General features: G+C 46.6%; 3 protein-coding genes and 1 long non-coding RNA gene across 10 annotated transcripts in view; 3 read left to right on the plus strand and 1 right to left on the minus strand.

The window, feature by feature from the left end:
- The first annotated feature begins 15,641 nt into the window (after window positions 1-15,641).
- On the plus strand, window positions 15,642-37,487 carry sema6d (semaphorin 6D). 6 transcript variants are annotated; one of them, XM_030376998.1, is made up of 20 exons: window positions 15,642-15,889; window positions 22,473-22,648; window positions 23,083-23,194; window positions 24,199-24,259; window positions 24,498-24,560; window positions 24,718-24,819; window positions 24,927-25,017; window positions 25,234-25,353; window positions 25,717-25,805; window positions 26,829-27,046; window positions 27,167-27,298; window positions 28,017-28,172; window positions 28,619-28,792; window positions 29,906-30,046; window positions 30,307-30,384; window positions 30,568-30,626; window positions 31,263-31,319; window positions 31,965-32,150; window positions 33,257-33,498; window positions 33,594-34,721. In XM_030376998.1, the coding sequence occupies exons 2-20, from the start codon at window positions 22,522-22,524 to the stop codon at window positions 34,719-34,721; spliced, it is 3,336 nt and encodes a 1,111-aa protein (XP_030232858.1). In that variant the 5' UTR covers window positions 15,642-15,889; window positions 22,473-22,521. The 6 variants fall into 6 exon arrangements, with proteins under 6 accessions (XP_030232858.1, XP_030232862.1, XP_030232861.1 ...); XM_030376999.1 differs by lacking the exon at window positions 15,642-15,889 and adding an exon at window positions 16,257-16,514; XM_030377002.1 differs by lacking the exon at window positions 31,965-32,150.
- A 10,801-nt stretch (window positions 37,488-48,288) lies between these two features.
- Window positions 48,289-52,550, plus strand: LOC115558185 (uncharacterized). 2 transcript variants are annotated; one of them, XR_003979302.1, is made up of 3 exons: window positions 48,289-48,861; window positions 50,145-50,306; window positions 52,397-52,550. It is a non-coding gene; the product is annotated as an uncharacterized LOC115558185 (long non-coding RNA). The 2 variants fall into 2 exon arrangements; XR_003979301.1 differs by having other exon boundaries at window positions 48,289-48,544; window positions 48,708-50,306.
- A 4,377-nt stretch (window positions 52,551-56,927) lies between these two features.
- Window positions 56,928-59,763, minus strand: LOC115558794 (E3 ubiquitin-protein ligase RNF128). Its single transcript, XM_030377255.1, has one exon. It carries the CDS (start codon window positions 59,278-59,280, stop codon window positions 58,177-58,179), a length of 1,104 nt encoding a protein of 367 aa, XP_030233115.1. The 5' UTR covers window positions 59,281-59,763; the 3' UTR covers window positions 56,928-58,176.
- A 6,326-nt stretch (window positions 59,764-66,089) lies between these two features.
- Window positions 66,090-72,089, plus strand: part of slc24a5 (solute carrier family 24 member 5) — a 6,403-nt gene continuing 403 nt past the window's right edge. The window contains exons 1-9 of the mRNA XM_030377201.1: window positions 66,090-66,703; window positions 66,920-67,099; window positions 67,380-67,463; window positions 67,808-67,911; window positions 68,095-68,195; window positions 68,356-68,633; window positions 69,103-69,312; window positions 71,012-71,113; window positions 71,731-72,089. The exon at window positions 71,731-72,089 is cut by the window's right edge and continues 403 nt beyond it. Of these exons, the coding sequence (XP_030233061.1) occupies window positions 66,544-66,703; window positions 66,920-67,099; window positions 67,380-67,463; window positions 67,808-67,911; window positions 68,095-68,195; window positions 68,356-68,633; window positions 69,103-69,312; window positions 71,012-71,113; window positions 71,731-72,053 (1,542 nt within the window). The 5' untranslated portion in view covers window positions 66,090-66,543 and the 3' untranslated portion in view covers window positions 72,054-72,089. The remainder of the gene's footprint in view (window positions 66,704-66,919; window positions 67,100-67,379; window positions 67,464-67,807; window positions 67,912-68,094; window positions 68,196-68,355; window positions 68,634-69,102; window positions 69,313-71,011; window positions 71,114-71,730) is intronic.

Raw genomic sequence — 72,089 nt, forward strand, 5'->3', positions numbered from 1 at the left:
TTTTGACGCTTTCTTATGTGGTAGAATGAAGGGCAGTGGGTAAGAAAGGGAAAGGGTAACAAATAAAAATGAAAAATAAACATTCACCTCCCAATTTTTACTTCAGGATTCCCCTGTCGGTCTGGGCACAGACAAACCTTCACAGCAACACATACTCTTATAAAACCGAAGATTAAGCACTGTCGTGTTCAAGATGTGGCATCCATTCTGGTAATTAGTGTGAGACAGCGGCAGTAAAACAGACACGAATATGGATGAAGAACCTATCTATAAATATATTGAGACAGACAGACAGGAGAGGCATTAAAGCCCCTCAGCAACGGCACTTCCCTGGCCCTGGCGTAATTCAATGGACCATCAAAGGCTTTATGAGCCCTCTGACTTCCTTCTCACTATAAATAGAGTTGTGGTCTCCCAGCCACCACACAGCAAGAACCCCTGTCTGACTGATGTGGGGCCTGGCCACCGGCCCCCCATCCTCCCCAAGACTCAGGATATCCTTTAGAAAGGATGTGACTTAGTATCCCATGTGTTCCCACACACACACAAACACACACACACACACACACACACACACACACACACACACACACACACACACACACACACACACACACACACACACACATACACAGGGAGCGAACTCCACCTTTCACTAAATGAAAGGTGAATGGGAGGAAGGGAAGCAAGAGATACAAAACAGGCAAATGAACAAAAATAGGTGTATGAAGTGATCTAGTGAGGCGGCACTACTGTTGACTTGACTAGAACCAATCGTTCATGCCTGTCTCTGCCTGCTTTCAACCATTTTAAAAACTTGTTTGGTGGGTATGAGACTCTGTGAGAAGTCGGTACATGCAACGATGATTATATCATTATATCATTATGCGTAATTATAAACAGAAATTAAACTGCTGGTTGGCAAACAGGAAAAGTAATTTGTTTTTTCCATACCAAGAATCGATATCGTGTCACTAAAGATTATCATCACATCTCATTGACAGCTGATCTCTATTATAATTTTTAATTTAAATCTAGGGTAGGCAATTTAATTTAGAAGCATTTTTTGTCCAATTTGTTAAAATTCTCTCTATGTCCCGACAGCAATCAATAATATGCTCAGAAAAAAACCTGAAATCCGTTATCTGTAGCTGTCGCAGGCCTGTAAGAAGACAATCCACTCATTTAATTTGGCCCGAATCAAATGATTTATATACACAAATAAATGTGGTTTGAATTACAATCCTTAATTTTTCCCTTTGCTCTTCAGGAATTAGCATAGAACACACAAACTGGTAATGGCTTATAATATGTGTACACACATACTCATGCACACACACACACACACACACACGCACACACACACACACACACACACACACACACACACACACACACACACACACACACACACACACACACAGACACACACACAAACACACACACACATACACACAGTACACACACAAACACACACACACACACACACACACACACACGGACACACAGTGTAAGCAAACAATGTTAAAGTCATGTCAGCAAATGTCATCATAGGTGCGTAATGGAGGTGTGTTTAACTGGTTTGTGGGGACCAGTGCCGTCCTACTGGTGGGAACTCTGGGGCTTGTGATTAGCTCTGGTCAGCACTCATTAATTAAGCAGCAGATCTGTGATGGCATGAGGTGGAAAACACTTAGCTAACAACCAGATGGCCTCAGATAAACAACCCTGATCCAGCCTGCTTTTCACTTTAACCTCTTATTAATCACATACACACACCTACACCCCACACTGGCACAAACAGCTACATCACACCGCATACATACACACGCTTTCGTTCTCTCACATATACACAGATGTTAGCAACTAATCAGACACACTAATACACAAATACACACTCCCTTTCTCTCTCACACACACAAACACACACACACACACACACACACACACACACAGACAGACAGACAGACAGACAGACAGACAGACAGACAGACAGACAGACAGACAGACAGACAGACAGACAGACAGACACACACACACACACACACACACACACACACACACACACACACACACACACACACACACACAAACACACACACAGACACACACACACTTAAACACGTACATACACAAACACACAAGCTCACACTGAGCTTGTGGGCCCAAACTCGTCAACGACGCTCAGAAGTAACTGTGTGACTAGCAGCAGAGCAGATTCCCATACATTCAGTGGGCTTCTGCATCTATGCGTGTGTGCCTGTGTGTCCGGTGTGTGTGTGTGTGTGTGTGTGTGTGTGTGTGTGTGTGTGTGTGTGTGTGTGTGTGTGTGTGTGTGTGTGTGTGTGTGTGTGTGTGTGTGTGTGTGTGTGTGTGTGCGTGTGTTTGCATGTGCGTGTGTGCAAGAGGTGGAGTTGAGGCCTTTCTATTGAGCAAAAGCAAACAGTCCATAAAGGGGCCCTGCCACTCTTCCATTTGAATGTAAATGAGTGTGACTCTGTCAGGGGGTTAAAGAACTCTCTAGGGGCCTGGCGACTGGCACTGCTGTGGTCACACATGCAGATGGATGCACACACACACACACACACACACACACACACACACACACACACACACACACACACACACACACACACACACACACACAAACGCGCACACACACACACACACACACACACACACACACACACACACACACACACACAAACACACAAGAACACACAAGCACAAAAAAAAAACACACACACACACACACAGACTCATACACACATTGTGAGGCGAGAGGCCCGAATAGAGAGCTCAGAGAGGCTGTCAGAGTGTCAGCTCCCATTAGGCCAGGGGCTGCTGTGTGTGTGTGCAGAGAGGCGTACTGCTTAATTCATTTCATTCAGCAAACACACACACATGCAAACACACACACACACACACACGCATGCACAAATGCACAAACACATTCGCTCTGCCACACCCACATGAGAAACACCCCCCTCACACACACACACACACACACACACACACACACACACACACACACACACACACACACACACACACACACACACACACACACACACACACAAATCCATACATCCTCTCTGAGCCGCCCCGCCTGGCTAACATGCTGTTTCGGACAAGACGCACAAAAGACAACGGAACCCGGCTGAAAAGACACAACATCTCCTACATTTCCTACAACACACACGTTTCGGAAGAGAGGCGACACCAAACAGGGCTCTAAATGATTCTAGATGAGGTTGTGCTCCCAGTCGCTGCTCCACAAGCTTCTGGATGTCCCGAGGTTGGTAGCGACTCGATAGCCCTTCACACCAGGCTGGCAGTACGATCACCGCAGCAGCGCTCGGTTATTCAACGGACCGGTGAAGCAAAAGGTAGAAAATGTAAAACAACTAAAACCACAACAAACCACTTGAATGCTTCCGTTGCATCAGAGTCCTCTGCTTTTTCTGGCTGATCACTGTTTTGTTGTTTTGCTGTCAACAGCAGCGTGATATAACACAATGGCTAGAATGAGACAGCAGAGTCTAGACTAGACAGTGTAATGGAGGAGGAGGAAGAGGAGGAGGAGGAAGAGGAGGAGGAGGACAAGGAGGATGAGGACGAGGAGGAGGATTAGAAGAGAAAGGATCAAGGGAAAGATGTGGAAGATGGATAGAAAATAAGAGAGAGCCTGAGAGAGGCAACATAACCCCGTTGACCAACACAATTATTTCCCCTACTCCCACGGCTGCTTCGACCAGCCGGCTGTTTAAAATTGGCAGGAACTTGTGTGTGTGTGTGTGCGTGTGTGCGTGTGTGTGTGTGTGTGTGTGTGTGTGTGTGTGTGTGTGTGTGTGTGTGTGTATGTGTGTGTGTGTCACACAAAGAGGGAGTGGAGGGAAATAAAAAAAACAGGGACACACACAGAGGGCACACCCAATTGTGTTTTCTCAAACTTCTCAGAAGTTCTGTTTAGAAATCTCTACACACCCATACACGTACACACACACACACACACACACACACACACACACACACACACACACACACACACACACACACACACACACACACACACACACACACACACACACTCACACACACACAGCTGACTCAGGCAGGTGTGTTGGCGCGTATTACTGCCTAATACCCTGGCAGGCTCGGGCAACGGGTTCAGCTGTACCTCAGCTAAACAGAAGTGCGTTGCTCTCAGGGTACGCCGGGGTGGACTGGGAGGCGGGGTCCCAGCGCCCTCATCGCGCCGTGTTTCCATCCTGGAGGTCTTGTGATCCGGATTCCTTCCCGTTCTCCTGTGCGCCGACGGTTGTAGCGAGAGAACAACTATAACAGAGAATGCTCCTCATCTACGGGGGGAAACTCTTGCCACCACGGAGCATTCATTCTCAATGTGCACACACACACACACACACACACACACACACACACACACACACACATTCATGCTCACACACACACACACACATACATACACACACAATCACACACACATGCATGCTCACACACACACACGTGCATGCCCACACACACACACACACACACACACACACAATCACACACACACAAACACACATGCTCACACACACTCACACAAACATTCTGAAACACACACGCACACATGCTCACACACATACACACCTCCAAACACACTACTTGCCACGGTAAACTCCCATAGAGTTCAGTCTGGCGACGCAGTCTAATCAGCCCTTCTGAAACCACAGACCAGACCCCCGCGGAACGGACGCTCTGACTCACAAACACACACCGTCAGGCGCTTTTTCCCCGAAAACCGCAGAGCCGCCGCGGTGATAAACACGGTGCTTTCCCCTCGACCCAGATGCCCGGCTCCTCAGAGGGGACGGCTGGACAGTGCGTTCAACATGGGCACTGCGCGTGAGCACATGCCGACGTCTGGCTGAATGTTGGCCAACAGAGGCGCTCAGATGCGCGCATGTGCACACGCCCACTAGGACAGAGCCCAGCACGCACCGCTTATTATAGAACATGCAGCTGCCTCCACATGAGCCAAATGATTTTGGAGCCCCACGTGACAACAACACGCTGATCCAGATCCCTATGGTCTGAGTGGGCCGTGGCAGGTCTTCCGTGTGTGTGTGTATGGGTATGTGTGTGTGTGTGTGTGTGTGTGTGTGTGTGTGTGCGTGTGTGTGTGTGCGTGTGTGTGTGTGTGTGTGTGTGTGTGTGTGTGTGTGTGTGTGTGTGTGTGTGTGTGTGTGTGTGTGTGTGTGTGTGTGTGTGTGTGTGTGTGTGTGTGTGTGTGTTTTTGTGTTTGTGTGTGTGTGTGAGATTGTGAGTGTGTGTGCGTGAATTCGTGCATGCATGTGTGTTTGTTATCAAGATTTTACATTGAAAACAGCTGGAACGAAAGCTGAGAAGCTGTCTCAACATAGAGTTTACTTCTATTACTTGTTCGTACGTGTTCATATGAACTGATTTGTGATTATTTATACTCTCTTTAAACTCCTTTTACTTTTGCTCACGGAATGTGCATGCATTCAATCAGAGTACGATCTCCTCACACACTCTCTGCAGTTTGAACCAAATATAACAATTATCCTGAACATCATTTCATTTGACTTTCTGAATTGTGTTTTTTTTATTCAGCCAAATCCCTCGCCTCGCCCATGTCTTTGTCTCACTCAACCCTCCCCTTTTATGTCCTGTTTGTGAGAGCTCTCCCACACTCTGCCAGCCCACTCCACGTCCCAGCATAATGGCTGCTTGCTGAGGCCTTTCAGCTGTGACAACAAGCCAAAGGTTTCCATTCAGCACTATTTGTAACAAGGGCAAAGCTGGAGCCGATCGAAAAGTGACCAGTCAGCAGGATTTACCTCTTGGAGAGATGAGATGAGAGTAAAATTAATTAGTTTAGAAAAAGAGAAATAGGGAGAGGCAGAAAGAGAGATGGAGAGAGAGCAAAGGACAAGTGGAAGTTGTCGCTGTTTGCAACAGGCTGTCCATAATTAATAGAGGTTCATGGAGAGAGGTGTGCACACTTTTTAATCTGCATAGCAGCAATGCCCCTATAACAGCTTTATATCATACAGCATAACACATGCAAAATTCATTAGATAAATAAAGAATTAAATATATTAATATAATATAATAAGCTAATAAATAAAGACAAAAAATAGACTGTTACACCCACAGGATTTCCTGATTCCTGCGAATGGGTGGAAACATGACATGAAAGGAAAGAAAAGGAGACCAGGAAACTAAAATGATTATTTTTAACAGTGGAAACACATCCAGAAAGGAGAGTAGAGGGGAGGCAGGGGGGGCAGGGGGAGATTTACTGAACGTAAAGCACCATTACTGTGGTTCAGGCTCATTGGTATGACTTATGATCCGCTGGTATCCATGACTGCAGCTGTAACCTTTGGTAAATGATTCTACTTAGTCCGCGACATGGCCACCAGCGCAAAAAGAGATAAAATTAAAATCCCAGGGCAGCTCAGACACAGACACACACACACACACAAAAACACACACACACACACACACACACACACACACACACACACACGTTCATATAATTACATATTCATATTTCCACACACACACAAGCAGAAAAAAAGCATTCACACACACATCAGACCGAAACATGCCTGTACACGACGGAAAGCGAACCCACATCCATAATCACACACTAAGGCTCCGATAATCTCTCAGCTGCGAGGTGGCTGAGACCGACACTATAGGCCCTGCCCAGCGCTCGATCTCCCACCAGCTTAATATGCATCGCTTCCTCTCTCCTCTCCCTGCACTACTCACTCCACGGGCCGGCAGGACAGAGGGGGTGCGATGCAGATTACTGCTGTATTCTAATTTAGGAAGTGTTCTCATTATGGATGCCTGGATGGAGAGAAGGAGGAGGAGGAGGAGGTGGACACAGAAAACCTAACAGAGAGAGACACACACACACACACACACACACCGACACACACACAGACACACACACAAACACATACACACAGACAGAGGGTGAGTGTAAGTATTAGGTTGAGAGGAGTGAGGAGAACACTTCAGTTAGCATGCAGGATGCCACTTGTCCATAGCCCAAGGTAAGAGAGAAACACAGAGCTAAGCTACTTCATGGCTTCATCCAGCAGGAAAAATGCAGAGGAAGGGCTTTTTCCTCTAATGGAAGCCATTCATTATCGAATGCCCCTTACACTTTCACAGTCATCACTAACTTAAGTTAAATCCAATGAACGGGATAGGGTTGTATATAGCAAGCCCCCCTCTTCAATCTTTCCCTATGCCCCCTATGCCTCTCTCTCTCTCTCTCTCTCTCTCTCTTGCTCTCTCTCTTTCTCGTTCTGTGTCACACAGAGCCTATCTCGACTTCCCGTAATGGATTGTATGCTTTCAGGAGCTGCATCATGGAAAAGTCTGATTTTATCAACAGATGAACGACCGCAGGTCAAAGGTCAAGTCCAGCTCTGTTGTTTTGACTCTCAAACTTTGTGGGCCTGCACTGCTTCCTCCCATCTAATCCCCGCTGGTGATATGGTTAAGTGTGTATGGGTGCGTGTGCGTGTGTGTGTGTGTGTGAGTTTCTGTGTGTGGTGTGTGTATGTGTATGTGAATCCTGATGATGCCCAAGGTAAAGAGAGACATTACCTTGCAAGACAGGGATGTTGTGCTCCTCAAGTGCAGATGGCATTGGAACTAAAAGAATTCAATCATTTCATTGGCAGAACTACCATGATGTAGAGAAATTAAAATAAAAAATAAAACATAAAATCGGAGAATTGAATGGCGCTGTAACAACTGTTTGAGGTAGCCCCAGAATAGAGATTTGGGGAGAGGCCGTGCCGTTTTTCAGCATGCTTTAATTTGGTTCCAACCAAGTCACACTCCTTTTTCAGTCTGCCCTGACAACTGCTTTTTTTAAACAGACACCCGATACAACTGGACCCTCCTGGAACCCCCACCCTGCCAGTCTAACCCCCCCCACCCTCCCAAACCCCCCCCGTCCTCCTCGTCAAGATAAAGATACACTCAGGGAGACGGGTGGGGGAGGGGTACAGAGCTGGCTGGGATCTGCGTGTGTGCGTGCGTCCGTGATGTACGCGAGTATGAGTGTGCGTGCGAGTGTGTTTTGTCTGGGGTCCTGACGCCAGGGTTGCACGTCTCAATTGCGTCCAGTGCTGTGTCTTCGGCATTCCACTGGGCCGCTGACAGTTCGGAGTCTCACACATACATCCCACTTACTAGCCCCCCGCCGGCGCCTCTGCTCCTGATCCAATACTTTGAGACTACACACAAGAGGGAAGGTCAATCCTGAACTGTGTCGAACCTAAAATAGCCTGTCTTCTGTCCGGAGCACAGGTACAGATGAGTGATGGGGGCAGACTTTGAGCAGTAAATGGAAATAAACAACACAGTTCCGCTCACATATTGAGACAAAAAGGGGGAGACTTAAGCTGCCACCCAAACTGAATACCGGAGAAAATTTGAATTGGTTTACTTTGTCCACTCATCCATGCACTCAATCATCTGAACAGTCTCAGTGCAAGTGTGTATGTTTGTACGTGTGTGTGCGTGTCTGTGTGTTTGTGGGTGTGTGTAGGTGCATAGGTGCGGCTATATGTATTGTGTTTCTGAGTACATGCATGTGTGTGTTGTGTGTGTTGTGTTTTCTTGGTTGTGTGAGTGTGTATCTGTGTGTGTATGTGTGTGAGTGCTTGCGCGCGTGCGTGCGTGCGTGTGTGTGTGGGTGTGCATTTGTGCATATGTGCATCTAAGTGTAAGGGCAAAAGGGGACAAGCTGCAATGGAAGACGGTGCATGTTGCAGCCAGCCAAAGCTTCAAATGGATTGGGAGGTGGAAGGTGAAAGGTACTAACCCTGAAATAGCTATCTGTCTAAAGAGGCGTGTGTCTACGAGAGGTGGGTGGGTGGGGTGGGGATGGGTCGAAGCAGATCACGGCCCTCCGGTGAGGAGGGACGAAAGGGAGGGGAGAGATTTCCCTGCTGACGAGTGTTAATTAGGCCAGAGGTAGGCCGACCTGCTGCGGCTTGTTCCATGCGACACAGACCTGCGGAGACGGGATTTACCTTCTCCAGCTGCTCCCGAACCCCCCCCCCGGTGCCTGGCCTAATGCCAGCCTTATTAAAGGGACATGTGACATTCAATAGGGAGGGGCGGCTGGTGATAGCACTTGGTACCGGTCAGGGGAAGCCGGCGGTTTAAAACTGCCCGCTCTATTTATCTCTGACTCGATCTCGGTCTAATTCCAACTCCCCCACCACTCTCTCTCTCTCTCTCTCTCTCTCTCTCTCTCTCTCTCTCTCTCTCTCTCTCTCTCTCTCTCTCTCATTTGCCCTTGTTCACCCTGCCGAATCATCTTTATTAGCCTATTGAAAATAGAGCAGGTAGGGCATGTTAAACCATGTGTTCCACATGCCGCCGATGACAAACGATATTACCGTTAATGGAGAGTCATTAATACTTATGCTAGGAAAGTCTGTTTCTTGTGTGGTCAGGTATGATATGGCCTGAGGTAGCCAATCACAGAAAATTGGAAGCGAGAAATCTGTGCTGAAAGCAACAGATTCCATGGTGGGAGGGTATGTAGAACATGGGTAAGCACATGCTCCTGTTCCATATTGTTGTAGTGTCTTCTTACATGGGGACAGTTAAAGTAATTGTGTGAAGGGATACCAATGCTACAAATGGATTCCAGGCAGGCCGGTATTCCTTGTTAAAAGCTAGCACATGCTATTGTCATGCAGGGAATAACACACGCACGTGCACGCACAAACATACACACAGATAGCCTTGCGTCCAGTTGACAGTGTGTGAACACCTGGTGGGGATCTAGGAGCAATTGACATTCCTTGGGCCATAGGGTTTAATCCCTCCAGATTAGCATAGATAGTTTACCTCGGGGGTCATCAGCATGCAGCACCACAGACCTGCAGCCAGTCTTAAGGCTCCGGCAGTCAAATCGTCTCACAGAGCTCAGTGGATGTGGAACAGCGAAGCCCACAGTCCATTGCCAAATTCTGTTTTGTGCATGGAGAACGTAAACTAGTAACATATGCTTTTCCACAGTGTATCAGTTCTGTCTGGGAGTCTCACACGAACACAGGCAAATAAATACCACAAACACACACACACACACACAAACACACACATCAGCACTCACACTCACACACAGACACAATCACAAACAGTGCTCCCAAAAAGGGAGAGAATAGCCACCTTTTGTAGCGTTTTCGATGTTTTGCTGACATTCAACATTTGCCATCTCCTGCCTTAGGAGAAAGTCCCTGGATGAAGGGGCTTTGGCTTAAAGCCTTGATTGCCTTAAAGCTTGCCTGCCTGGCGGGGCTTGTGATAGGGGGGGGGGGGGGGGGGCTGGCCGACGGCATGCAAGGTGAGGCTGGGTCTCTTTGAGAGGTGGGCTTATGGCTGGCGCTATGGAGGAGGTCAGTAAAGAACATAGGTAAACATTTGCGGCGGAGATTGCGGTGGGAGGGGGGGGACGGTGACTCTGCCTGTGCCTCGACCGTGACGGGGTCGGAACCCCAGTGCCATGTTCTTGTGAGCAGTAACACACGGCTACACAGTGACTATGATATGACTGTGATATGACACAAGAGCTGTTGCGGAGGCCGTGGCCACATGATCAACGACAGCGGAGACACAAACACCAGTGGGATTTGTGTGAGTCATTGCAGTTGGCTCTTCAGGGCCTGGGAATGACCCTTTACAGCTGCCCTAGTCCTCTAAGTGTAGCAATGTACAGTACGAGTGTGTGAGTGTGTGTCTTCTGCTGCATCCGGTGGGGTGGTCTGAGAATGCAACAGCTATACCTCCCGGCGCTCCTCGTTCATGCTCCCACACACAGCTGCTCATCATCCAGCCAGTGTGTCGCAACATAACACCTGTCTGCGTGTGTCTGCCTGTGTGTGTGTGTGTGTGTGTGTGTGTGTGTGTGTGTGTGTGTGTGTGTGTGTGTGTGTGTGTGTGTGTGTGTGTGTGTGTGTGTGTGTGTGTGTGTGGTGGTGTGTCTCTGGGCCTGCCAGTGAACCAGAATGCAGTGACACACTAGAAGGTACATTCAATTGCATTAGCAATCCCTGATGCACCTTAGATGGAACAGTCATATCCTTCCTCTGAGCCTGTCTGTGTCTTCATTACCGCCCCCCGCCCCGCTCCACTGCTGCGTCGGGCAAAAACCCATTCATTAAGCACGGCTACAGTGATGGATCTGACCAGAGAAGTCCTGGGATCAATGCTGTAATGAAGGGCACAGCCGCGGTGTGTGGGTTTGTGTTTGTGTGTGTGTGTGTGTGTGTGTGTGTGTGCGGATGGGAGGGTGAATGCATTTATTATCATTAGCAGAGATAATGAAATCTGCATCCTCCCCCCCCCTCCACTTCTTGCTAACAATGGGCTACTTCCAACGCCGGAGTGAATGTCAAAATGAAACGCGGGCACGGCCCTAAGGGTGGGCCAAAGGAGCTTTGTGTGTAACAACGACAACCAGGTCTCTCATGGTTTGAGGCCCGGTGGGTGGAGGGGCCTGGTGTCATGGGAGGACTCTGTGGAGGGGATGGGGGGGGGGGTGGGAGGGTAGGCAGATTAAAACATTTAGATAGGAATGGAAATGGGATCAATAAAAAATGAGTGAGAAATGTCACGCACGCCTCTCAATCATGAGCGATCGCAGCCTCTGCCGCCTGCAAATTATCCACAGCATTGGCTATGAATAAGATTAGCATTTCCATTCTTACTGGGGAAACCCTCATAAACTAAATTACAGGGTATCCAGGTTTATTTCATACTTTTCCGTGCGTCTTAAATGCGTCAGTCTGACAGTCATCGCGATTGCATCGGGGCAGACTGAATCACTTCCTGGAATTATGAAGGGCAAAACAAGTTAGGACAAAATATGTTTGCTTTGCCCCTGCCTCTTTCATCGCAGCGGAAAAATAATGAAAAAAAGAATGAAATATATAATGAAATAGAACTGATGGCGTTATATTGCCGAGCAGAGTCAGGTCATTTTACCAGAAAATTAGTGGAAACTTTCCAATACTGTCTCCTGTCTTTAAGTAAAGACCCACCATTTGTCACTTTTCTCTGACCTTTGGATGAGATTAATGTCATACGGAAGCAATTTGCGGCTTCAATTGGATGGAGAAAATGTTCATATATACAATTCAGGATCAATTACTCATACCATTGGCATTTTCAGACCTCACCTGCAAGCGTAGATTAGTACTGAAATTATGTGTCTAACACATTTCAGCAGCCACAACAACGACAAGGGCTGTTAGACATCCAACCCCAGAGTTGAACTAGTTATCTTAGTGTCTTCTAGGTTGACAGTATGATCCTACAGGGGGGGGGAACCGATTCAAGCAGGACATTGCTCATCCCTTCTAATAGGTTTAGACTGGTCAACAGTAGTTGATCGCTAACCACTTAGCGGGGCTAAGGCGAGATAAGTCACCTGCTTAGAACACATGGTGTTTTGGTAAAGTTCTAGATATTAGGCGGGTTTTGTCATCTTAAAGATTGCCTCAGAACTCATCGGAGAGACCTCAAGGATTCGTAGCACCCACAACCAGCGCCTCTTGAGAGAATTTTTCTATAAATATATAATTATTAGTATGGGCTATATACTTAAACATGAATAGGCTTGACATAAGTTGTTTCTATAATCTCGGCTGAATATATTCATATCACTTTGCATTTGTTTGAACCCAAAAAATCCACTACATGCGATTTGCTATAATTGGCGAAATAATTGGAGAAATAATGAAATGGAGTGTTGAGTTCCACATGAATAAATACATGTCGTCGTCTCCCCGACATGGTGGGCCCTTGGCTGCAGGGCTAGCTCAGAGCAAGGGCTTCAGGGTGCAGACTGGGGGCCAGGCGGCACCACAGCAGGACTGCACAGCCAGGGGACAAGTGGTGGCCGGGGCCATGGTGGAGTGCCAGGAATGGCCTCTTAATCAATCAGAGGTCACCGGAGAGGACCATCCCCCCCCTCTCCCAGAGAGAAGACCATCTGATAGAAGACTCACGGCCAAGCCACTCCGAACATCGACATCTCTCCCTAGCTGCACCACCTTCGCCCCACCATCGCACCCGTCGCCTTCGCTAAGCTCTGCACACCCACAAGCCTGTTGTTGTGATTTGTCTTTATCATGGCATTATTGACGTAAAACCATAAAGACACGCTGCCCCCGTCGGACACCCTTCCACCCTGTCCACCGCTGTCATTGGATGGAGGTTGGAATGGATATAAATGTGTTTTTTTTCCAGCAAGTAATTGCATACTCTTTTTTTTGCCATTGCATATTTCTAGACCAATAGGTCCAAGGGGAGAAGTGTAACACCTGGTGCCTTGGTATTTATCTCAGGTGGGGCTCTTTTGCGACGTCCTCTCCTCGTATCATGCAAATGGTGACACAGCAGGACAATAGCAAAGCCTCTCGCTTGTTCTGTCCCGCTGACGGAAGCTCCAGGCTCCATCCCCTCCTCCTCCCTCTATTGTAGGACCCACAGCCATCTGTGGTGGCGATTCAGGCAGTAAATTAGGGAGCGGACACGGACGTCCCAGCGGTCAGGCTGTGACTAAAGGCCGAGCCCCCCCTGTATCATCCCCCTCACATCCACATGACCACGCACCTCCCTCAGGGTCAGCCGGCACTATGCGTGGCTCCCCAGGAAGGAGACAGCTCCGCTCTGCCACGGGCCCTCGGCCCTCATCAGGATCCAATGCATATGGCTCTACGCCCGCAGCAGAACCCCCCACCCGTCCCCTCCCCCTGTCCATCGCCCCGCCCTTCACCTGCATATCGCCTCCCCAGCTCTGATCGTGTTTGTGTTTGTTTTTGCCATCATTTTATACACTCGACCGGTGTCAGAAAGACTCCTAAAAACAAAATCATCAGCTTCCCTGCTGATGATATGCAGTATGTGTCTATGTGTGTATTTGCACAGCTGGATATACAAGTATAAGGCTCTATAGTTTGGAAAATTTGCTCAAAAGTTTCTCAAAATGATGGGAAATACGGACCTTTGGGAAATATGTGCAAATGATTATGGGAACTATGAAAAAGACACAGAATTGTGATAATTGACCGTTAGATAAGGAAAGCCACAATTCCCTGTCAACAGAGAGTCTCATTAAAAACTGGGGATTTAGAGACCGACTAATCAACGTGTTGCCTCTTCTTCATTTCCTAAATCCAGACTATTAAAATTCCCTTAGGGTTAATTCCAGTTCACATTACCGCTCATACGGCTTTAATATAAAACAATACCAACATGCCGAAGACAAAGGCAGCAGCGGCGGTGCAATAAAAATACATTTAGCCCTGTTGGGATGGCCTCACGTACCGTGCTGAAATAAAGCTGTCAATGCACAGAAGGGTGAGGCAAGTCAATACACTAGCGCCCCCCCACCATGCAACACCTAGCCTCTCCACAGATCCACCCACCCCATACCCATACAGCAGGCACTTAAACCCTGTTCGCCTGGACGCATCCACCTATCCGTCTACGTCACCTCCCGCCGTGACGGACGCTCATGCTGATTCAGTACTCCCTGGACCCGGTGTCCAATAGGAGAGGCCGACAGACTGTCAGTCAGTTAGACGGACAGAAAGACAGACTTTGATGAACGGGAAAAGTTGAGTAGAGTGCCAACAATCACAGATGATGAATTAAGGTTCAGAGCTAAATGAAACAGTGCCACACACATGCAACCAATGAACTGAGGCGATTTTATCCGTCGAATTACCATGTCTATGTGTTAGGGAAATGTAGGTCTCCTATGCCATGATGAGCTCAAAGATATGGAGGGATGAAAACAGGGGGCTTGTTGAATGCCAACGCAGGATTAAGTAGATCAGCAGAGCAAACTAGTATTTCCTGTGGACATATTGACATGCAGATCGCACTTCCACAGCTCATAATGGGGGGGGTGGGGGGGGGGGGGAGGATGTAAGGAGGGTGTGCTTGCTACGATGTTTAACAGATTCACACACATCTGTTAACTCGCTACTCTAATAGGTTGCAAATGGACCACTATTGTCCCGGCAAATCTCCCTTGCATGACCTGGCTGATAGAGATGACAGCTTTCATTCGAAGCCCATAAAGTTGCTAATTCTAGTTAGGGATCAATACATAAATAACCGTGTAGTCACCTTACTGCATCCTACTTGTAAATAACCCAGGGCATTTTATTCTAAAGTAAAACAAAGGGGGAAAAAATATTTTCCACTAAAAATAATTCAAAAAAGTAACTTTGAATCCCTTTTGGTAGGGCAATAGGTCTGCAACACTGATTTTTGAAAAAAAGTGAAAGCGATAGGATACAATGCAATCCAGTAAATAAGTATTTTGCTGAACAGGCTTTCAACAGCAACTCTTCTGGTGGAATGGTTTTAACTCGGCGCTCTGCTGACTTAGGAGAGGGGGATGGGTTTTTGTGAGTAACTGGGGTGGGGAGGGCTGGGGGGGTGCAAAAAAGGGTCACCGAGGAGTGGTGGGGGCTGTTTTGATTTTCTCCACAGGATCTCTGAAAGAAAGCGCACGAGAGAGGGGAGGCAGTCACAGTTTGGAAGAGCGAGACAGGGATAGAGGGAGAGAGAGGGGTGAACTGGTTGGGGGAGGGACTGGGAGAAGACCGCGGCTTATTGGTAGGCTGTAGAGCTCCCTCCTGATGGATTGACTCAGCCTGGATCGAATTACACCGTTTGCCAAGCATTTGTTTTTTCTCTCATAGAAGGAGAGCGCTTTCCGAAGGAACTTGCTTCTTTGCGTGCAGTATTTTGGAATACAGAAACACAACAACATACGAGTACAAATGAGGTGAGTTTTGCATCAGCCGTTCGCGCTGCAAAAGTAATACAGTTACCGCGCAGTTAAGAATAGTAAATGGTACAGTGCTTGATTTCTCGGTTCCACGCTTCCCTGCAAAAGTGATGGCTGCAGTTCCTAAACAATACCGTCTCTACATGTTCTCTTGCATACACAGTGGAAGAGTGTATGTGAATGCGTTCAGTGTTAAATAATTGAAAATATATGCCGGGGTTAAATGGGTGAAATTGTGCCGCTTTGTTCTCAAGCACACGGTTAATGTTTACGTTTCCCTCTGGTTTCCAAAGTTAATAGTAAAGTACTAGTAGGGGGATGGTGTTCGGGGGAGGGGGCTGTACGCACCGCTATTTGATCGTCGTAGAGCTTTGAAGATCAGTCAGCAGTGAGCAGGGCCCGCGGACGGACAGAGCCACATAGAGTGAGAATGTATCTATCTCTCTGGCGATCGGAATTAAATTGTTTGCGCTACTGAGGAAAAAAAGGCAAGTGGGTCCCAAATGGAGCGCCAACCTGAAGGGATTTTACACACTCACTGTTTTTGTTCTTAAATGGATTACAAAAGGAATACAACATTCGATTGGATTTTCCCATACATGAGTAATTTTGGATACTCAAGGTAGGTCTTCTCCATGTAGGCTAATTGTAACTACATTATATGGTTGTTTTGTTCATCAATCAAGTTTAAAGCCTTGCGTAAATCGGTAGGCTGTTAAAGATTACAAGCGTACGGGGTTTTGTTATTTCTTCTACGAGGCAATTAAGGCACTTTTGAATCGACCCCCTTTGGGGGACGGGCGAATATATTAGGCTAGAATAAGATTGCGAGTTTTCGAGTACAGTTTGGCACATACGCCTTACTGTAATCATATGGCAAGCACCGATTCGGAATGTCTGCCGGGGACTGTCTACCAGATCTTCCACTAAAATCTCCCTTTAACCATGTTATTCACTTTGTACGGTCGTGAACTGCACCGCTGTGTATAACCAACCCAAACGCTACCCAAAAGTTTTCTCAAATAGGCTATTTTATGCTATAATAGCCTGGAAAATAAACGATATAAAAAACATTACACTTTCTTTCATACTTCATTTCACAAATCCCCCATGCTGCATGTATTCCACTCCAATATGAAGGTCGACTAGGACAGACGGGCTAATTGTATTGTTTGAACCAGGTTAGGTTGTACATACAAACTTGCCCATCGGATATAGTGTATAGATAGTACTGTACGAGTTTCAATTTGAAGGGTACCCTTTTAGAGATTCAACAGCACGGGTTCGTTTTTTTCCCGTGTAGCCCAGCCTTGTGCATTTATTACCAGTGAAAGCAATTCAACGCATCCCTCCCCATCACTGTTGTCCCTGCACCACTGTCCCTCTCCTCTTTGTTGTCCTTTGTATTGGACCAACATGTGGACTAAAAGGTTTGAAAAGATTTACCACGGGTCGATCTTGAATGGCTGTCCACCCAGTCCGGACAATGCGAACATTAGCATCCGAGTAGCCTACTGCGTGAATTCAGTTTGCAAAGGGGACCCGATATAACCCACGCACTCTCAGTCAGTGAAATCGTGTCACAAAACTTGAAAAATATTCCAGCAAAGAAAATACCATCCTTTTTATTTTTGTTGACAAGTCAAGACTGGAAAGGAGAGGCGTAGCTGAAATGGGAGTTTATTTGTTTGGTATTGGTACAGAGGAGTGTCAGCGCTTAAAGCTGATGTTCCACGTTGCTGTCACAGTGCCAATAATAATAAAAAAAGACCAATACAATGGTTTTGGCTTTCAATAAAATGGACAGTGATTCTGTCCTTTTTTCATTTCAGTTTTAAATATTCATGAGGATTTTAATGCTACAAAAAACACCAACAACCCCATAGCCTACAAATAGTAATTGGATCTATAATTGATAATTATACAGAGGTTAATGTGGTTTATGAAAATAAAAAAACATTATAATGACTGCAAATCTATAGAGCTTGATGCTTGACGCGCAGACCAGGTATGGAATCAGATCCAGCTGTGTGTTGGCGGACGGTCCAGGTGGGCTATGGAGCTCACTCTGCCTGGTCATGCGGTCAAATCCACTGACCAGAACGATCACCGTTAACCCCCCACAATAGCCAGCTGTAACCCCGGAACCAGTGGTGCAAAAAGCCCCCCAAATGATCAGCGTTAACCCATGGGTGCCTTTAGGGGGGGTGAGGGGAACCCCTCCATCCCTGTGTATAATTTGCCTTTTCTAGTCTTATTCATCTCTTCCAATCCACGAGTGTTTTTGGTAGCCTTTCAAACAAACCCCCCCCTTTTATTTAACCTTCTGGGAGCCGTAACGCTAAACTCTGGATTCTCCCGAGACCGGGCTCACTGATGGCTGCTGTTTGGGGTGGGGAGCTATTGTGTTGCGCTTATCCAAAGCCCCTTTGTTTATCAGTCACACCTGCAGCTCAGCCTCCATTGTGTTTTCACTACAGCCCAACTACTGCTGAGCACACCCTTTCCTCCTCTCGCCAAGGCAGGGAAGAAAGCAGCAAAAAGGGGAGTTTATTAGTATTTTCTTTAAAGGTGGCATATCCTGCTCCCTGTGTCAAATCTCCGAAGCAACAAGTCCAGCCTGGCCCTTGCTCAGTAGTACGCCGTGGGTAAACAGTGAGTCGTTTTTCGGAGTCATTATTGTAGTGGGAGAAAAAGCGGTTGTAATCGTGTGTGTGTGTGTGTGTGTGTGTGTGTGTGTGTGTGTGTGTGTGTGTGTGTGTGTGTGTGTGTGTGTGTGTGTGTGTGTGTGTGTGTGTGTGTGTGTGTGTGTGTGTGTGTGTGTGTGTGTGTGTGTGTGTGTGTGTGTGTGTGTGTGAGAAAATATATTTGCTACTACCACCACGATCTGCACGCCACCGCCCGGCTGCCTCTTGGTGGCATCTCGATTTGCTTGAAATTTCTCAAGGTGGCAAAAAACCCAAAAGATTCTTGAGTAGAACTCCATGGTCGGAAGCCCTTTTGATAAATAATATAAAAGCACTCATGCGCAAAATAAAACGTGTTTGGCGCCACTGCCGTGAGCTTCTGGGACGAATGACGGCCCTGAAACCGAACTCGACTCTGATCTGATTTCCTGTGCTGTAAGTTTGCTGCTCTGTGCGGTGCCAGGTGACTGAGGACTTGGCCTGAGGTGATGTGGGGTTGGAGGGTGTCGTTGTTCCACCGGGATTACACTCACCAATCACATCCCCCACGCGTGTTAGGACATCCCACAGTTTTACCACCATCCCCCCCCTTTCCCTGTGCCTCCCTCCTTTTTATTGGCCTCAATCCTCGTTGGTTTACTTCCTGGTCCAGGAACCAAGGAAAGGGCCACAGGACAGGGGGCCATCGGCTACACAGGAAAACAAAAGAGTTATATGCTGAGTCTTGCCTTGCCTGTCGACTCCCATAATCCTCCTCCTTCGCTGATCCGAAGGGTATCTGTTAAGAACACAACCCCCTTCTCCCCTACGAACAGCAATGGATATTCCCTGGAGTTACCGGACTCCTCCTCCTCTATTGGTTTGAGTCCCTGGATGGGTGCCAACAACATCAGCGGAGAGAGTGCGTGATTGCAGGACACTGAAAAGCCTGTAATAACAGAGGCCGGGAGGAGCGTGGACCAGGCAATGCCGTTGTTGCGTGACAAGCCCAGCGTCTCCAGGCTTGTTTAGGCCTATACACTCTCACACGCATGCACAATACGCACGCGCAGACACAAACCCACACGCACACACTGGAGGGCAGGAACCACGGAACTCTATAGGAATAGTCAATAGAAAAAAATACGGCTCACTGGAGATTGGGTAGTAATTTTAGCTCGCTGACCTGTGAATGTCTCCCGTTTCTGTTTTGCATTAGAGTTTCTGAGGGACGGCCCCACCGTATTACGATAGCCAAGCAAGGATCATGGGATATCGCAGCTCCAGCTCTGCCCCTGAAAGGAGTGTTTTTCTTCAATTGTGCAGCTAGAGACACGTCAAGAAAAAAGTTTTTGGTGTGTGCGTGCGCATGTGGACTTATCTTTCTAAGAGGGAATGATGTGAAGCAGGTTGCTAAATCCTACCAGCCTGGGAGATGAATTAGCCATGAATAGAGCCAAGGTGTGTCTGTAAGCACAGCCCGGAGGCTGTATGATAACCGTGCAGAATTAAAATGGGGGGCCCGTTTTATTTTCCTCCTTGTGGTTTATTATGCTTTCACTTTTCTTTTATCTTTTTCCTTTGTGTATGTGGTTTGGGTTTGTGTCCCGGGGATCAATCGGAGATGCAGGAATTCATAGTCGTAGTTTTAACCCTGCAGGCGGATTGTTAGGTGCCTCTTGACTCAGTGGGAGGTCAAGTTTGTTTTCCTGCTTTTGTCGAACTTTCCTCTGTATTATTTTCCGTCTCCCGCTCTCTCTGTCCCCGGCTCTCTCTCTTTCCCCGGCTCTCTCTCTGTCCCCGGCTCTCTCTCTGTCCCCGGCTCTCTCACTGTTCCTGGTGCAGAGCAGGCTCATCACTTATGGTTTAGATTGGGTTGCTAACGGTTGCCCTTCTGAATCGATCTGGGAGTCCATGTGGAAAGCGTGTGGGTCGTCGTCGACCATACGATCATTTATATCTAAATGAGGGCGCCGCGTCTCCTGCTTCCTCCTCCAAGGTAGAAATTATAGTCAGGGGGGTAGGTGACCTTTTTACGCAGCGCTAAGCATCTTTGTGCTTGTCGAAACGTCAAAACCCTTAATTTCTCGAATAAGTGGACTAATTGGAGTGAAGTGCAGTCTTGCCCGGGCCTTGCATCACCCAGGCCCATAATGAGATTGCTCTTTCATCGCACTCGCCGTGTACCAGGCAGGGCTGAATAGCCGTAATGAGACGCCGCAGACGAGTCCCCGTCGTTTTATCAAGGCGGTGACACATCGTGGCTGCAGAGTCCCGCCAGTGTCCGTCGGCGGTGCCGCGGTTAGCAAGGCACATCTCCATACATTAGCAGCAAGCGCGATGCTGTCATTAGCCTTTTTGTTGCGTAAACAAGCCCTCGAATGAATAACACTGGACACTGTTGGAAAATGAGGGGGGGGGGGGGGGGGGGGATACAGCCCCCGGGGTAATCCATAGATGTCCTTTTGTGCCGGCTGCTCAGCTGCCCGATGTGGCGTGCTTCCTGTGCAGATCAATCAGGGCTCTAATGGAGTGGCAGGCGGGGCTCGCGGACCGCGCGGTAGCAGGTGTGCCCCGGGTCTAATTGAAAAGCGCGTCGATATTGCTGTGCGCTTTTGCGTTTGTGAGAGCAATTCTTTCATTAGTACATAGGAAAAGGTGATTAGGCCACCTCTCCGCCCCGGGTTGTGTGTTAGTATGTGTGAATAATGCGTGTGTGTTTCTGTCCATCCCACTGTTCTTTGGGGCTAATTTGTCCCGACGGCTGTTTGTGGCTTCTTCGGTTAATTGTTTATATCCGTTCAGGCTTTGTTGGCATCAATAATTTGTTTGCTGTATAAATATTTGACTGTACATCATTCATTAATGTGCACAGACTTTGCTGTATCGTCAAAATACACAAGAAATTAAGTACTTGCAGAATAGTCGTTGGGAGGGGTAATGATTCATGCTGGTGACTGGTTTTCAGTACAGTCACTGGTTCAGGGCCCTTCCAGTATTTCTACACATGAAGTAATTAGTTATATTACTACTGGGAGATCACATTATATGCAAATCAATGACATTAGGCCCGCGGTACTTTTAAGTTGGAAATACACATGCAACAAAATCCGGATAGCAATCTTAAAGTATGTACCCCAAATTCACTGAATATATTTGATGTGAATGAAACCACAAAATATGGCCCAAAAAGATAAAGGAATAGGACGGTTTCACTCATGGAACCTATTGAACCCATTGATTTAAACACACCCTTAAAAAAGGTCACACAGCAGATCCACACAGCACCTGGATCCATCGAGCGCTGCACCGCCGCTAACCTGGGCGGCGCCACGCGTAACATGTAGCCGTAACACCGACGCAATAAGCTGCTAATAGAAGTCAGCCCAGGTCACCACAATAACAGGCACTCTGATAGTGACACTGATGAAGTCGCACAAGCTGCTGATTGTTATTGAACGCGGCCCGCTGCTAGCGATCGTTGAGCAGATGTGTGGTGGCGGCGGGGCTGCCCTGGACCTGACAGGGCTCACTTCCTCCCCGTGCAACGCCACACCGAGCCCCCCACCTCCACACCCGATTGGACCGTTGGCCGACCTTGCCTCAGACAGCAGATGCTGTTGAGGGTTGGAGGGGAGATGCCAAGCCCAGTCAGCATAACACACACGGTGTGAGTGTGTGTGTGTGTGTGTGTGTGTGTGTGTGTGTGTGTGTGTGTGGGGGGGGGGGGATCTGCTCTGCAGACCTCTCTGTAGGGAGGTGGGCTGTATCTGCTGTTGGAGCCAATGTTTTGAGTCGGGGTCGGATATGCACATGCTTGTCGTAAGGTTAGAGTTGCAAGCATCGACCGGGTACGTAAACACACGGTTGAGAGTCAGGTCATCAGTGTGTGTGTGTTTGTGTGTGCTCTCCAGGTAACATCTCCAGCAGTGTAAACCAGGAAGTGCGGCTGTACCAGGAGCCATGGGCCGGAGAGCACTGCTTGCGCTCTGTGAGCTGCTGCTACTTCTGCTCCTGACCGCCTCGCTCACCGTCCTCGCTGTCAGCTTCCCGGAGGACAACACACCCCTCGATGTGGTCGACGCCCACTGTGAGTGCACACACGCACACGCACACACGCCAAACACACACACACACACTCTAACGTATCAATAAACCTAGGTTCACAACAAAGTGTGGGCTGTTAGGGGAACAGCTGTTTGTCCTGTTGACAAAAAAAACTTTTAGTTTCAGGGTTACAGACATTTGCAGATTACTGTGTCGAAATGAATCAAGAATATTTCAAGTGCAAGTAAGGAATAACACAAAATTGTTGTGGGAGAAGAAGCACTGATTTGGCTTTTGGTTCTCGCTAGACTGCATTGTACCACGGCTATTTACAGAAGCGTTAAAAATGACACCTGGGTGTTGGTTGAGGATTGGTATTACTACTGTTGACTCTGCCTCCGCTATAACACTTGTAGAGTTTTAATCAGTAATACATCGTATTCACTGTGTGTGTGTGTGTGTGTGTGTTTTTTCCAGTTTCGAGGCAGTACCCTGTTTTCAGAGGCAGGCCCTCTGGAAACGAGTCGCAGCATCGCCTCGACTTTCAACTGATGACCAAGATACAGGATACCTTGTTCATCGCTGGCAGGTAAAAAAAAACCTCCTCTTACTCTCAAACTGATAAACAAATACACTTAACACGCACGCATAACATCACACACACACACATACCAATCGCCACCCACCCACACGTGGAAATGCATACACTCACAACTCGGTGTGAACAAACACGCATAGAAACACAACGTTACACACACTCAAAGTCCACCATTCACTTCCTCTCTCACACACCCCTGCCAACCCCCCCCCCCGTCCCCCCCGTCCCCGTCCCCCTCCCTCTTTCTCTCACATCTCTGCTCATTTCTTGATGTCTGCCTACTCACTCCTTGGCAGGTATCGCAACAGGAGTGGGGGCGCTCTTTAGTGATATTAGATCTGTGGCGTCCACAACCCCCCCCCCCCCCCCCCCCCCCCCCTCCTCCTCCAAGTCTGATGTATTTTGGTGGTATCGATCAGGACGACACCCGATGCAAAGTCAGGGCTTTCCTGGTGTCCTGTCTCAGCGTGGTGTTCTGGTGTGTCTTTACGAGGATTTGGATTAAAAGTGAGGCGGCTAGCAAAGAGACCCTGGTGGGAAATCACTCCTGAAAGGCCAGGTTATAAAATCCAACACCGTGACTCGGCCTCGGTAATCAACAGTAAACGGATGCCCCGTGCTGCAAACGCAGCCTTCTGTGATTTGTATTTTCCTGCTGAAATTGTCAGGAATTTACTGTCCTCCACCGGTGCAGACAACATTACGACCGTCAGGCTTTCACAGTGTGGTGTAATGAAGGTAGCAAAAAAAGGAGACTATTTCCCTTTTTTTCCCTCTCGTTTAGGTTCTCAATTAAAAGCAGCAGGTGTAAAATATTTGTTTAACAGCGTAATTGCTTTCACATAGTTATTCTTGAACAGTGTCACATAAAAGGTGGGCCGAGGCGGCTATTGGATTTGTATATATCTCGCATGAGGTCATCGTATTAATTGTGCCACGCGAGGGATGTTGATATGGGCGGGTCATTCAACTGTATTTGTTTTGTCTGCCCACAGAGACCAGGTGTACCTTGTGAGCCTCAGAGAGTCCTATAGGAATGAGATCATTCCGTACAGGGTGAGACACACGCACACCAGAGAAATTGTTTTGTGCGTGGGACATGAGGTCATTATGTGTGGGTTACAGCAAGAGGGATTTATATTTGTGGAAGTGCATGTGTGAATGTGGTATGTGTCTGTGAATGTGTTCCTGTGCGAGCATGTCCCTCGTCCAGTTTGTGTATGTGATGTTTTATGTGTCTCGCCAGAACCTACTTTGGGTGTCTAACACGCGCTGCTTTTGTGGATCTTTCCAGAAGCTAACATGGCGATCGGGCCCAGCAGACCGAGAGATGTGCGCTGTCAAAGGGAAACACAGAGTGAGCAGCAGGCTATTCACTCACTTCTCAAACTCAACATTTACCCAGCTGATACTGGGCTGGAAGACAACGTTCAAATCAAATAAGATATGTGAGATAGACTCTACCTGGTCTTTTGTGTGGGTGTCCTAATGTCTTTTTTTTTTTTCTTTTTAAGGACGAGTGCCATAACTTTATTAAAGTTCTGGTTCCCCGGAACGATGACCTTGTCTTCATCTGCGGGACCAACGGCTTTAACCCCATGTGCCGGTACTACAGGGTGAGTCATCCATACAACTGTACGTGTGTTTGCGTGTGCGTGCGTGCGCTTAAGCGGTTCTCACCCGTACCGGTTATCTGAGTCTTTTGTTTCTCTGGCCCAACCAGCTGGACAACCTGGAGTTTGACGGAGAAGAGATAAGCGGACTGGCACGTTGTCCCTTTGACTCCAAACAGACCAATGTTGCACTTTTCGCAGGTAAGAAAAACACATCGGCAGACGCTTGACGCAGAGAGTCTCATAATGTCGATATCTGCGGCCTCATTATCGCCTCTATCCTCATTGAATGCGACTCCGCCTCACCAGCCCTAATAGATTAGGGCCTTTTATCATATAATGTGGAGCGTGGGGGCGCGACAGCAGAGAGTAGTGTAATGCGCTATCTGATCCCGGTGTCACGCGGTGTTCTCTCAGATGGGAAGCTGTACTCTGCCACCGTGGCCGACTTCCAGGCCAGCGACGCTGTGATCTACCGCAGCATGGGGGACGGCTCGGCCCTGCGCACCATCAAATACGATTCCAAGTGGCTTAAAGGTAAGAGGAGAGAAGGGGATCGGATCTCGTTTATAAGTAGATGTTTTTGTTTTTTCTGCATGCCATGCATCCACGGAAGCGTGTGGCTGGCGGTGGGGCTGGATGTGGATTTGGGAGAGGAATGGATAGCTGGGAGCGTTGGCCCTTGGGGAACGGTCTGCTTCTCCCCACCAGGCGATCTAGGTCACACTCTGAGTCATTCACCTCCCGCCTCCGGGGGGAGGACTAAATAAATATATAAGTGACAAAAAATAAACCCCCTGAAATATTCAAGCGTGTGCCGCGACGGTGACGCTGCAAAATGAATAAGTAAGTAAATAAATAAACCCCACTTCCGACTGCGTTCCTCTCCCCTTCTCCCAGAACCCCATTTCCTCCATGCAGTGGAGTACGGCAACTACGTCTACTTCTTCTACCGGGAGATCGCGGTGGAGCACAACAGCCTGGGCAAGGTAAGGGCCGTCCGCCTGGAGTTATCCTCACCGACCCCCCCCTCCCCCACTCCACACACAAATGTACATCTTGAAAACAGACTAGTTTTTCCATTCCGCCAGCGTGAGCATTTTGTAGCGTTGCAGGGGTCCCGGTGGAGATCCCCAGCGGCAGCGGTCCACTAGTGCGTGCTTATTTCGTGTTAGGCTACATGAGTCAACTCCAAGGGCGATATTCTCCGGTTGATGTTCTGCCCCTGTGTAACTATTATGCTGGGAGCGGCTTTATTTCTCGGGGGTGTGCTCTCGCTTTCTGTCGGTCTCGGTCTCGGTCTCTCTCTCTCCCTGTCTCAAACATGCGTTCACCAGGTCAAACACAGACATGCACGCACGTCCATGCCCACAGAGGGAATTAGGGTGTTCTGTGTTTGGCAGAGGGAATTAGGGAGTGCTGTGTTTGGCGGCAACTTCCGTTTGGACCAGATTGGGGGGGGGGGTTGTGTGCGGTCTGCAGCGGCTGCCGGAAGCACGCTCTCCACGCCAGCCGCTGGCTTGATAAATAATGTAGTGATGCTAATGCTGCGGGTTAACACCTGGCGTCTGATGGAAGTTTGAACTGCTGAATTATTGAAGCTGTCGTAGCAGGCCGCTTCACTGGCGGCCTCGTCTGCACTCGAGCCTCCGAAAACTCTGTGCGATTGTTTGCCCAGAGAGACAATGCGCACACACACACTGCCGATCTCTGCTGCACAGTCACTGCACTGCCGGACAGACTGGCGAATTAAATACATCTGCTCCAATCAAAGCATGTGAACTTAAAAGTGGAAAGTTTAGTGTGTGTGTGTGTGTGTGTGTGTGTGTGTGTGTGTGTGTGTGTGTGTGTGTGTGTGTGTGTGTGTGTGTGTGTGTGTGTGTGTGTGTGTGTGTTGCATGGTGAAGACATGCATTATTTACAGCGTCAAAGTGTTTTTAGTGACGCTCCTCTGCCTCTTGTTTTCCCCCTCTCCGTCCCCACTCTTCCTGGCTCCCCATCCGACCCGCCAGGCCGTGTACTCCCGGGTGGCGCGGATCTGCAAGAACGACGTGGGGGGCTCCCAGCGGGTGCTGGAGAAGCACTGGACGTCGTTCGCCAAGGCGCGCCTCAACTGCTCCGTCCCGGGCGAGTCCTTCTTCTACTTCGACGTGCTCCAGTCGGTCACCGACATCATCCACATCGACGGTGTGCCGTCCGTGGTGGGCGTGTTCACCACGCAGATGAACAGGTGAGCCGGCCTATACAGCGTGGGGTTGGACTCTGGTTCTAGGCCCAGGGTGAAATACAACGCAAGGAGATGAAAGGGCGGGTTGTAACCGGGCCGGTTGTGGTGGCACTCCCTGTGCAGCATCCCGGGTTCGGCGGTGTGTGCCTTCTCCATGGGCGACATCGAGAAGGTGTTCCAGGGGCGCTTCAAGGAGCAGAAGACCCCCGACTCCGTGTGGACCCCCTTCCCCGAGGAGAAGCTACCCAAGCCCAGGTAATGCTCCCCTGTTTGTTGGTGTAGGCTTTCGACACTAGTCGACGCGGCAACATTTTTGTAAATATAGCCGAGAAAAAGGTAAAAAGTCCCACTTGAAGATGAAGGCCTCGGTGAATGGGTTCTTCGGTCTGATTTGGATGGCCGCTCGACCGTACCGTCTCTCTGTTCAGTTTAACCCCGGTGAAATCAGACCTATTTTGTTATTGGGCAGACCCCTGATCTGCTTATTAGCTCACGTAAATGCCAGCTGCTTATCGTTAAATAATTGACCGGCCATAATTAGAAGGCTTGCGTTTTGAACCTGTTCATACTGGAGCCCATACGGTTACATGGGTAGTCCTGAATGACGTCCTCGCCACGAAGTCTATGATGCTGCTCATTGCTCTTGTAAATCATTCATGGCTCGGATAACGTGCATATGTATATTTTATGATTCCATTTGGGGCCTTTTTGTGATCTTTAAAAGCACCTGCTCCCCAAACAATACGCGCACATACACACTCACCATCCCTTCGCCCAAGCATCTCTCTCTAGGCCTTTCAGGAGGCTTCATCCTTCCCTGAGTGCTAGTATTATATACTTTCTGTTTGACCCTTTGCCGTGTGTGTGTGTGTGTGTGTGTGTGTGTGTGTGTGTGTGTGTGTGTGTGTGTGTGTGTGTGTGTGTGTGTGTGTGTGTGTGTGTGTGTGTGTGTGTGGCAACCTTTAAATCTTAGGCCCGGGTGCTGTGCGGGCCAGGGTCCGGCAGAGTCCTTCAAGAGCTCCATCGAGTTCCCAGACGAAACGCTGCAGTTCATCAAGTCCCACCCTCTGATGGACACGCCGGTGCCCTCCATACGAGACGAGCCCTGGTTCACCAAGACGCGCGTCAGGTAACATCAGAGAGAGAGGACATCGTCACGTGGCTCCCCTTCGTACACCTCACTCTGATCATCTTCACATTAAGGCCCAATCCCATTTCTACCCCTTACCCCTTCCCCTTACCCCTCCCCCTTGTTTTAAAGGGGTAAGGGGTAGAAATGGGATTGGGCCTAAGTATGATCCAATAAGTCCTAATGAGTACACCTGGGGCAGTGAGGTGAAGCAAAGTTTCCCTCAAATCATCATCGTCAGCCTACGCACAAAAATGTAATTGGAGCGATCAGGGTAGTCGTGGCGCTGAAACCCCAGAAAACATCCCCGCAGTAGGTTAATGAAGTCCGACCCCGGGCCGCCTGAGGGCTGACGGAACTGACGTATTCAAATTGACTGGCCTATTTTGCATGCACCGCCATCTGCCGTGACTGACTCGTACGTGTGTGTGTGTGTGTGTGTGAAGGTACCGGCTGACGGCGCTGGCGGTGGACACAGCGGCGGGACCCCACCAGAACTACACCGTGGTGTTCATCGGCTCGGAGGCTGGGGTGGTCCTCAAGGTGCTGGCCAAGACAACCTCAGCCTCCCTCAACGACAGCCTGCTCCTGGAGGAGATAGATGTGTTCAACAAGGCCAAGTAGGGACATGACCTCACCCTCGTCCTCGCTCTGTCTTGCTCTCCTTTATTTCCTCATTATATATCCTCCGTTTGCTTTCCTTTCGTTCGGGTTCCCCGATGACCTCTTTCTCTGTCCCTCCCGCTCCCGCTCTCTCTGTCACATTTTGTTCTATCTCTGTTCATCCTTTTCTTTCTTTGTCTGTCCCTTTTCTCTCACTCTCTTTCCCTCTTTCTCCAGCGGCCCGTTATTTCTATTAGAGCTGATCATATGTTAATGTAATTCTGAGATTGTCGCATGAGACAATCATCTGGGATTTTGGGAATAATCCTGTAATATTAGTGATGCGGCTTACAAGCTTTCGTTTCTTCCTGTGCTTACTTGCTGCATTACCGAACCACATTTTCATCATCTTAATACAGTTCCAGCTGAGGTGAATGCATAATGAATGCCTCTACAGTATATCATCAGATCCAGGCCACATTTTGCCAATATTTTTTGTTTTGAGGCAGGGAAATGGTCATCCTAAAATATTGTAAATATTGGAGGAGAACAGATGTGTCTACAAATATGGAAAACATTGGCCAATGGCTTAATATCAAGTTAGCCGGTTAAACATGGTCATGGCTCTGCAGCAATCTCTCTTGGTCGTGTTCACAGTGATCTCCTTTTACTGTCCACTTCCCTTTACTTGTACTGGATCAGCAACTGCTAACTATGAACTAAAGTGGTACTTCCTGGCGTTGCATCAAGTGTCTGGTTTCATTGTGTGTGTGTGTGTGTGTGTGTGTGTCTGTGTGTGTGTGTGTTTTTTTGTTGTGTTGGCTGGATTTGTGTGTGTGTGGTGCATGTCGAGAGCGTGTCAAGACGTTTCAGGCCTGTTAAAGGGGCGAAGAAGCGCGGCATGGATATTCTCTGCACTCAATGTCCGATTGGATCCGCCAATTATGGCGGTCATACTTATCGAAAGCGACCGCTGATCAAGTTCCTTTCACTGTTTCTCTCTCTCTCTCTCTCATAAACCTCCTTCTCCCTTTGTCAATATCTTTATCTCTCTTATCTCCCTCCCATCTCTCTCTTATCTCTTTCGGACTCTTGACTCTAACCGATATCCCTCCCTCCCTGGTTCCTAGATGCCTGTCCAGTCACGAGGACGACAAGCGGGTGCTCTCGCTGCACGTAGACGCCGACACCCACAGCCTGTATGTGGCGTTCTCCAGCTGCGTCATCCGCATCCCGCTGAGCCGCTGCGAGCGGCACACCTCCTGCCACAAGTGAGTGAGAGGCACACCTGAACCTCAGACAGCAGCCTCGGGGCCAGAGGGGCTGCGGGGGGCACGGAGGGCCTGGTGGGACCAGCATCCGTCGGTTCCACTTTGGTTCAATTTTTCCTCCCACAGAGCTCATAAAACCAAAGGCAATAATACAAATTAATCTTTAGCCCTCTTAAACCTGGTTAATGTTTAGTTGAGCAAACTGAGTTCAATAGTGTGTCCCACCAGCTCATCGTGTGTGTGTGTGTGTGTGACCACAGGTCTTGCATAGCGTTGCGGGACCCCTACTGTGGCTGGAAGAGCCATGGCGCCTGTGAGAAGATCCAGCCAGGCGTTCTGTAAGTGTCTCGGGGCCGATCGTGGAGTTCGTATTACACTACACTGGCTCCAAGAGGTCCAACCTATCAATAACATACCAGCCAGCGGTTTGGCCGTTTTTTTAATGCTCGATTCTTCTCCTCTTCCCCCCCCCCCCCCCCCCCCCCCCCCCCCCCCAATCTCTTTCTCTGGGCCTCTCTTAGGACTGGATATGAGCAAGATGTGGAGTTCGGAGACACCGCTCAGCTAGGAGACTGTCATGGTGAGGCTTTCATCACCATGTCTTTCCATCTGCTACCACACACACTCTTATACAGGCACACATACACACACACACACACACACACACACACCCACACACACTCACTTGGACACACATCCACATCCACACGCAGACAGAAACCATCCTCACACACCATGAACCCACGCACTCCACACCAGTAACCCGTCCAGTAACGTCCCCCCCCCCTCCCTCTTGCGTCACTCTCTCTGTATTAACAAACACATTCAGCATATGCTCGGTTCCATGGCCACCTGTGACTAATGTGGCCCAAGAGGACCTCAGAGGGCCCAGGCTCAGCTGGTACAAACGCTAGAGGCCCCCCACAAGCAAAAAAACAAACCAACATGCAGGGTGTACTTTTGGTTCCCCCTGGGTCCCTTCCTCTGTACCAGCTGAAGCTGACCCCCCCCCACCCCGCCCCCTACCCCCCCTACCAGGCTGAACCCTCAGTGCCGGACAGAACCAGAGGCACCGCCAGCGAGTGCTTTGCTGCCTTACTGCTCCGCCCTATGAAATGCACTCTTTACTTTCTTTTACTTTTTCTCCCCCACCTATTTTACTTTTGAACCCCTGAATTCATGACTGATTTCTTGTCCTTTTTTGAATTCTTTGTAGCATTTTTGCCTTCTACGTCAGCGCCAGGTTACAAATCATTTGGCGACCCGACCTCTGGTTAGTTTGATCTTTTACTCAAATGGTTTCCCTCTCTGAGTTCAGCATCTCCGACCCCGCGTCGCTCCTCTCCTCCCGACTCATCCTCCTCAAACAAATCCCTTTCTGAGAAACTTTGTCATCTTCCTCCTGTGATCATCATTCTCATCATCTTCAACAGCCCCTCTCTCCCCCCCCCCCGGGGCCACACTACTACCACAGCATAGAATCAGTGCTCTGTTCTCCGCACCGATCTCGCGCACTACGCCTCACTCACCACTTCCTGCTCCTCTACTTTCTTCTTCCTGCATGAACCTCACCAGTGCCCTCCACAACAAACTCATCAGCATCGCTGTGGTGTACCGACTCCTTCCTTTACCTCCAAGATGTGCTCCTCTTGATCCTTCCCATCTGAGCAACCCCCCCCCCCTTCCCCCTCCTCTCCCTCTTCCCCTCCCCCTGATTTGTCAATGTCAAAAGTTCAAATCCTTGTTTAATGTTAAATGTGACCCGTTGGCGTCTGAAAAGTAACATCGGTTCATGGAAAGCCATCGTATAGGCCACTAACCCCTCAAAGAGTGATGACCATGCTTACTAACGGGGAATGATAACCGTGTTGTCCCGACATGTGTGCACCGTTTGTTAACAATTTGTTTGTCACCACAGACATGGACTTTTCATCCGCACCAGTCACTGCTGGCCTGCCCAGTGGGCCCATACTCCCCCCAGTACTCATTCCCACTCAGAGTCCCGGTTCTGGGCCTGATCCAGACGCGTTTGGCTCAGGCCATGTGCTGCAGGATGACCCGGCCACCTCCCATTCTTTAGACTCTGTCCCAGGGGGGCATGAGGGTAAGGCCATGCAGAGTGGAAGCTGCCACATGGAACCCAGTAGGATAGCTGCCAAAGTACTGCTTTTATGAAGACACGTATCCACATCAGTTACACATTACTCCCATATAAACGCCTATCTGTTCAGTTATATAAACCTTCTGGATCTGTTCCAGCCTATGTTTCACCACATACAGTTGCAGGCACATTGGCAGCTATAAGGGTTTTCCATCTAGTTACGGCCAATTTCATTTTGACCTGTTTTTGTTAATAGAATAAATTATAAAAAAATTCTGTTATGTTACTCTTTCACCTGTATGTTCATCTTTGTTCTTTATTCTTTGAATCAATATTATCCAAACAATAGCCTTCCTCTTTTTCTTTCTTTGTTTCCTTCTATTGACTCTGCCAGTCATTCTTATCAGTAGATTTAAAATAAATAAAACTAAAAGAGTTCCTTCTTCCTTCTGCTTTGATTTGGCATCAGCTTCTGCCCAAATAGACTCTCAAGCCTTGGCCGCAGTTGCGCTTTAGCCCAGGGTGGTAGATCATTCACCATCTCCGCTGAACCGCATCGCTCTACTGACTGCACGGATGACTAACACTTAGATAACTAACTGTTCCATGTCTGTGGTTACTCACAAAACCTCCACTAATAACCACAAATGTCTTCACACCTCGGGAAATCTTTGGTTTTCATTCCCTGATGGAAATGCATCACTAACCTCTCTTTGTTTTTGTATACCGATTTAAACAAATCCAAAAAAAAATCTTCTAATGGAAACTGGATCAAGACACCATTTTGATTCCATCCCTCCTAAACTAACAGATCAACTTCTCCTGTAGAGCTGGTGATCTGGATGTCGGCACCTAACACTTTTTGGCCCCAATGTTGCCAACTTTCTTCCTTGACTCGTCTTAAGAGGAATAGGAATCGGTACATGGATCTTGCTTAATCACTTTCTTGGCGTGTTGGGAATGGGCGTTGTAGTAACAGCCACTCATGCATGATTGACTTCCTCATGCACAAACATGCACCCTTCTACGGTTGAACAAAGGCTGGGCTATAGAGCCGCTTTCATCGGCCCCACTGTGCGTTTTTAACCCATTCTCTGTCGGGTTTCCAGGCATTTGGGACATCCAGGCGAGTGAGGCCAACCAGATGGTCCATATGAACATCCTTATCACCTGCGTGTTCGCCGCCTTCCTACTCGGAGCTCTGCTGGCAGGCCTGGTGGTGTTCTGCTACCGGGACTCGGTGCTCCACAAGCCCAGACGTGTCCGCAAAGACGCAGAGGCCGTGCCGCCCTGCTCCGACTCCACCGGGAGCTTTGCCAAACTCAACGGCCTCTTTGACAGCCCTGTGAAGGTACAGCCACTGTCGGAGACAGAGACACGACGCTGACACTGTTGTTGACCCAAAAATTGCTTTGGGTACGATTTGCTCATTGAATTATGTTTCAGGAATACCACCCCAACATGGACTCTCCCAAGATGTACACCAACCTGCTGAGCAACGGCAAGGACCTCGCCTCGCCCAGCGGCGACGTCAAGACCATGATCCTGTGCGACGGCTGCCAGCCCCCCGAGCTGGCCGCCCTCCCCACGCCCGAGTCCACGCCGGTGCTCCAGCAGAAAGGCCTGCAGCCCATCAAGAACCAGTGGGAGCGGGCCAGCGCCAAGGTCAGCAGCTCCCGGAAGGAGTCCAACCCGGCCGCCAAGAGCTCGCAGTTCCTCCCCTCGTCTCCCCCGCCTCCCCCCACCGCCAACCCCCACCACCCCCACCCGCCCCTGGGCCACTCCCACATCCCCAGCGCCGTGGTGCTGCCCAACGCCACGCACGAGCACCCCGACGACGAGCGCGCCGACGGGGCGCCCCCCTGCCTCTCTGACAAGAAGGCGAAGAACCCGGAGGCCAAGGGGAGCCGGAAGGAGCAGAAGCGGTCGGTGGACGCCCGCAACACGCTCAACGACCTCCTGAAGCACCTCAACGAGGCCGGGGCCAACCCCAAGGGCCTCCTCCAGGAGGGCTCGGGCCCGCGGCCCCGGCCGCACCTCATGCTGGAGCCCATGGAGGCGCTGACGGAGGTGCCGCCCAAGGTGCCCAGCAGGGAGGCCTCCCTCTACTCCCCCTCCTCCTCCCTGCCCCGACACAGCCCCACCAAGCGGGTGGACGTGCCCATGCCCTCCAGCCCCACGGGGAGCCTGAGCATGGGCGGCACGCTGGAGAGGCAGGCGCGGGGGTACCACCTCCACCGGAGCGCCTCCCACCGGCAATCGCTGTCCACCTCGCCCAACGGGGTAACTATGGGCGTGTCTATGAGCCGCCAGCACAGCATGAACCGAGGCGGGGGCTACATGCCCCCGACGCCCCCCTCCAGGATGGACTCCCACGGCGGAGCCATGGCGGCGGGCATGCACTCGCCGCACCCCCCCTCCCTCTCGCGGCAGAGCAGCTACAGCGGCTACGGCTCGCTCCCGCGCACCGGCGTCAAACGGACTCCGTCGCTCAAGCCCGACGTGCCCCCCAAGCCCAACGGGTTCCCCCCCCAAACTCCTCAGATGCGGGTGGTCAACAAGTTCAGCTATTGAAGACGGGGACGCCTTGCGGTGAGTGAGCTCCAGGACGCTCTGAGCTAGGGGGGGGGGTCCCGACGGCCATGGCGCCATAGGACGGGATAAGGTGGGTCCCAGCGTGGGATTGTGCGCCACTGCGTGTTCCCCAACACGGAACACTGCACAATCACCAAACGACACCGGGGGGGGGGGGAAAGACATTGCACGGGTGGCCAAAGATTCTCGTTGGGTCTCGTTCGTTCCCCTCGTCCGCCTCCCTCGCCAGCAGTAGCCCCGGCCCACGACAAGCAGAGGGAAAGGGAATCTGTGGCCTCCCCCCCGGCTTCAAGCGCCCTGTTCCCCTCTGAGATGACAAAGGGTTAACGGCACCGGCTTTGGGTTCGCTGCGCGACCCATGTATTTTCGGTACGTCGTTTCAAAACACAGAGCTGTACTTGAAGAATGGGTCCAATTTGTCATAATCTCTGAGCACTGTCTTCCCACTAATGTGAAGTGAATAAGGGAGCGTGTTAATTCGGCCGTGCGTGGTTCAAATGACTGATTAATAGCGTGGCCGAACGAAGAAGTATTCTGGCTCGGTGGCCGCACGTGGGAGACGCGGGTCCACTTTAATCGTGAATTCTGGCGGGATACAACAATCGACGGTGAATGCCCATGATTGGGCTTGTGTGTGTGTGTGTGTGTGTGTGTATCTGTTCAATAGTGGCTCAGTGTCTCGACAGCACAGACACGCAGCAACCCCCCACCTGCTGGCTAGAGTGGTACTTCACACAGAAGCTGTGTTGTGTCTTCATCCAATCACATCATCAACATGAGCAATTGTCATTTAGTTTCCATTGTTAAAGAAACTACTATCTGAGCCCATTTCCAACTTCAGAGTGTGGGGCGGGCGGGGGGGGGGGGGGTTCGTCTCGATGACCCAAAACTTCAATCTCACTGTTAATGGTTAATAGGGTTAATGGTTAATACGAAGCTGTATTTTTCATCTCCCATCCATTTCCAATGGTTCATTTATCCCTGACTAGTTCTGTGTGGATCAGAATGCTTTCGGAAGAGTAGTGTACATTTTGGGCTACATTTAGACAGACGTCGGTCTGGATCTACCTGTTTGGCTGTGTAAGCGCAGCACTAATGCACTGTTAGACGTGAATAGTTCCCCCCCCGATAGGAGACGCCTCGCCCCCATGTAGGAGACTTGAGCTGTCACCATAACGTCTACTGCCCTCTGATATGGATGTCTTTCTTTATGTAGCAAACTGTATTATTGGGGGGGGGGGGGGGCAGGGTGGGAAACGCTGCTCACGGAGACATCATGTCCCTTCACAGAAGGGCGGGCCTGCTTTAATATTGTTTTCTGTTTCGGAAAATCTGAGATGAACCCGTGTGTGCAATTTAAAAAGACGTAGGAACAGTGTGATGCATTAATCCTATACGAAACATGGGGCTCGTCTGAAATGACCTTGGTTCTGTAAGCCTTTGCCCAGGTGAAGGGACCCAACCGCAAACCCCACCCAACAACAGACCCATTGAGTGGCCAATGTACAATCAACACCATTATTACCAATGTGTCCTAAAGTCATGCTGGTAATGACGATACCCTGTACATACTACTTATAAATAGGAGCATAAATATTTTTAGGTGAGGCCCTGAATCTGTGCATTGTGTGCCTTATTCAACGAATGATCAATCTCCACTATGTAATATTGGCAATGTCAATTGGTCTGCAGTATATTATTGTTATGTAGTGGGGGGGGGGGGGGGGGGGTGCAAATTCTTATCAAATTGGAACAAAATGTGTTTTTGAAGAACCCACGCCTTGTTTGGGGGCAAATGTGGAAAGCAAAATATAATTTGGAGTCAATCGCATTTCAAAGATAGGTAGAAAGGAGGTGAAAGCTGCTAAATCATGAAAGGCAAGGTGTTAATTCGTGTCGATGTGCCATGCAGCGAATGTATTCCCCTGGAAACGGGGACGTGGTGGGGGTTAGGCGTCGCCCACCCCCCTCACAGTATATCTCGAGCGGTCCGCTCAACACAGTACGACACACACAGGAGGGGTTGCGTTCGATTAGTAATGACTACATCTTATGGGTGGTAACTTTACAGTTTAGAGTGATTTACATGCCTGTTTGAGCCCAAAGCCACGTTTTGTTTACAAGTGATGATTGTATTTATGATTATTTTTTTGTTTTGTTTCATCATAACAGTGTTTGGGCTCCCTCTCTCTTTCTCACTCACTCACACACACACACACACACACACACACACACACACACACACACACACACACACACACACACACACACACACACACACACACACACACACACACACACACACACACACACACACACTCATATAGTTCTAAGGACATGCACTAACACACACATACTCTGACATAAACACGCAAAACAACTATGTACCAAGAAATACACCCAAACATACCGGCTGTGCTCCACTGCCTACTACATCGCTATATGAACTCCAACTTTCAGTCGCGACCGAAGCCTTCGTGTGTCCGTGTGAGCTCTCTGTATGTGGAGACGTACCGGATTTGGTCCACGTGTACTCTCTTTCAAATACTTTGCAACACACTCGCTGCAAGGCCAGGTGTACATATGTTCTCCAGAGTATTTCAGCGTGTAGATATATTGTAAAGTTGTACTGTGAATGTGTAAATAATATTGGTCTTTGTTTCATGATACATTTTTTTTGGGTTGATTTATTATTATTTTTTTAACACGGCATGTAGAGTTGAAATAAAATATTACTGCACAGTATATCCCGTGGTGGAATGACCTTTTTGATATTTACGCAGGTGTTGAAATCTGCTTGTGTGTGGCATCTCATGCCACCAAATGTGAGACAATCAGAGAAAGGGGTTGCCTTAACAGATACTTTGCTGCTGTGATGACCTGGTCTCAAAAATCATTGAGATATCTCGGGGTGCTTGAAAAAGAATATATTTGAACGTTCCGTGTGACCCTGATAGCTAATGACCAGGAAGGTTGAGAGTCCACAGAATCATTAAGAGCTTTAGATCTATTTTTGGACCGCTGGTGGTTTTGAAGTTGGAGGCCACTCCAGATAGCATATGGGAAAGCTTCCAGAGTCATTTGTTGCCGTAGAAACCAAACATCTGGATGACTGCTGCTCTGGGATTACGATGTGAGACAGCGATTAACGGAGTGCATACAGACACACACAGGCAAACTATTAATATGTGGGGCATGTTGGGAGTACACAAAAATAGACCACAACAAAGATCAGAAAAGCTCAAGGACGACGAATCCAGAATGGATGGGTGAGGGGCTGTTTAATAAAAATAGGAAAGTATTTCATGTTTATTGTTAACAATGTGACACTGAACTAACCTGCCGTTAATCAATTTGCACTCAAACAATATTCATCAAATTTGATTACTTTTCAGCAGTTAATACAGCTTCTGTGTACCCTTTTCAACATAACTTTATCCTTACAATTACATTTTCTGTTTTGAGATTCATGTTACTTTTATCCAACGTTACTAGTGTCTGTATAACGACGTATTATCCAAAAACACTTGAGTTGGTAGAAGAGGTGTATAAAGGGGACATGAACACTTTCGATCGAGTATTTCGATCGAAATCGAGAAATACTGAAGCGTGCTTCCAAATTGCACAAAGCCAAGATTATCCATGAACACAGCTACTTTTCCTCGACTTCTTCGCACAAAGCAAGTCATCTTCTCAAGTGAACAACAAGATAATAATCTCAATTTCCCCAGCAAGCCAATGTGACGCATCAAAGGCGATTTGTTGGCTCTATTATTATACTTCCACCCTACTACATGCATAATTATAGAACATATAACTACTTTCTCCATTCACACACATATAGCCAATTGGTCCGTGGACACTTATAAGTTAAATACCTACCCAGTCCATGCACACCAAAAGTGACACATTCCTACTCAATCACATATTTACAGGACAGATTCATACTAAATCCATGCAGATTTACAGGAGAGTCTTATTTGGTCTATTCAGACTTATAGGACAGATTCCTATTTCATTCATGCACACTTATAGGACAGTTTCCTGCTTGATCCATGCACACTTTTAGGACAGATGCCTACTTGATCCCTGCCTAATTGATCCAATCACACTTATTGGATAGATGCCTACCTGGTCCACGCAGACTTATAGGACAGATGCTTACTTGATCCGTGTATTCTTCTGATCTGTTCGCCTATCCTTACCTTAAACCATGTCCTCTGTATCTGCTCTCCTCTCCTTCTATTGGTCTCCTGGTCTCAGCCCACTGTCTGACTTGCTGTCCTTTTCTTAGTAGGATTTATTTTTGCAATAAAAAAGACACACTTATTAGTATACAAAATATAAAAAACACACGCATGAATGCGTGTGCACACACATTCACACTCAAACAGACAATACACAGACACTCACAAACACACAATACACACCAAAAATACACACACACACACACTCATAAACACATTACACACAGACACACACACACACACACACTCACAAACACACATTATACACACAGATAATACACACACACACACTCACAAACACACATTATACACACACAGAGACACACACACACACACCCAGAGGCAATCAACTGCATTCTCTCTTGGTTTGTGCTCCATGGGGAGATTGAGTGTGTAATTGAGTTCGGGAATGAGGCACAACAAAGAAGCACCTCTTGCTATTTTAATGTATAACACATCCTCTCAGCCTATCAGGCATTCCTTCCGCATTTACGGAGGCAAGGCAAACACAGCCAGAGATTCTATAACCTCTCTCTCGTACTTGCCAACTTGCCAGGCCGGACTCCAGTCTCGTTAGTGGTTTATTTCCAGATACTTAGTTTATATGCACATGGTTTTATATTTGGATACTACTCATGTGTGTGTCTGTGTATGGGTGCTTGTGTATACGTACGTGTACCCGTATATTGTGTGTGTGTGTGTGTGTTATGTGTCTGATTGCATGCTTTTGGATGTGAGCTCACTGCTGTCACAGACCCATATCACAAGAACATACGATAAGATCACCATGAAGAACATGAAGAACCTAGTGCATGTTAGACTTTAAACTTGGAGACACAAATAGATAAAAGGTACAGAGGAAGTTTTGTCCACCAACTATGTGACTGAAGAAGAAGAATATAAATTAAATGTTCAGGAAAAAACACACAATCCTCACAGTCCAAACCTTCCTTTTGTGCTTCATTGAGTTCATAACCCTTCCATCTCTCAATCTCTCTCTCTCTCTGTACAACTGTCTTTTTCCGCCCTCTAAGTTATTTTCTTCTTTCTCGATATCTTTCTTTAAGGGTCTGTCTGAGGTTTCTCTCTACCATTATGGCTCTATTCTCATCATTAAAGCGAGTCTGAGAAATACTTTAAAATGAAAGAGCCATAAAAACAACAGAGTGAAAGTTGAAATCTCTTGTAAAGTACAAACAAGAAAAACTCTTTCACACCTTCAAGGCAGTGCTCCAAACTCGCACAGAGAGCAAACGCAATCTACATCTTATCCACGCGTCAAAGCTGACACTTGGTTAATGGCATACATTTAAGGGACTAGTGGAAACAGTCGACAAGGCAAAAGGGAAGTATAGAGAGGGGAGGGGGGGGAAGAGACACTTCCCGTCCCTGCACGAGGAAATACAGATATCGCTGATCAGGGATGAGTTGCAGACAAACAGACATAATGAGATGAGTGTAATGAGTATTCGTTTGCATGCAAGCATGTAGGGAGGGGGGGTGTGGGGGGTCCTTTCATATTAGCATATTAGGTTGCCACTAACTGCACTCCTTGACTGAGGCCTCGCTTGCCTCATCTATTACTGCTTTGGGAACAAAGAAAGAGAGAAAGAGGAGGGCGGCCGGCGTTCGAGGATCTCCCGCATGGTTACATAATGAGTCCTAAGTGGTTTCTACGCCGCATGGCCACCGGATGCCCAGATATATCCCCAGTCATTATCGCTGACGTCTTCTCTTCCATCCCTCTATGTGGATTCCTCTGTACGCCTTTGGGTTTGGTTTCGGGTGTGTGTGTGTGTGTGTGTGTCTTTGTGTGCATGTACACAATGTGTGTTTATGTTTGTGTGTGTATGTGTGTGTATTTCAGATTATCCTTGTGAAGTATAGCTTATAGGGAGAGAAAGTACTCCCCCCCGCCCCCCTCCTCCCACCAACCTGAAGAACACTCAGATGAATGGTTTAGATAATTGAATGTCTTGGTACAACATGATAAGCAGGGATGAACAAGTCCGCTCATGATGCCGGGTGATAAAAGGGATATGGGCGACTGCAGCCTCCATTTATAGCTGCGTAGTCTTCTACACATGGGCCTTTCAGCTCTGATTGGCCTGTTCTGACAACACACAAGGTTGGACTGGACTCATGTACAGGTAATGCGATACATGGGTTGGGTCTGTTTCATGGTCCCATACGTTCACCTTGGGCGACGGGAACATGTCATTGGGTTTGGGCCAATCTTCCGCCTGGCTACAGTCATGCCAGCTGTTGCTGGGAGATCACACGCCATCGAACCGTACACCTGGGGAACGAGTATAAAGGCGTAGAAAAGCTGTGTGTGTGTGTGTGTGTGTCTGTACTTGATATCCTGGGGGCGAGGCGCAGCTAGGCATAGCAGTTCTCTCATGCAGAGATTCACTTTGGAACCCCTCCTAGATCAACCCACCAGGACCAGCATAGTGTCATTAATTGAATGCACGAAGCACACGGTTCCTCCAATATTACAGAAATGCTTTGTCTGAAAGCACACTCGCACGCGCGCGCACACACACACACACACACACACACACACACACACACACACACACACACACACACACACACACACACACAGACGCAAAAACACACACACACACACACACACACACACACACGCACACACACTACACACACACACACACAACTTTACTGTATGTCTTTGTTTCCCATCCCTCGCCCTCACCCCACAGAGCCTCCACAGTGTGGGTGTTCCAACAGCTTTGTTGGTAAACCAGCAGATGATCCCAACTGCTTTATGACCAGAGCCAACCCTGCTATTACTGAGCTTTGTCATTGGGAACCCGCTTCTTCTCAAGACACGCACCCTGGGCCACTCCCTTGCACACCCTCCTTCCCGCCTCTCCTTTCCTCTACACTTCCCTCCCCCGGCCACCCCCCCCCCCCCCCCCCCCCCACACTCACACACACGATAGATCCCAGAACAGACCTATCTCTTCCTGCTGGGGCACTCATCCCCTTGCAAAGCCCAGGGCCTGGGAAAACCCCCGCTGAAGAGAACACACACACACGGGCGCGCACACACACACAGATACACACAGATACACAAACACAGACACATTGACAAACACAAACAGGCAGTGATGCATGCAGAGACCCACGCACGTACTACGTCGAAAATATCAATAACTTAAACACACACAAATGTGCCCATTCGCCCATGCAGATATAGCTACTTGTGTAGGCCTATGCCTGAGGCTGCACCATGTAGTTCTACCTGAGTGGAATGCTGTGAAAACAATGATAAAAGCAATACATGATGAAAAGGAACAGGCTATATCAATTTATGCTTGTATGATTCAGAGCAGGACCATTGTAGCATTAAAGATCATTCAAATGTTATTGAATCTAACATGCTGACACATCCCCCCTTCAGTATTTAAAAAGAACAACAAAACATACGACATTTGTCCAATGGAATAAAATTGAACGGCAACAAGAAAAAAGGTCAGTAAGTTAGCTGGATCCTTTAAGAGAAGACAAAAGTTAGTATCCCTCCCCTTTCATTAGTGTGCCAGAGAAAATGAGTTCTCCAGAAAGATCGATGGGCTTAACGGTTTACACACACAGGAGCACTGAGAGACTCGACCCACCGACCCCTGTATTCACTGCCTTGCTCTTGCTCTTTCACCGCCGTCCCCACAAACCAGATCAGACAGACACCTCCTTTTAAACATTATCACGCAAACAACAGTATCAGCTTTGCTTTCACAAAGGATGATCCAGTGTTTTGAATGCTAAGGATGTAGGAAAGGAAGCAGTGAAGAAAGGCTAGAGACGTTGAACACCTGTCCTGACGGCCACTTAGAGACTTCTGGGTCATTTAACTCAGTTAGGAGCCTTCCTGAGCAAAATACCTCAACCAGAGACTCCGTCTCCCACTCTACTTTTATTATTTCCTTCTTTACTAGCCCATGTTTGATTCCCGTCTCACATCATCTTGTTTTTTTGGCCATTTGTTTATCTTCTTAAGCGGATTGGCTCTCTCCCTCTCCCTCTCTCTCTCTCTCTCTCTCTCTCTCTCTCTCTCTCTCTCTCTCTCTCTCTCTCTCTCTCTCTCTCTCTCTCTCTCTCTCTCTCTCTCTCTCTCTCTCTCTCTCTATTTCTCTCGCTCTCTTCTGTGACTCAGGACTATGTTTTTGGTTTGAGAGATTACATCGCAAAGCAAAAAAATAAAGAGAAGGAAGTGAGGTTGAGTACCGGTATGAGGAGGAGGAAGAGGAGGACGAGGAGGAGGAGGAGTAAAAGAGGAGTGAGTGACATAGAAAAGAAGATGGCACGAAAGGAGTGGGATGGACCAATTGCCAAAATGTTGCACAACGACCCACCCCCTTAGTCTCTCCAACAGGCAGGATTATCATTCAGAGCATTAACACATCCAAATAAGATCCAATGACTTGGGTGGGCAGGATTCATCTCCAGCCCTTCCTGATAACCCAAACTGAGGCAACCCAAACTGAGGCAGCCAGTCATTCACAGCTATTGTGAACCATCGTGTTTTGCATCACATAAGTATGAACATGGTAAAGAATCTCTGAAACAACAGACACCAGACATTACATTTGCAAGCGCACAATCCTCAGTCAGTGAATGTATATGGTGTTTGGTCTGTTGGTTAATGCAACTTGTTCTAGCGTTGCCGTGGTGCTTCATATGGAGGCTTCTATCCGTGAAAGCACTCAGCTTGCATGTAATTTGAATCGGCGTCTTTGCGTTGTGTAGTCATCTGAGCTGTTATATTCAGTGCTATTTTATGTAAATAATGATGTCTTTCAAATAATGACATTAAGCGTGTCTGAGGAAGACATTTCTTCTTCTATGGAATGGATTAGGATGACGTGTTTAAGGGGTGCACAACGGAAGTCCATGTTCGCTTTGCTTCCGCTGAAAATAATCCATTTCAACAGTTCCTTTATACATATTGGTTAACAACATCAACCGTGACATTAATACCGCTTTTAGATGATGTAATTTCTCGAAAAACTTGGTGTGACCCAGGCAATTATTGTGTTTTGTATGTACTTATAAAAAGAACCGTTGGAACAGATTTCTTTTGGCCGAAGCAAAGCGAAAATAGACTCTGTGAGTGTGGTGCATCACAAAAACACGTCATCCTAGTACATCCAAAGAAGAATACATGTCATCTTGGGTCACTCCAAAAAGAACATTTGAGAGAACATCATCAGTTACATAAAATACTACTGAACACAACAGCTCAGATTACTTCACCAACGTGAGAGAGAGAATCAAACCACATGCAATCTGAGTGGTTTTAGGGATAGCAGCATCCATATGAATCATCATGGCTACGACAGAAAACGTTGTAACAAACATACTTAATATCATATACATGCACTGACTGAAGATTACGAAAGAATAAGAATTATATAACGTATGTCATTCATTTTGGTAAAACAGAACCTTGACATAAGTGACGTATTGCTGTTTCTTGGAAAGGGGGCTAAAACGTTCATAATCCTATCGTTCATTGTTTAGGTTGGAGATCACGTTGCGATTACCATGAAATCCGATTTCTATATTGAACAATAAAAATGTAATTTAAAATTAAAGTCGAAAAAGCATGTAGCCTACTATGTATTGCGAGACACTATGCCATTCTAATCGACATGTAACCCAACTGTATCCCTTGTGTTATGAGAAACGCTCTCGTTTTGAGTTCAGGTAGATAATATCACACGAATCACAGCATGCATCCAAACAATGCTGTCTTGGCAGGAAACCTGGTTTAGTGGCACAGTTTGAAGCACCAATCAAAACTAATAGCTGCTGCGACGGTTGTTGTGAAAACAGGCAAATGATGGTTAAAGAAAAAAATATCCAATTGGATTCCTTCCTGTAGATAACCCAATACCATATGTGGTATGTTACGACACTATGACAGAAAATGGTATGCTAGTGATCTTGCTCTTAAATGCTGGAAAAAGGACAAGGAGATACAAATTGAATTGCTTATCCAACACAAAACCTGGCTTTGAATAGGTAATTGTTGTTGTTTAAATGTGAAACCATAAACCCTGAGTGAATACGTTGTCTTTGTTTGGAATCTTGACATTTGATCCAGCTTTTCTGCAGAAAAAAACGGAAAAACATCCATGGTGCGGGTGGCAAGTCTTGAGTCAAATGCGGGAGAAAAACAAATGTTGTTCATCACAATGCTGGCTACATGGAGCTCGCGGCAGCTGTAGGCTAGCCGCTAGCATCTCTGCATGACGTGAAACGTAAGAGGCTGCCGTCTGGTCGACATGGTGTCAGCACTCCAGAAAGCCCTGGGCTGTTAGGGCTGGAGCACATGCTACACACACACACACACACACACACACACACACACACACGGGATGTAATGGCTTACCGTGTGTATGTGTGCATGTGCACGTGTGCGTGTGTTTGTGTGTATGTATGTGAATGTCTGCATCATGCATTGGTGTATGAGCGTATACATGCATTTTTTGCGTAGGTGTGTGTAAGTGTGTCCATGTGTGTCTGTATATATGTGTGTGTGTCTGTATATAAATGTGTGTGTGTGTGTGTGTGTGTGTGTGTGTGTGTGTGTGTGTGTGTGTGTGTGTGTGTGTGTGTGTGTGTGTGTGTGTGTGTGTGTGCGTGTGTGATTGTATGTGTGAGAGCGGTTTTCTAAATTAATGTCTGCAATCTGCATTGAGTGTGCATGTGTGTTGGTGTCTTTTCCGTGTAGGTTCATGTGTGTGTAAGTGTGTGTAAATGTGTGCTTGTGTGGGTATATTTATGAGTGCGAGGGCGTGCTGGGTGAGGGGAGGCCTATTAAAAAGCTGCCTGAGGAGAGGGCTTTCAGTGGGGAATCGGCAGGGGGGCCGGGGCCATGGCAGGGGCCATTGTGTGTCAGAGTCCCATCCTGAGAGCCGGAATGAGAGGCATTCTCCTCTGCTCGGCTGGAAGACGTTGTACCACCACCGACCCCGGCTGTAATTAGAGACGCTCGGAGCCCACAACCCAGAGAGAGGAAGGTAAAGGAGGGCTAGGAATGAAGGAGGGGGGGGCAGGGAGCGAATTAGAGAAACAGAGGTCGGGGTTAGGCGGGGAAAACATGTGGGAGGAACGACGTGTCATTTGGGGGCAGTTTTCCACTTAACAATGGGATTCGCGGTGGCAGAAACCACGTTGGCACGTCTGATTACAAGCACAGTGGACTGCGTGCGCGCTAACAACGGGAGGTCAAACGTGAAGCTCATTCCATGATTGGAGAACCGTTGGTGTCTAGAAACATGAAATGGTGATTGATTGTAATCACCGGCGCTAACACTGGGGTAGTCACGGGACGTGTGAGGCGTTTGGGGTTTTGGCCTGGCCGTATCCCTCTCACAGAACGCTTTCAAAGTTAGCTATATTAGGAGATTGGCGACGTGCTCTCTGTGAAGACGGTGTTTCACGGATTAGCCGAACAATGTGTATCTCTGACACAGTGGACCTTAATGTAGGTAATGGTTTTGATTCGGGGTCATCATTAAGCAAATAAACACCGATATAAAAATGAGTCCATGAATGTGTATTTATCAGTGATCACTAAACAGCGAAATCAGTCAGATAAACATCGTAGGCTGTTTTCTCTGCCATGGTTTGCTCTATTTATGGCCTGTTAGGTTTATTTATCTTAAAAGTGCTCATGGATGCAGCAGATAAAAAAGGTGTCAGACTCAATCTATGGATAGCTCATTCTGCTCGATGTTTAATGACATTAAAGTTTGGGGCTTGCCATTCTGTGCACTTGGCCGTGTGTTCGTAGGCTTCAACATCAGATTGCTAATGCAGCAGCCACAGTGCTGGCAGTCAGTGACGTTTTCGGCTACATCCGCAGGGGGATTTTAAATGACGGTCCCATGAGGTTTCCCCAGAAAGACTAACAGAAATAATAACGGTGGTGACGGTCATCATGACCTTTCTGTGTGTGTGTGTGTACTGGAACCTCCTTGTCATGAGCAGGTGCTTCGTTGATGACAGGGAATAAGACCTACAATGAGGCACCACAAGACTGAAACTCTCCTCCATTTCACCTTCAATACTCAAACATGCACGCACGCACGCTCACACACACACGCAAGCACGCATGCACGCACACACACACACACACACACACACATACACACACACAAACACATACACAGAAATGTGCACTCAAGCTTCGTGTGTGTGTGTGTGTGTGTGTGTGTGTGTGTGTGTGTGTGTGTGTGTGTGTGTGTGTGTGTGCAAGCGTGTGCATGTGTGTGTGCATGCATGTGTGTATGTGTGTAGCATGGAGGTATTAGGTTTTGTCTGAATGTGTGTGTGCGTTTGTGTGTGTGTGGGGGGGTTTTGTGTGCGTTTGGGCGTGTATGGCGATGTCTGTGTATATGTATCAGACATGGCTATATTTGGACAGGCTCTCCAGTGTCTTAATCCCAGGCTCTGCTGTGTTCCACCTGATTACTCTGATCATTCACATCTGACAGGCCTGTTGTTAACCCTGCTCTACACACACACACAGACACACACACACACACACACACACACACACACACACACACACACACACACACTAACACACACACACACACACACACACACACACACACACACACACACACACACACACGCACACACACAAAGGTATTGAGCTGGACAGGAAAATAAGCCTGTAGATGGAAAAGGTTACGGTCTTGTCTTTCCCATTCCCTTTCAGTGCTCCAGTGTAGTGACAACACACAACGTACAAAAAACAACCACCAGTACATGTTAAAGCTTGGCTCACACGTGTGTGTGTGTGTGTGTGTGTGTGTGTGTGTGTGTGTGTGTGTGTGTGTGTGTGTGTGTGTGTGTGTGTGTGTGTGTGTGTGTGTGTGTGCGGGACGGGGGGACGACCCTTGTCGTGTCTATGGGTTTGTTGATCTAAGCAGCGTCCCCTCTGTCCAGTGACCACCGTCCCCGCCCCTCTTAGAGCGGCTCCTCCTGACAGACGCTGTGTGATCTTTGACACGTTATTGTCGCCGTCTGCGGATGTTGTTCAGTTTTCCGTGCCTGCAGGACCCAGAGATCTGGATTCAGCCACGACCCCTGTGACAGCCAGCAGCAGCAAATGACAATTATTAACAAGTGTGTGTGTGTGTGTGTGTGTGTGTGTGTGTGTGTGTGTGTGTGTGTGTGTGTGTGTGTGTGTGTGTGTGTGCGTGCGTGCGTGCGTGCGTGCGTGCGTGCGTGCGTGCGTGCGTGCGTGCGTGCGTGTGTGTGTGTGTGGTAGTTCACAGAGGGCTCTTGGGGGCAATTTCAAAATTGCAATATAAATATGAGGAACCTGACCTGACTTCACTCTCACCCGAGGAAAAAACACACCTCCTCTGAACCACAAGTCAAAACTTTTATTCCCAGCGCACATCTCTGTGGCCTAGAACACACATTGTGCATAGACAAAGAGCAGCAACTGTGGTCTACAGTACAGGGACAGCAGACAAAAGAACAAAACATAACGCATGTCAGGTAAGCCGTCTCTTTTTCCACTTATCTCTCTCTCTCTCTCTCTCTCTCTCTCTCTCTCTCTCTCTCTCTCTCTCTCTCTCTCTCTCTCTCTCTCTCTCTCTCTCTCTCTCGTGTGTGTAATGATTCATTTGACACCTGGGGACGTGTTCTTCTCTGTCTACAGGTTAGCGCTCTGTGTCTTGGGTGACCCAACGTGGGGCCAGGGACCCATATCCCTTTACTAGAAGACGCCCCCTGCTCCAGGCACAGCTCCAGCCCAGGCCCAACGTCAAGGCCAGCCCCGCTATCCCATTGCCTGGACAAAGAGACCTTGGCTGGTAGGTAACCAATGCCTGCATGCATAGAGGCAATGGGGAAATGACTGCCATTCTCATTCGGCAAAAACAACCACATCTATTGTGTGCAAATACATATGAGAAGAAAACTAGAGAAGAAGAAGAAATAGTTAATAAATGCAAAAATGAAGGCAAATGGATCACAAAAGAGACTTGCATCTAGTAACTTCCCCTGGTGATGTAGTCCTCTTGAACACCTGGGAAAATGCGGGAAACGGTAAGCCACTAGAGTCCTTATTTATTGACAATATTCGTTTGTAGTAGTAATAGTCAAATCATCTAATGGCTATTCATTAGTAAGAAACGATATAACGTGAATCAACGTGACTATACCTGACATAAATACAACTTTGATACATAACACCGTCTGTGCAAATTAATTATTTTGCCTGAGTCACGTCTCAGGCAAAATCATTTTTTGCCTGTTTTTGCAATGGTGGTGAGGATGACATTCCCCAGCGGTCAACAGATCCCACGCTACTGCACAACGTCATCCAACTTCTTTGGTTATTGTTGATTATATTTGTTCCTTAAATAGTGGGAGCATGCAATAATCCAACACTGTAATCCAGCCAACATGTAGTTGAACAGTAACTACTCAGCAGTACTCTGTGTCTCGGTCTGGCCTAGGCTGAATCTCTGCCAGGGTCTTTAGCACCGAGAGCTAAAGGGTGAAGGTGTAAGTCATTTTGATGAATACCTCTGCCCTTGGGCAATTTAGGTAGCACTTCCACGGGCTGTTTCTTCTCTGACAAATAGCCGGGGTGCTCAAATAAAAACAGTGGACGAGGTAACAGACTTCTCTCTGTTCCGCAAAGCAGGGCAGGAAGCGGACGATCGTCTAAGTAATTTAGTGCTATAGGTTGCTTGATTCACCGGATGAATACAAGTGGCTGTTGAAATAAGAGCCTTGTGTGGTGGCTAATAAGCACTCGTTCCTTTTTACCGAGTCATATAAATAGCCTCCACGCTGAATCCAAGCTAGCTGGACACAATTCAAACAAAACAAACAATCGTCTCCTCCCACATCTTTAGGCTGACTTCTATGTTCTGACGTTTTTCTTTCACTCTGTGTCTCTCTGTCTCTCGCTGGAGAAAGAACGAGAACCATCCATCTCCAAGTCTCTCTCTCTCTCTCTCTCTCTCTCTCTCTCTCTCTCTCTCTCTCTCTCTCTCTCTCTCTCTCTCTCTCTCTCTCTCTCTCTCTCTCTCTCTCTCTCTCTCTCTCTCTCTCTCTCTCTCTCTCTCTCTCTCTCTTGTGGCAGCAACTGCTGTGTCCACCTGCAGAGGCCAACGGGCGTGAACCCTCTCTCTGGCTCTGTGGCGTGAATACTGATATGAGGAAGAGGATGATCAGGACCGTTCACCCTGAGAGAAGCACTGCAGAACCATGGCATCTGAAAACAGCTGCGTGAAGCACCCAACACGTGGGTGCTTGTTGTTATTATCATTATTCATATTGTTGTGGTTGTTGCTATTATCATTATGATTGTGGTTTTAACATATAGATGATTCTAATTATTCTCATCATTATTATTATATGAACACAACATAATGACCTTTTTATTAATAATTAGGATAAATGCTATAATCTTTTTATAAATGACCTATACTTTTTTTATAAATGACCTCACTACCATGTAGTAGCTAAAGATAAATGTACAACCACACCAATATAAACAGGTATGGAGGACTAAAGCTGCTTTCACGCCGCCGCGCCGCATCTCGCCACCTCCATTCATTAGAATGAGGCAAGTGCGGCGGAGGGGCGGCGGTTACAAAAGCGTCTGTAGACCAGGAAGCGGATGCCGCCCACGTGAACGCGCACAGATTTTGCCCTACCGCTCAGCCTTCCCCCGTGTAAAAACTTTCGGCGGCGGCAGCTGAACCCACCGGTAGCGAGGCGGTTACCAGGGTGGTTACTGCACTGCGGTGTGCAAGCACCTTAAGGCTACCGCCGCAAACCTTATCACAGATATATATTGTTCCACGTATCAACAAATGCCCTCAGAGGCAGCCCATCATTTATCAGGCTTTGGTTGAGTTCCTGTAATTGGGTCGCACAGCATCTTATTGCAAGTGAGGCCTATCGGACTACACTAGTGTTGCATTGGATCCAGCTCCCGAGGCGCTTGTTTCGGTCAGCACCCGAGTTCGATCGCTTCGTTCACGTACGCCAACAGATCCGTACCAGTGATTCAGACTTACCAAGGTAGACTAAGGGTGCACTCACACTAGGCAAGTTTGCCTGTTCCGTGCTGCAGGAAGATTCAGCACGATTCCCCCCCTCCCCACTCACCCCGCTGGCCCGTGGTCACACTGCTCCCAAAGGCCGTGGCATGGGCACGATTGCTCCTTCATACATACGTCATCACGTCGTAATACGATAAATACGTCATCCCCAAGCGTGGTGTCGACTGAATGCTGTCGTCGGCCCAAATTTCAAGTAAACACTCGACTTCACTATCGTACCAACGTAAACCCACTCGTGAACCGCTTGCCGCCATTGTTTAAAATGATTGTTGTGGGGAAGAAGGGCATGGACCTATAAAGAAAGAAGGGTCGCGCAAGCACTACGTCATCCAGCTCACATTGCGTATCCGCGCGTGTGCACGTGTCATCTCATTAGCATCTGTACTTTGGCCACGGCACACCTCTCCCAACTGTGCCGTGGCCAAGGGGCTGTTCCGTGCTGGAATACGGATGGCGTAGTCACACTAGTCAAACGTTCTAGACTTTAGTATGCAAATAAGCTCGGGCACGGGGCCGCGGCCCTAGTGAGTGGCCCCTTAAAACAGACCAACATCTGAGCTTGTGAAAGCACCCTACAAGACAGCAAAGATGCAATGCATTGTTGAGCCTGCACTATATAACTGTCCCCATTAGCAGCCTCTAGTGGCTGAAATTGTAGCAACAGAGGTAGCTACATAATTCCCCTGAGATATTCCCATAGCGAATAGAGAAAAACGATCTGGATGATTTGACTAGTGGATGGGCGCATATTTTTCTTGCTCAGATATTTTTGAATATACAGTAGCTACAGTAGAGAAGTTGCAGAGTGCAGGTTTTATGTAAGCTTAATTTTCTAACCTATTGTGGAACAGCGTTCTTAAGATCACCCTTTAAAGCCATGACCCAGCAGTGACCTTCGGTAAAAAAATATATGAAAAAAGACAGGCAAATGTCCGGCACAGATTGTCCACAAACTGTGCACCAAACGGCCAGGCCAGGCCAGATGGTCAGAGGCATGGCTGGCCGTCAGTGGGCTCCTGTTCTCCTCCAAGGGAAAAAACAACACATTCAGCACATTGACAGACAGTGTATCCCAATACATATCACCCATACATGCACAGACACACACACACACACACACACACACACAAATAGACAATATGGTCAGAGAGGGCTTTTAGTGTAGTATCTTCCCGCCTCCTTACAATACGTAAGAAACATTATGCCCAACTTCACCACCCCATTAACCCCCTTGCTTCTCCTTCTTTCCATTCTCTGCTCACAGCAATTAAGCAAATGGGCATTAATTAATCGCTATGGGCAACAGGACACAGAAGGAGTGGAGCAGACTGGATGGATGGACTGCTGAGAGAGAAAAACAAAAGCACACACACACACACACACACACACACACACACACACACACACACACACACACACACACACACACACACAAACAAAATCGCAAATGTAACCACTACACAAATGCAAAGATAGATTTGAGCAAAACCTGCATAATGTACTTGCCTGAACGGAAGGCTATTTAGGCACACATACACACCTACAAGTACAGAAAGGCAAAACACAAAAATATTGAAACAATAAACCCAGATTATGGCCATTTCTTGAGACATCAATAGATTGTTGCCTGAATGAAATAAATAAAAACAGTCAAATGAATGGTTGAAACAATAGGTTTGCTAATTTATTCCAATCGTAAACAAGTGCTGAGCCGCAGGTTTTTCCTTACAAAACGCTTGGCCGGGAACCATTCCTCTGGCTTTCTGCGATTAGAGCTGGACCACTCGATAGTACACAACCTAGTCTATCAAGGAGAGACTGCTGACAGATCGTTTCTCGGACATAAACTGTAAAGTGGGCTATTGGTGATCGGCAGAGCCCTGATATTCTCTATTGTATTGAGTAAATTGGTCTTTATATCATTACAGGACCCAGTGTGTGTGTGTGTGTGTGTGTGTGTGTGTGTGTGTGTGTGTGTGTGTGTGTGTGTGTGTGTGTGTGTGTGTGTGTGTGTGTGTGTGTGTGTGTGTGTGTGTGTGTGTGTGTGTTAGTATATCTTCTTTTTATAGCCAACATAGACAACCGAGGCAACAATTGATTTACTTATAGTCTACAATCAACCATCTCTTGAAGACTTGGGCCAGATGTAAGTGGTTCTGAATTTGTTAAATATTTTGTCCCATTCAAGCACTATTACGCTCTCTCCACTAGAGGGCAGACGTCTCGATCAACGCAACAATAAACTGCAGATGATTAATTAATAGACTTGGCATGAATCACTGCCTTGACCGTCAGTCGGACCACAACATCACCATCCTACTTTATGATCCAGACCATGTTGCCAGGGTTTTGTGTATATGTGTGTGTGTGTGTGTGTGTGTGTGTGTGTGTGTGTGTGTGTGTGTGTGTGTGTGTGTGTGTGTGTGTGTGTGTGCGTGCGTGCGTGCGTGCGTGCGTGCGTGCGTGCGTGCGTGCGTGCGTGCGTGCGTGCGTGCGTGTGTGTGTGTGTGTGTGTGTGTGTCATCCTCCTGTGCTTTGCATGATCTCATCCTGACTTGTTTTGTTGTGTGTCAGCAGCAGAAGGAAGGTGGTAGGTCAGGGACCAGGGTCACATGGGACAGGACCTCACGTGACAGAGACGCTGCGGCAGCACTGTCACAGGATGAGGGTTGCTTATTGCCTCACGTGTGTCAGGTTCCCTCAGCATGCAATAGTCTGCCTGCCAGACTATAAACGTGGGCACCTCTATGTTTTATCACAGGATATGACTTTATCATATGGGCTCGCAATTGTAAGTGCTTGGCACTTGTTTCTATGGAAGTCTGCAATACATCTTGTTTTCGCTTTCTTCTGATAAACAGTTTGTTCTGCTGGTCTTACCTTTGCAGTTCCCTCTTGAGGATCAATGAATAACGTTTTGTCTTGTGACCTGCATTGCTGTAAAACAGAGCCTTTGCTTTTCAACCTGCAAAACGTTATTCTAGAGCAAACAGATGAGGAGTTACTTACAAAGTAAGCTATCCAAACCTCTCAAAACCACAAGAAAACCAAAGTTAACAAAATGCTACCTACCAGCTATGCTACAAAGATGTCAAAGTTTATATCCAAATAACTATATTCACAAAGCTATTCAAATATACTTTGTTTACCAGATCATTATATTTAATATTCTGTGTACAAAGCAACCCTGGTGAAAAATGAACGACTTATTGACTAAATGGATTCATTTGTTTCGCCCGGTGCACATGTATAATCTAATCTCCCTTCCTTCATTAAGATAATTAGTCGGAGAGGCAGGGACAAGAAAGCGTAGACAAAACCAGCTAGCGTAATTTAATTATGGAGGTTTTTGGACGTGGTCTATGTAACCAACACACACACACACATATACACACACACACACACGCACAATTATTGTGTGATTGAGCAGGGTTGTTGTAGTATGTTGTGTAGTTGTTGCGTATGTAGAATGTAACAGTCCAAAATCGATTCAGTATTTAAGCTTGACAAAAGTCAGACACTGTTCTTTGCAGTGAACCAAGTAATTGCAACACACATTTGGATGTGAATGCTGGCTTCAGACAATTTGAGAATTTAAACACAAGCAGCGTAGTTATTTACATTCACCACTAGGGAGCACTGTGTAACTAGTATTATGCAGAACACGACATACAGTGACTGAGCTGGTTTATTGGCATGCCCACTCAAATCGAAAACATGTGTTAATTTTGGCGGCGGAGCGGGGGCGACGACGACGACGACACACAATCCTTTCATAGTCCTGTTTCATTGTTGAATGAAAGGTGTCGATTGTAATATAGATGGTTGAAGATTGGCAGCCGTGTAGAAAATGGCTGATTTAAAAATTCTAGAAATATACTTATTGGAATCACTTCAAATTAAAACATTGAAGCAAAAATGTATGTATTTTCTGGTAGGAGAATGTAAGTAAGGTAACCCTTCCTATTTCTAGCAAAAACTATGTTCAAACTGTAAAGGAAAAATGCATCATAGCATAAAGGATAAGTAGGCCTATACAGTTTACAGCCAAACTGCGTAGCCTTGAAGGCTTTTGCTCATAAGCATATTGCCAGTTGTTTGGTTCATATAGTGTATTTGTGTGTGTGTGTGTGTGTGTGTGTGTGTGTGTGTGTGTGTGTGTGTGTGTGTGTGTGTGTGTGTGTGTGTGTGTGTGTGTGTGTGTGTGTGTGTGTGTGTGTGTGAGCGCTATTGCTCAATGTATGTGTGCATGCTTGCAAGTGTGTGTGAATGTTTGCGTATGTTTTTGTGTTGTATGCAAAAGGGGTGTGGAGTAAAGTCAATCATTGCGAAACTGTCAACGTCAGAGATAGGATCTCCTCTTAAAAGCATCCAATGGTATGAAGAAGTAGACAATCACTGACTTCATTCCAGTAATCATTTGGGAATCTCATTCGACCGGTTTATCAGTTTATCCCTTTCAAACAATGGGCGTATGTTAACAAAAAAATATTTGGGATAATTGTGTCTATTTGGCCTTAATACAACCTTATTATTAAGAGAAGGAACTCTATCCTCCAAAGACCATGACACTCAACAACACACAAAAGTAATGAGCAACGGTGTAGCACCATCAGGAGTTCATTTTTAGTCTGTACACCAGATGGCGCCACAACAACATTCGGCCACCGTGAAGCCGTAAAATAAACTAAATTATGAATCGTGCCCACATGGGCTTCTCTAAGATATTTCCACTGAGTTTGACTCTCCAATTGAAGGTCAAGGGCTGGTGTTCGAGAAACAGCCACGTAAGCTTTTAAATGAAACCCTTCTGCCTCATTTTCTTTCTTAACAACCATAATAAATCAGAAAAGTCAACACCAGGGAGGCAGTAAGGCAGGGCCTGCCACTTGTTTCCAGTTAGTTTGGTATTGATTCTCCGTCTTCCTTGTGATAGCACTATAACCATCTGACCTGATTGCTGCAATAACCACACTGGCCTCATATCCAGCAGGCATCGCCCTTGCATTAGAGGGAGAAGGGGAGAGTGAGAGAGGGGGAGAGAGCGGGACAGGGAGATTAATGCCACAAGCTGAGTGACCTCGGAGAGTGGCCTGGGGTATCTCTGGAATGTCACACAACTCTGAACCTTGGGTCCCACTCATCCCATAGCAATAAAATGTCCATTATGTTTTCTCTTAATAAAAAAGTAAAATAAATATGTACGAATAGCAGTGTCTTGCGATATCAGTAGGCGCCTACCAAGTGTCTCCTACCAAAGACTATGCTCTCATTGTTATCGATAGTAAAAAACATTTGGAGATATAACAATTCACTTTGTAACACCGAGAGAGCTTTATAAGACGATGAGCTTTATAAGAGGATCTCGGATTCATCTTGTGTTGTTGTTTTTTATCCCTCTTAATACCTTTCAATTATTTCCACTAGGCTTGGGCAGTATCTATTTTTTCCTACCTTCATACCACCTTGACATTTCACTGTGTACGGTATATTATGGTATTTCTGTAAAAGAATATATTAAAATTATAAGAAAAAAACATTAAAGCGGAGGTGCTGGTGATAGAAGAGAATTTATAAGATGTCGGAAAAAATGTAATAGAAAGAGACATGCTGTATAATTGATGGTATTGAATATCATAACTTCTGTATTTCTCCCCTAATACTCCTAGTATACCATTATACCGTGATACTGCCCAAGCCTAATTTCTGACCACTTTCAGCAACAAACCCAGGAGATTTTCCTGAGCACTCTAGTTGAAAAGTTTAGTGACACCATTTGAATTTAAGATGCATGATCATTTGGTTTGTCCTCATTTTGAGGGATTTATTGTGATCTAACAAGCATCAATGTGATTTCTTAGACAGACATCACACATATTTTTTACATACACTCTGCAAACTGCAAATACAGAGGAAAACAACAACATAGAAAAATATGTTGTCCAACATAATCAGAGGTAATAGCAAACAGGGAAATCAAATGATTCCTTAGATTTATCTTTTACCAAGCGTTTACATCATTTAATTTTAGGAAAACCATTAATTGTTTAGCTTGTTATTCAGTTGTTAAGTTCAGAAGGAGTTCTCACAACCCTCCTTTCGTCCGACTGGAAGACCTAATAATTCCTCCATGTTGTTAATTAAAGGCAAAAGAATCCTTCATACATTTACATAAAGACTTATTTTCATAATAAGACAATATTGCTTTGATTGACAATAACACAAATCAGAGCTAATTGATATCCTTCAACAACAGTCCCTTGATGTTGATATATTATCTTTCCCACTTTCATTATCAGCTGGTTGAATATAACAATTTACAACAACCCTTTTATTTCAAACAAAAACAAAAAACATTCACCTCAACACATTCAAATTGTACCCAGATCTGAAAGTCATACTCCAAAATAAAACATGCACATGGACTTGATAGTTGTGCTCATACATCTTACAGGGAAACATGATACCTTCAACCATAATAATTCTTCTTTAATGTGATTATTATTATCCAAATACAAACAGATTCAGACCAAATTTGAAAGGGTTATTGCATGAGTTCTGCTGTCAGGGAGAACAGGCCTCTTTGCTATAGAGCATTGTTTACTGGTTGTTTGGCTGACTTTGTAAACAGTCAAACGCTTCCATGCCTTACTAAGAGTGAGAAGTGCTCAGTGAATGCTATGAATGCTCATGAAATACATTGTCATCGTAACATTTGGATTATTTGTGTAATGGGGGTTCGTCCTGGAAATCTGTGTGATAATTTGTCAACATTTGTATCCAATATCTGCTGCCACTGAAACGTTGCACTGTTTTAAAAAAGTGCAGCAGGAGGCCTAGCATAAATCATTAGCAATACAATCCTTGAACACATGGAAAATCTTGTGTTTGCATTAGTTGATCGATTCCTGAGGGGTTTGTAGACAAAATCAAATTGATTTTAATGAACCAGGCATGTCCAATCAATCCAAGAGAAATTGAGTTAGTCCACTTTCAAGAGAAACGTGACCCTGCATTTAAGTACAGAAGTGGCCATGCTCAACCTCATCCACGCCTATCCTGTGCGTCTTCCTCAAATGCGTCGTTGACGTAGCGGTGCTGATGTTCCTGTGGCTCGGGGGTTTGTGGGCCGGTCAGTGGCACCTCATACAGGGGCTCCCCTCCGGACACCGTGATCACAGTGACATCTGGTGGCGGATACGAGTAGGTGTTGCTGACCTCGTTCTTTTCGTCCTCATTTTCGACCCCAAGAGCCTTGAGGATGTCGCACTTGCACATGGGGCAGGTCCTTTTCTCCAGGAGCCAGGGTTCGATGCACGCCTTGTGGAAGATGTGACCGCACGTCAGAACAGTGATCACGTCCCCCGCCTTGTAGGATTCGATGCACACAGCGCACGTCTGAGCGTCCAACCCCGTCTCCGGGTCGCCCCTCTTGACCGTGCGCACCACCAGCTGCTTGATGGCCTTCTTGGCGTCCTTCTTAAGCCTGTCATCGGAGCGCCTCTGCATCCGCAGGTTGACGAGCCGATGGGCAGAAATAAACACAAAATAGCCAATGGACGCCGCTGTCACGATAAAGAAGGCGACGGACAGGAAGTAGAGCCAGTAGGTGTCCACCCAGGGGCCGTGAGGATTACCCAAGTCAATAACCATTTCTATAGGGATTCCCATATTGACCAGTTTGGTGATCTCCAGCCCTATCCCATTTCCGATCATGATGGCCACCATCCCAGGGGCATCTGGGTGGGACATGTGCATGGTTTCGTTCCTGGTCCCCTCCACGTTGTACACCACAATGGCAGCAGCCCCTTCTGCCTGGGCCCCATTTATCTTTTCGCTGAAGGTGCAGTTGCCCCTCTTGACGAGGGCTATCCAGGGGGGTATGCTGTTGTTGCGGCTGTAGATAGGGAGCCCACCGCAGCCCGTTGGGTCTTGAATAGGCATCATCAGACGTCCGGAAGCCCCCTCCAGGGGGGAGTTGCGGCCATACACACCACACTCACAGTAACGCTTTATGGTCAAATTGGTTTGGATGTCCAGGTAGCTTATTTCCAACAAGGCAGACCAAAACACGAACGCCGAGGAAGCCTGAACAAGTCCGCACGACAACACCAGGAAGAGCACACATTGCCCTACCTTTAGATCCATGGCAACGCTTTTCTCTCAACAAAAAAACATGAAACGCTTTCCGTAAAAGGAGTAACTTTAAATACTTGTTTCAGAGTTGTCCAGTTTTTATGTTCCAGTTGTTGTTGTCGTTTGATCGACGGCGATCGGGATAGTGCTAGCGTTTCACCCAACCTGCTCTCGATGGTAATCTGATATGAGCCTCTTGTAACATAACACTGCTCTGCGTCAGCCACTCACCTCTCGTTATCTGCCTGGACCTTGAACAGTGAGCACTCCTCTCACAGTGCAAGTCACTGGCACTTAACAAGTTGAAGTTCTGAACTGTTTTGAAAGCCAAACGAACGCAAGCCAATAAGAAAGGGGAAAGACGATAACTGAATGATAAGGCATATATGTACAGGACAGTCATAAAGACAAGGAACTTGTGTTATAAGGGGCTGTTGACTTTTCCATTCGTCATGCTCACGGGGAGAAATCTGTGAGGCTGAATTTCTTGTTAAGCTTGTTCCTCTTGTCCCTGAAATGTGAGCTCATGTTGTTGAGTTTGAGCAAGATGGGAAGCTTGTTCTACCAGCCAGGCAGCTCTTTAATCTTAGAAAGGAGAAGTTTATCTTTTCTATCAGAATGGAGAAGTGTCTCCAATCTCCATTCTGAACTTTTCATGACATCCAAATGAATGCAAACACGGGTGACCACAAGGTGGCCAGTAAATACATGAGACAATGGAACCTAGATTTTGCATGTGCTTTACAGACTAATGTTAGTTGAATAGGTCATGGGTTGTATTATTTTGCAAAACAATGTAAGGAAATAATGAGCTCTCCAAGCCTCATAGCTACGAGGAACATCTGAGACGGTACAGGATTCTGCCACCCATAGGCATTTTTTTCAACAGAGGAACATTTAAATGTCTTCCTCCCTCAACCAACCTCCCTTCAGCTCCCTCTCACTCTCTTTCTCTATCTCTCCCTCTCTGTCTCTTTCTCACTCTCTTGATCTGTACCTCTCAAAGACATGCACGTGTGAACACACACTCATCAATGCAAACATTAAAGGTCCCATGGCATGCTACTTTATGGATGCTTATATATAGGTGTTTGTGGGCCCTTAATACAGTATTTGAAGACGTTCAAGAAATTCAGCATTGGTGCAGAATTACAGCCACTGCAAGCCAGTCCCACAATGAGCTTTCCACAAACGTGCTGTTTTTTTAGAAGCGGGTAAAGGTAGAGGGCAGAGGTGTGGCTCTGTGCAGCTTGTGGCCACAGTACCATGCGCTAGTGTTTAGATTGGATGTATAGTAATTGCTCGGATTCATTCATTCATCATCCGGTGGCGCACACAGCTTTCGGCCGTGTCCTGTAAATAAACACGCTGGGTGCTCCGGCAGGAGTCCTGGAGCTCTATATCAAAGCTGCCGAGGCACCACCGCCACGGAAGTGACGGCAGCGGGCAGCGCCGAAGCGGATGTGCCTCGCGGTGGTGGTGCCTTGGTAGCGAGCAGCGGGCAGCACGGAGGCACCTACGCCCCGCAGCCGTGGTGCCTCGCGGCGGTGGAAAGATTCCAAATCGGCGTGCCTGAGCTTTGTTTTTTCAAGGAAGAGCAGGATAGCCAGTGCTCGTTTTACACCTAACACCATTTCTAGCTACTGGGGGACTATAGGCAGGCTAAGGGAACTCATATTACTGTCAGAAAACTTCATAATGTTTAACAAAAACACCTTCATGGGCGGCTAGGCAAAGGATCAATAAATAACAATGCATCTTGCCAAAGGGCTATTTTCTTTCTTACAATTATCGATCATAAATATTTAACAATACTAAACAAGTTAGATTAAAAAAAGGAAATTAAATTCAAAGTCTTCAAATTGCAGCATGGACATGATTAATTGGTAAATACTGGCATCTGCTGGCAGCATTCAAGGTGGTTTAAACAGTATGCATTGCTTGCAAGCTGCGAAACAATCACAGCCAACACTTTAAAAATATCATGGAATTTTATGATAACTTAAAAGCGATTTCTAATAATAATAATGATTAGAACATTTTTTATTATTAAAGAGAAATATTAAAGAGACATTGTAAAACATGCTGTTCCAACAACACTTTGTCGCTGCTGTTAGATTAGCACAAAGGAGCACTTGAAGAGCTCTGTCTAGGTGACATGGGTGACATGGGACTTTAATGTACAAAAACATGTCTGAACAATTATGCTACCACATGATCCAAACGTTCACTGGGACAGGGACCGGGGTTGCATATGGTGAGACCTGCCACCCTAAAATAAAAAATAAGAGAACCACCTCCAGCTCAACATCGGCAAGACCAAGGAGCTGGTGGTGGACTTCCGATGGAGCAGGAAGCCAACCAACCCCCATTACCATCCAAGGGGTTGAAATAGGGGCGGTGGACGCGTAAAAGTTCCTTGGAGTGCGCGTTAACAATAAGCTGGACTGGACAGACAACACAGAGGCCTTGTATAGGAAGAGTCAGAGCAGACTCTTCTTCCTGAGGAGGCTCAGGTCATTTGACGTGAGTGGCAGGCTACTAAATATGTTCTATCAGTCTGTGGTAGCCAGCACACTGTTCTTTGCTGAGGCGTGCTGGGGAGGAGGCCTCAAGGCTGGGGAGTCCAACAAACTCAACAGGTGAGGAAGGCTAGCTCTATTGTGGGACTAGAACTGGACAGTCTGGAGGTAGTTGTGGAGAGGATGAGGGACAAATTCAAGTCCATTTTGGGTAACCCCTACCATCCCCTCTATGTTGAGCTGGCCAGATGGGCAGCACCTTTAGCCAGAGATTAATTTCCCCCAGGGGCAAGACAGAGCTCTTCAAGTGCTCCTTTGTGCTAGCAGCCTTCAGGCTGTGTGTATGTGTCTGCATATGCATGTCTGTCTTTTTTGTGTGTATATGTGCAGTCAGGTCCATAAATATTGGGACATCGACACAATTCTAATCTTTTTGGCTCTATACACCACCACAATGGAATTGAAATGAAACAAAGTGCTTTAACTGCAGACTTTCAGCTTTAATTTGAGGGTCTTTACATCCAAATCAGGTGAACGGTGTAGGAATTACAACAGTTTGTATATGTGCCTCCCACTTTTTAAGGGACCAAAAGTAATAGGACAATTGGCTGCTCAGCTGTTCCATGGCTTGGTGTGTGTTATTCCATCATTATCCCATTTACAAGGAGCAGATAAAAGGTCTAGAGTTCATTTCAAGTGTGCTATTTGCATTTGGAATCTGTTGCTGTCAACTCTCAATATGAGATCCAAAGAGCCGTCACTCACTATCAGTGAAGCAAGCCATCATTAGGCTGAAAAATCAAAATAAACCCATCAGAGAGATAGGAAAAACATTAGGTGTGGCCAAATCAACTGTTTGGAACATTCTTAAAAAGAAAGAACGCACCGGTGAGCTCAGCAACACCAAAAGACCAAGAAGACCACGGAAAACATCTGTGGTGGATGACCGAAGAATTCTTTCCCTGGTGAAGAAAACACCCTTCACAACAGTTGGCCCGATCAAGAACACTCTCCAGGAGGTAGCTGTATGTGTGTCAGAGTCAACAATCAAGAGAAGACTTCACCAGAGTGAATACAGAGGGTTCACCACAACATGTAAACCATTGGTGAACCTCAAAACAGGAAGGCCAGATCAGAGTTTGCCAAACAATATCTAAAAAGGCCTTCACAGTTCTGGAACCACATCCTATGTACAGATGAGACAAAGATCTACTACTTGTACCAGAGTGATGGGAAGAGAAGAGTATGGAGAAGGAAAGGAAATGCTCATGATCCAAAGTATACCACCTCATCATCAGTGGAGCATGGTGGTGCTAGTGTCATGGTGTGGGCATCATGTATGCCAATGGAACTGGTTCCCTTGTATTTATTGATGATGTGACTGCTGACGAAAGCAGCAGGATGAATTCTGAAGTGTTTCGGGCAATATTATCTGCTCATATTCAGCCAAATGTTTCAGAACTCATAGGACGGCATTTCACAGTGCAGATGGACAATGACCCGAAGCATACTGCGAAAAGCAACCAAAGAGTTTTTTAAGGCAAAGAAGTGAAATGTTATGCAATGGCAAAGTCAATCACCTGACCTGAATCCGATTGAGCATGCATTTCACTTGCTGAAGACCAAACTGAAGGGAAAATGCCCCAAGAACAAGCAGGAACTGAATACAGTTGCAGTAGAGGTCTGGCAGAGCATCGCCAGGAATGAAAACCAGCGTCTGGTGATGTCTATGCGTTCCAGACTTCAGGCTGTAATTGACTGCAAAGGATTTGCAACCAAGTATTAAACAGTGAAAGTTTGAGTTATGATTGTTAATTTGTCCCATTACTTTTGGTCCCTTAAAAAGTGGGAGGCACATATACAAACTGTTGTTATTCCTACACCGTTCACCTGATTTGGATGTTAATATCTTCAAATTAAAGCTGAAAGTCTGTAGTTAAAGCACATCTTGTTCGCCTCATTTCAAATCCATTGTGATGGTGTATAGAGCCAAAAAGATTAGAATTGTGTCGATGTCCCAATATTAATGGACCTGACAGTATGTATATGTATATATGTGTATATATATGTATGTATGTAGTATGTGTGTGTTTATGTGTATAGATATATATGCATACGTGTATATATGTACGTGCAGTTGGTATGTGTGTGTGTGTGTGTGTGTGTGTGTGTGTGTGTGTGTGTGTGTGTGTGTGTGTGTGTGTGTGTGTGTGTGTGTGTGTGTGTGTGTGTGTGTGTGTGTGTGTGTGTGTGTGTGTGTGTGTGTGTGTGTATACTTGATCACTGGACTACTTTTTCTCTTTGTTTACAAAGAATCTTGATAAACATTACATTTGCACTTTATAATTTACACTTTATGCTTTACACTTTTATAATTTATAATTTATACTGTTTATACCGTCTATTTTGTTTGCCCTATTTGTTGTAGTTTGTTCTGTTTGTCTTGTCTTCTCCTTACTTTTAGCATTTCGTGTGGCATTTTCCCTTAGCATATACTTTTGTTTGTATTAGTACTTTGTATTCTTATTGTATTGTATTTCTTTTTTTTCCACAGGAATATTGTACTCCTGTGTTTTCCCACTGCTGCTGGGCTATTGCAACAAAGCAATTTCTACGGGGCATTGATAAATTTGCATCGTATCTTATCGTATAATGTCTAGCCACCCTAGCTGGCACCCGAGTGATTGGGAGACTAACTGATTATTTATTTGTTCCTTTTATTGATCTTTATTCTCTTCTTATCAATATAATAGGCCAAGTTAACAATTAACAAACACTAACTAAGACAATTAATATTTAATATTTATATTTAATATTGAAAGTCTTATCATTTTAGAAAATGTTGACATTCATTTTCTACAATGTGACTCTATTTAGGCACTTAATTCCTCCAACCTACTCTGGGAATATAACTGCACTCTCTGTGAATTTATTTTCAACTAGTAATTTTCAGTACCAATTATATTCTGGTTGGGTGATTAATAGCATATGAATATATTATTGAATAATAAACATTAATGGAAACTGTATGAGCAAAGACAATGAAGAAAAAATCCCACACCCCTTTTCCTACCCAATATATATAATCTACACATGGAGGCGCTGTTCAGCAACGTATGATTAGACATGAACAAGACCAGTATGCCTCTCATATAATCAGTGTCTAAATAAATCATACAGATTTAGAAATGATACAAAGCTTCACTTACGTACACACTAGAGGAGGTTATCGGTCTATAACGACTTCTAACGTGCACTCCAGATCTTCACCCACTGTAAGCAACATCCACCTGGAACATCAGCATGAGCATGCCTTGCTCAAGAACACCGCAGCAATTGCCATAGAGCTGGAGAACGACTCTACAATAATACCCCAAATAATTCTGCTTTGGGTCAGATCGGCCTTTAAATGATGCACTTAAACAGCCGCAAAACCCAGGTTGTTGGTCAAATGACGATAACCTATAACATCATATTTCCAGCCAATAATATCCAGATGTAAATAAACACATCAGGCTGGGATTTTACAACAAGATGTTCATTTGTATCACAGTACTAGGCCTACTTTAATTATTTTCACATTTTCCTTCCAGACGAGACACAACAAAAACCAACAATGTGGCAGCCTGCTCCTTAGTCCTATACACCCAGTATATTACCAAACCCTGTTCATTCTGCTCTCATCATGCATAGGCTATTCACCACAGTGAGTGTGTGCCCCCATTTCAAACTAGAATTTGCTATAGAGCCTGTTATAAAACACGCATACACACGCACGAAAACACAAACATCCAATGCCAATCAAACCTTGAAACATCATGACACCATAGTAACTTTTGTTTATATTCAGATGCCTTTTTAAGACGTTGGCCTACGACTTTTGGTTTGTAAGTCAAGAACTTTACCGCTGCAGACAACTACCAATATTTATGAAGATATCTTACCTTTTTTGCTTTCATTGTCTCATCGAAGGCCTACTGATGACATTGTTCGTGTAGAGGCGCCAGGGCGCTTAAAGATGCTCTTCCATTTGGGGGTTTTAGTGAGAGCATTAGAACAACATGAGTTGGTGAACTCGACGGTAGGGCATGCCCAAACATATTTCGCACAACGACCCCCGCAACCACCACCGCAACCAAGCCACCACCACTAAAATCTCGATTCGCTGAAAAATATCACAATTAACAAAGTTGAAATATATGGCAACTGTTGTGGTTAAGGTTCGAATTTATATTTGCGTCATTCGTTTTGCCTCAATAACATTAAACAATTAGGCAAATAGAATTAGGCCTAGGCCAATGGCCTTTTATCGAATTGTTTTGAAAAGGTTATAAGGCTAGGTCTACTTTATAATTCAAGAAAAACGCATTGCTTGAGAGACTATGAAGGCCCATTCATTGTTTCAAACATCCATGTTTATAATCCTCCCATCCTGTGATTTCATGCATTTGAACCCATTACCTAACAGGCCTCCCACACCACCCCAGGCTGAAAGTCTTTCCAAGTCGAGTGGAATGAGTGAATCTCGTGATCCCCCATTCTGGGCATGGCAGTCCTTACAAGATGCTTTCTATCCCCCTATTTATTCCTTTCTTTACTTTGTAGTGTAGTGTCATGATCGATGCAGTTTATACACGGAATTGAATTGCATAGGTCTACCCAGAAAACAGAACAATATTTGGAAGGCATATTACTTCTGATTAATTAGGCTATTCTCATTTAATACTTGTCACATTTTTTTACTCAAAAGACAATGAGTACGACCTCAGCTATGCACAAAAAGAAAAGAAAGGATTTTATACCATATTTTCTCGGGCTAGTTGTATTTTTGTATTGCATTGTTCATCTTATTTCATTCACTGCTACGACAGCAAAACAGTCGTCCCATTCTGCACGGATCCGCCGGGCTCTTGGTAAGACCTCTGTGATAATTAGGGTGAATAATCGATTGGATCTTAAATGCTTGCTAAACCAATGCGGTAATTGCATGAAATTGTGTGTAATTTGCCGAACAGAGTACACCCCAAACAACATTGTTGTAGTCCTACTTTATCAGCAACCGATTATATTGGTTAATTTTCAACATCAGCCGTGTTTCTGTTTATTTATTTATTTTGGACTATTTACAGATAATGAGACGGAATGTGTTCCACCGCAGTCCTCCGAGTTCCCCGACGGTTTCTTTACTGCCCGAGAGAGAAAAGATGGGGGACTTGTCATCTACTTTATGATCATTTTCTACATGTTTCTGGCGGTCGCTATCGTGTGTGACGATTACTTTCTACCATCTCTGGAGGTCATAAGTGAACGTAAGTGTTGCTTAAATAAAGCCATGCATTATGAAAGAAAAGTCAATGAAAGAAAATTGTTGAGAATGATGAGAGCTGAGCTTTGTTATGAAAATATTATGAAGGCATATGAATCCCTCAATGGTCAAAGTTAACAAATATAGATTTTTAAATTGTGTCTCAACTTCCAAAATATTATTTTAATTCAGTTATTTTGAATATATGAATATAGGCTACATATTATAATATAAAATGCGCTATACTATCTATTTATATGTAACATGTATTTTTTCGGAACCAGGCCTAGGACTGTCTCAGGACGTAGCTGGAGCTACCTTCATGGCAGCTGGGAGCTCTGCACCTGAACTGGTCACAGCCTTTTTAGGTAACCAGGACAACCATGCTGGATGTTGTACAACCCCAATCATTCTAACAGCAGTACAATTACTTAGCCGACATGATAACGCAAAGACAGGCACCAGCTGTGATTTTAATGCAGTTCCATTTAACGCCTTGTTAAAGTCATTGTTACTAATGATGTCTCATTCATGCTTGTGTGTGTGTGTGTGTGTGTGTGTGTGTGTGTGTGTGTGTGTGTGTGTGTGTGTGTGTGTGTGTGTGTGTGTGTGTGTGTGTGTGTGTGTGTGTGTGTGTGTGTGTGTGTGCGTGCGTGTGTGTGTGTGTGTGTGTATGTGTGTGTGCTTGTGTGTGTTTATTTGTGTGTGTCAGGGGTGTTTGTCACAAAGGGAGATATCGGAGTGAGCACTATTGTTGGATCAGCCGTTTACAACCTCCTAGGAATCTGTGCTGCATGCGGACTACTGACCTCTATGGTATGCTTTCACACACACACACACACACACACACACACACACACACACACACACACACACACACACACACACACACACACACACACACACATTCACTCACATCAAAACATGCTTATTGGAAGAAAACCAGAAAGCACACCGCGGTCAACGTGTATTTTCTCATGTCTCTTCCTGGTACATCAGGTGGGCCGTCTGACTTGCTGGCCGCTGTTCAGAGACTGCCTGGCTTATGCTATCAGTGTCTCCGCTGTGATCGCCATCATCTCTGATAACAAAGTGTACTGGTGAGACACTCATAACTCATAATATGCTACTCGTTTACTGAACAGCACATGTTCTGCCAACCCATCCATGTTTCTATTATCGAGAATGACGTTCCATTATGTGTGGCCTTCCACATCGCCTCCCGACCTCCCGCGTTAACACGGTGCGTGTGTGACGCAGGTACGACGCGGCCTGTCTGCTGCTGGTGTACGGCGTCTACATCGTGGTGCTGTGCTTCGACCTGCGCATCAGCGAGTTCGTCCTGCGTCGCTTCAGCCCCTGCTGCACCTGTCTGGGGAAGAATGCCGGGGGGCCCGAGGAGGCCCGGCCCCTGATGGGCTTCGACACCAGCCTGAGGGCCAACAACCGGTCGCGGACCGACAGCGGGATCTTCCAGGATGACTCTGGCTACTCTCACCTGTCGCTCAGCCTGCACGGCCTCAACGAAATCCCAGAAGGTAACTGGAGGAGTCGCTGGGTCTCCGGTGGCTTTCAGAAGCAACACACACACCCTGGCTCCTGGACGGCACACCTTGGTGGGGTCCTGAACCACATCGGAGTCTACCACTGCCATGACATTACCACGACCACTGCCCATCCCTCCAGAGTCAACCAACATATAATGCTGTCACACACTCCACACACAAACAGACACTACACACTACACAGGCACACACACACACACACACACACACACACACACACACACACACACACACACACACACACACACACACACACACACACACATACATTCATCCATACCTGGTCATGCACATTTACACACGTACACAAACACTCAAAAACCAAATTAATTCATATTAAAGAAGCATACACTAAGCCAAATCCTAATATTACTAGTCTTAATACTGCACACACATAATCAAGCATTCTGATGTGTGTTTTCTGTGTATTTGGTGTCCCCAGAGCCTAACAAGAGTGTATTTGCGGTGCCTGAGAGCGATGTGAAACGGATCTTCTGGGTTCTTTCTCTGCCACTCATCGCTCTGCTTTTCCTGACCATACCTGACTGCCGGAGAAGGTTCTGGAAGAAGTGGTTCATGGTGACCTTCCTCATGTCAGCTGTCTGGATCTCTGCCTTCACATACATCCTGGTGTGGATGGTCACCATCGTTGGTAAATACGTAGTTTATTAATGGCATGATTTAAAACTTAATTTGGTAACTGCAAATGGTTTCAACAGTGGGAATAAAAGTCCACGCATCGTTACTTATCTTGGCTTTCTTTTAGTGGACCTAAGTGTAAGGCACTATTCCAGGCCAGATAGGGAACTATGTCGATGGATTATGAGTGAGAGCAAAAAATATTGTTTGCAGAATCACATGTGGGTCTGCTGGGTAATTCCTGGGATACCTTTGTCTTTGTGTGTGCGTGTGTGTGTGTGTGTGTGTGTGTGTGTGTGTGTGTGTGTGTGTGTGTGTGTGTGTGTGTGTGTGTGTGCGTGCGTGCGTGCGTGCGTGCGTGCGTGCGTGCGTGCGTGCGTGCGTGTGTGTGTGTGTGCGTGTGTGTGTGTGTGTGTGCGTGTGCTTGTTATTGCTCTTAGACAGTCCCAGGAGTAGAATTAGAACCTTGCATGTCCCCCTCTAGGGCATAACAGTCATGTGGGAGAAGAGTGTGACTGTATACACACACATGGACTCGGTTGTGTTTGTGTGTGTGTGTGTGTGTGTGTGTGTGTGTGTGTGTGTGTGTGTGTGTGTGTGTGTGTGTGTGTGTGTGTGTGTGTCAGTGTGTGTTTGCTGCGGCATGTGGGGTACAGCTGCATCATGTGACCTCCAGTATAATAGGATTATTATGGCAGAGTGATTGTATAGGTCCTCACATGAGAATCAGACCTCATGAAGGGTCAGGCACGGGATGGGCCAGGTACCACTTCCCCCCCCCCCCCCCCCCCCCCCCCCCTGTGTGTGTGTGTGTGTGTGTGCGTTTGTGTTTGTGCATGTGTATGTGTGTGTGTGAAAGTGAAAGTGAGTGAGAACGAGATCACATGTGTAACCTGCTGCATACTGTACGTTTAAACAGTGTTAATTAGTACAGCATACAAATGTAAAGAAAATATCATTGGTGATCTTGTGATTAATCCTATATTGCTATATTTCCATTAATGTATGTGATTGGTTACAAGTGCTTCAGGTATTTCCTGTAAAGTTATGAACCCTCTGCAGCCAAAGGCCATATTCAGACAGAACATAGCTAACTAATCCTGCTTAATCCTAATTCCTAGCGTACAATTTAGAAGAAAGCTTTACAGAATGCATTCAAGAATGTGTGTGTGTGTGTGTGTGTGTGTGTGTGTGTGTGTGTGTGTGTGTGTGTGTGTGTGTGTGTGTGTGTGTGTGTGTGTGTGTGTGTGTGTGTGTGTGTGTGTGTGTGTGTGTGTGTGTGTGTGTGTGTGTGTGTGCATGCATGCGAATGCTCACATGGTTCTGTGTGTGTGTGGTCTGTGATTGCGAGGTGAGGTGTATGATATTTGTTACCATGGAGAATACTATACTGTCCTGAGGATACAGCTTTTATGAACACAAATGGGTACGTCAGCTGAAAGTGAACTGGACACATCAAAAGCTCAATATAACTAATTTGATAGAATTACGGCATTTTGAGGGCCTTATAGTATTCCTATTGCATTTCTTGAGTCGAGGCACCGCCAACATATCCAGTGAGCCTATCTATAGGGCTTACATATAATGGTGCATTAGATGTATATAGAAGAAATACAAATACTAATATCCTCTATCAAAAGAAGATAAGTAATTCTCAGCTCGGATGTTGTTTGTTCCTGGTTGCTTCTAACAGGATTTCCTTCCCCATACAGGAGAGACACTGGGCATCCCGGACACAGTTATGGGTCTGACTCTTCTGGCAGCAGGGACCAGCATACCGGATACCATAGCGAGTGTAATGGTGGCCAGAGAAGGTAACCACATTTTAAATTCTTCCAATATTTTCTCTTCAGAAAAATTTAAAGAAATTATAAGATACACCCTATTTAAACAAAAATAGGCTAACGGCGGAGTCTAGTAATCAAATACAACATTTCAAGTGTGGTGCGGTGACCTTCACGATCCTAAATAAAAATATCCTGATAAGCTTATCAATGATTTACATGTGTGAGGTCAGAGTCCAAAGGTGTGATTTTGACCATTGCAACAACAATTCGAAAAGGAGAGCTGGCCTTGAGTTTGTTTGTTGAATTAATGAATAAATACCAATAATTGAGAATATCCAGTGGAACCTAATTTGATCTAGGTTGCGAGTTACACCAACTTATAAGTACTAGTAGATAGTACAGGCTTGAGTACAACTTACTGGCATGGAAGAGGTTATCAGAGGGAGTGGCTAGTTTGCAGTTTATTTGGCAGACAAAAACCTTGTCCTTCAAACAAAGCTTTTGAATCGCGTGTGTTGTGAAGGGATCAGTATTGACACCAAAAACCTGCATTTTTGTGATTCTCAAATAATAAATAAGGTTTATTTACTTCCTTTATAGACAGAATGTCAATCATTTAAATGCATTTTCATTTCTTTCTTCAGGAAAAGCAGACATGGCCATGTCAAACATCGTGGGCTCCAATGTGTTCGACATGCTATGCCTGGGCCTGCCCTGGTTCATTAAAACAGCATTTGTGGACACCGAAAACCCTGTGGAGGTCAACAGCACGGGGCTGCTCTTCATTTCCTTCACACTTCTACTGTCCATAGTCTTCCTCTTTGTAGCAGTCCATATCAATGGATGGAAGCTAGACTGGAAGCTTGGCATAGTATCCCTCTTCTGCTACATCGTGTTTGCAACTGTGGCAATCCTGTATGAACTGGGAATCATCGGGAATAACCCAATCCGACTGTGCAGCGACTGATTTGTGAAACACCCCCCATGAGCTGAACTCTTTCGA

This window comes from Gadus morhua, chromosome 14 (genome assembly GCF_902167405.1).
Source record: "Gadus morhua chromosome 14, gadMor3.0, whole genome shotgun sequence".
Taxonomy (NCBI): domain Eukaryota; kingdom Metazoa; phylum Chordata; class Actinopteri; order Gadiformes; family Gadidae; genus Gadus; species Gadus morhua.

Coding starts and splice junctions, on each gene's coding strand:
- sema6d (XM_030376998.1), top strand. CDS start 22,522: ATGGGCCGGAGAGCACTGCTTGCGCTCTGTGAGCTGCTGCTACTTCTG. Junction 24,260..24,497: donor ATGAGATCATTCCGTACAGG/GTGAGACACACG, acceptor GGATCTTTCCAG/AAGCTAACATGGCGATCGGG. Junction 25,354..25,716: donor CGATTCCAAGTGGCTTAAAG/GTAAGAGGAGAG, acceptor CCCTTCTCCCAG/AACCCCATTTCCTCCATGCA.
- LOC115558794 (XM_030377255.1), bottom strand. CDS start 59,280: ATGGATCTAAAGGTAGGGCAATGTGTGCTCTTCCTGGTGTTGTCGTGC.